Source organism: Xiphophorus hellerii, chromosome 21 (assembly GCF_003331165.1).
Source record: "Xiphophorus hellerii strain 12219 chromosome 21, Xiphophorus_hellerii-4.1, whole genome shotgun sequence".
NCBI classification, from domain to species: Eukaryota; Metazoa; Chordata; class Actinopteri; order Cyprinodontiformes; family Poeciliidae; genus Xiphophorus; species Xiphophorus hellerii.
In genome coordinates this window covers 2,114,783-2,186,871 of record NC_045692.1, presented here as the reverse complement: position 1 = coordinate 2,186,871, position 72,089 = coordinate 2,114,783, and the positions used below count along the sequence as shown (strand labels likewise).

Sequence of the window (72,089 nt, the reverse complement as noted above, 5' to 3'; positions counted from 1 at the left end):
ATACATTTCATTAGTATTTGGTAGAATTACCTTTTAGGGAGTTTTCACATCTCATAGTCTGGTACACTTCATTCAATGGGGAACTAAAGTTGTAACATTTGTTACATTTTCAGCTTCTGTCATTTGCTTTTGCTGCACTGAGTCAAACCAACCAACAAGAACAGTTACAGAACCCTTCAGAGCAGCCTGTTGAGAAGCTGGTTCTCTGTCTTGTAAATGTTCTTATGTCCTTTGACATTGAAGACATGTTCTGTAACTCTCTGACAGAGCCTTCTGACACTTTCTTTTTTTCATTATGCTTAATAAATCAGATTTAAACTGATTTATTAAGCATCATTTTAACAAATCTAATACACTATTAAAAGATGTGTGTGTGTATACATTTACACACTGACTTCTGACTTCTTTCTCTCATTAATCTGGCATGTTTAAAATAAAAATAATTGTGTAAAAACAACTAGACGTAAACCCTTGTGTGTTTAGTCTGATTTAACGTTAGCCACAGAGGAAACACACCATGAACCCTTTTTGTGTGTGTGAGGTTTCAGCTGGGGCTGCTGGTTGCCGAGCCCAGAATGATACGTCACACTCTGCCTGCCGGTCCTGATCGGTGTCTTTGGCAGAAATCTGACGGTCCCTTCAGAGTGGGATTCAAAAGTGTTTCTATTTATGGCTTTTATCCAGACCTTTCATCATCGTCTTTGAAGACGAATCACAGAAACGGATGAGCTGGATGACAGAATGAATTTCGTGATGGATACATCTTCACTACATATTCTGTCCGGAAATATTTGAAGAGATTTGTTAACCCTTTGGGTTCTCAGCGGCGAGCGATGATCCGACTGAAGTTTGCCAGTGATATCTAATTATCATTCATGCTGTGGTGTTTACACGGCATTTCACAGGAAGGTGAAGGGATGGGATGTGGCAAGGCTCGTTCAGAAATCCTGAATGACTGAATGTTCAAACCAGACAGAAAAAGATCCACATCTGCAAGGAGGCAGGAGTGAAGCGAGTCGAGGCCTTACTCCTGACACTGTCAAAAATACAAAAAGGATAATTAATGAATCCCTAATCATCCTTCTCAGAACCCAGCCCCTTCCCTCTCATTTATTAACTCCTTTGGAAAAGAAATCTTTTATGTCTTAAAATAACCTGAACTTGAGAGCTGAGCTGCGTCTCTCTTCCTAACTCTGACTCCAGCTGCAGAGCTCTAAAGTGTTACCATCAGCTCTATAATGTTGCTTTTTGTAAATAATTGCCCGTTTTAGAACTCCACTTCATGCTTTGTGCTTTGTCTTTAACGCAGCCTTTGCACAGCAGTTACAGAAGTAGTTAAAGCGCCTGAACCAGAGGAGTCCAAACTGTCTGGCTTGGGAGGCAAACATGTCAAGTTTAAGTATTTTAGTTCCTTTTTTTTTTTTACCTACTCAACAATAAGCTAAACACATAATATTATAATGAAGTAAGCAAAGTAGTGTGATTTGTGTAGACAACAGGTCCATCAGACGTAGATTTTCAAGAAAACAGTTTCTTTCAGGTTTGACAGATTAAAAGGAACACCAGCAATCCAAAATCGTAATTTTTCTAAAATATTTTTGGTTGTGTCTTTTTAGCAACAATAACAGAATATTGCCCACTCTTGCTTTATTTTGCCAAACTTAGCTAAATAAAGCAGTTCATCACCTTTTTGTCTGCAATTTTAGTTGTGAACAACTAGTGTAGCAAGTTTGTTTTTTGTAAGGTTGTAAGGGGGTGCTGCTTAATATTGTCAGAGGGAGGAGGAGTGGGAGAGTGGGTGTTGAAGAAAAATACAGAGAGAGTGGGGGGTTTGACTGCAGATAGAAGGGATTGGGGGGATGTACAACATGATTACAGTAGTCTCCAGACAAAAACAGGAAACTTGATGGTATGGATAATCTTGTGGTGCCTTGACTTGGTAATCTTGATTTAAATTACAAGTTTTATTAATGCTCTCCTTAAGCAATTATTATGTCATTTATATCTAAAACTACACCAGCTTAATACAATCTTTAAACCAGTCAGACTTGTTAGTGGGAATGTTAGACTACAAGAATAATCTTCTCATTAACATATTACAGAGCAACTAATGCTGACTGCTGTGACAGGGTCTGGTTTTGCACCAAAATAGCCTCTGATAGTTTCTTCCTCTAATAACTTTGTATGTTATCTGTTACACTGTGCTTCACACTGCGTTTCAACTTAACTCGGGTTTGCTTTGATCATGAAAGGCCACTAATCACGGCAGGCAAAATGGAGCTAAAATGAAACAATAATAATAATGAAAAAAATAAGTTTCATTTCTCACCATAAATGCAAACTCATTTACAGCATTCAAAGACTAAAAATGCGTATCTGCTTCCATGTTGGTTTTGGTTTGAAAATATTCCGATTTTACAAAGACAGTGGAGTAGAATCACTCAGTGTTTTATCTTCATGCTCACCAAAATCTGATGTCAAATGAATCTGCATTTACTGCACATCAAATATCCAACATGAGACCTCTTTTCTTTATGGTTCCTGCTTTGCCTATCAAATTACAGTAACGCAGCTTACTTTACATAGATGATTGTTATTTGTGGAAAAACAAAAACAAAATAAGCTTTTTCTTTTGTTCTTCTACCTGTTCCTACGGAGGGCCCTTTGAATCAGCTTTGAGATGTTTTGAGATACCAATGCAAAGATATAAAATCAAAAATAATATGAGCTCATCCATCTGTTTCAGTTAAATAATGAAAATTCACATTATTCGGTTTAACATCCAAGGGGCAAAAACGTTTTCAGAGTAAACTGTCAAAATACTAATGGAAACATGAAAAAAAGTGTTTGATTGCTATATTGACAATAAATACTTTATTCCCATGAGTTTTTGAAAGAGGAATAAATAACTTTAGTTTTACTCTGCTTCCAAAGGGTGAATCTAAGGGTAGATTCCATGTTGTAGAACATGGAATAATTTAATGTCACAAAAAAGCAAAATCAGAAGAAACCTCTGAAGGAGTGAATACTTTTCACAACACCATACTCCTTATCTACATTTAGAAATCAAAAACCCTCTACTTCTTCCTCTGTACCCCTTTTTGTACAGAGGAAGAAGTAGATGGTTCATGCACTTTTTTCTTCTGAATTCAGAAGCTAACTAATGCTAACAACCATGCTAAGGCAGAGGATTTTGATTTTTTAAAAGATAATCCATCTCATATTCTACTGTCAGGTCATTGTGATGGTTTTAACAAATATGTAAAAAATAATTTTTTATGAAAGTGACATACAACAGCACCATTGGAAACAATTTGCTGCCATCTTGAGGTTAAACTTATGACACTAATTATTCCTAATTGTGTTAATTTGCATACCGAAGACCTATTTAAGCATTTGCTTGACAGCAATTAATTGTGAATTTCTTTTCCCTGTATAGTTCTAACTACATCAATGCAGTAAAGGGTAGATAGCTAAATTCTGTGTGTATTTTCAGGTACTGTAGAACTTCTGAATCTTAAAGCTTATGCAACATCACCAACTTAAAGGATGCAGTGGTGTTAGTGATTCATTTTGGAGCTCAGATTTCCAAGCATAAAAACAGCTGATACCCTGTCCAACACACCCCCACTCACCACCACACACACCTCACCTCACTTTCACTATCACAGCATCACTGTTCAGCTGGTGGAGGAACAAGATGACGTGTGAACAGGAACACAAAAACACAAAACGCCCATTCACACAGACAGCCATATCGCGCAGTCGGAGTATCGGGTCATTTGTCTCTCATTATCTCTCTCCTTTTCAACAGCGATGGCACAGTGGACCAGGGTGGAAATGGTGCAAACAATTACCATGCTGTTGACAGCATGGCTGCTGCCATTTCTTCAAATAAGGGGATAATTGCAGTAGATGACTTCATCAAGTGGGTGCTTGCAGAAAACAAATGAAACGGGACAAATGCGTTGGTGGGGAAGTGGGGAGGTCAGGTTTATGGCCGAGTCCTGCTGGACTCAGAGAGAGTGTGGATAAAGATTTAGTTTTGACAAGATCCAGTCTGAGGTAACGGTTGTGTAACACATCAGTCTGAGGAGTTTGTGCGATGTGATGTGTGGAGCTGTTCACCAGGAAGAATGGAACGTTGTTTCACTCAGCGACCTGCCACCAAGACTCCCCTCTACCATCCTGCCCCCGGGCATACCCAGAACCCCCTTTCTTGAATAATTCTACCCTCTGTTGACAATGTTTCCAAGCCAGGTGATTTGTTTCCACAAACAGTGGGGAGAAATATTAACAAGCACAAAGAAAACGCCAGTAAAAAGTCAGATTGCTGCTACGGAAAAAGGCATTGCTCAAGGCCGGATATCGAGAGGGCCGCTATCTAATACCTGTAAATAATTTCCATTTCCAAGGCATCAAAAACTCTGACACTTTGATAGCGAGTATTAGTTTCAAGAATTGTGATGGACTTTTTTTGTTAGCAGATGCTCGGTGCCTGGAATTAAAGTCCTGCCAGCACAATCTGGCCCACGCTTTCCAGAAGAATGTAGCTGGGAAAAGGTCAGACAACAAATTGAAATCCTGGCCCAATATTAGATGTAAAGTGAGAGCTGAAGTGTAGAATGATTTAGGGAAAAAAATGGCACGGCTGAGAAGTAATGAAAAAAAAAAAAACTCATGCAGAGTGAGACTCGATGGGCATTTGAAAATCCTTGGAGCACTAGAAAGTATCTTCTAAAATATGGAATCGCTCCCAAATGGTTCATTCCTGAAGGAAGAATAAAAACTCATTTTGTATGTATAACTTTGAAAAGGTCAGAAGTAGAGCAGACAGGCATGAGAGAACTTGTGAACCATCAAGAGAACAGAAAAAGAGGCATTTCTGAGGCTTTCATATTCTCTTAACACTTAAAGGCCCAGAGACACGGCTGCATTGTGTATGTTTCACTGTGTGCATTTAAATTGCCCTGTGTACTTTCTTCTGCTCATAAATGAGGCAGAAAAGCATTATGGGATATCAACATGACGAGGGTAAAGGATAAGTTCTGATTGCCTCCTTCATGCTGATCTCTTCTTATTGTGAATATGTTTATAATGAGCAGCAGTGTGGCTTATGGTTTTCGATTTAAAGTTTCCACATTAAAAAAATAAAAAACAAAGAAGGATGGATCTCAAAAGTGTACACACTTCTGTTAAATTTCCAGTAAAGTACATGGTCATGAAAAATAATTTAATATTTTATTCATAAAGTTACACAAATGAACTGAAGATTTTACTATGAGGGAATAGAAATTTTAAAAAACTACAAAAATATGTTAGCATGGGTGTACAGTCCTTTAAACCCTGTTGAAAGCACTTCTGATTGTTCTTTAGCTTTATTTCTTAGGATTATATCAGTATTGCTCATCTTCATTTATATATATTTTTCCCCTTCTGTTGTCTCCTTGCCTTTTCTGGTGACCCAGCAGATATTATGTCACGTTTAGTTCTGGACTTGTTCTGGTGAAGTCTTGGTTTTGTTCATTTGGATGTTTGAACTCACTGATGATGGGAAATATCACTCTGCAGGTTCAGGGTTGCAATTAATCATTATTTTAGTAATCAATTGTTCTATCAATAATTCCAACAATTAATTGGATAAAAATTTTAACCCAATTTTTGAATTATTCCATTCTTTCTTAAACAATATTAGAAATACATTGAAAGATGCAAATAAACAACTTTTTTGATTTTTTTTAAATGAGAAAATAAAAATTTTACTGCCAAACTCCTTTAGCGAACGCCTGATCATTTGTAGCACAGGATGAATCTGCAACTACAAACATACTTCTAACATGAAAAGCCATTTCTGCTTGACTTATTATCAATACATCAAAGGGCTGATCTATTGATCATATTTTGGATTAACCAATTAATAACTGAATATCAAAACAGGACAAATTTTATTTTATAGAATTTGAACCAGATGAAGCTAAAACTGCCACTTGAGGAGTTCTAGGTAGAACAGATTATCTTAAATAAAAAATCTACATACTTCTGTATAATTATGGCTCAATTACTTCCCTGTGTATGTTGTACTATCAGCAAAATGGCCTTCTTTAGACTCTGTTTACTCCAGCTATTGATTATTCGATTACTAAACTATTTGACAGATATTCCAATAACTGATTAATCACAATTAGTCTAGTTAATCATTTCAGCATTAGTTGTTTCTGCCAAGTATATCTTTTGCAATTTTGGTCCAAAACTTCCAGTTCAGTTTCAAATGACCATAACTGCAATGTAGAACACAAAGCAGCAGGAATGACTGCTGCATCTTCTGCGTTCCTGCCAACCTGTTGTCAGAGCTTTGATTAATTTACATCTCAGTAATTCTGGTAAAACATCTGGTATCTCAAGACCAAGACCAAGTCTGAGGCCATGGCCTCCTCTGGGTCAGGGAGGATTTCCTGCCCCAAGTGGAGGAGTTTAAGTATCTCGGGATCTCAGAAGAATGAGGAAAAAATGAAGCAGGAAATCAATAGGCGATGTACCTGTCTGTCGTGGTGAAGAGAGAGCTGAGTCAAAAAGAGAAGCTCTTGATTTACCAGTAGACCTACGTTCCTACTCTCATCTATGGTCAGGAGCTTTGGTTCATGACCAAAAGAACAACATCACGGATACAACGGCCAAAATGAGTTTTCTCTGTAGGATGCCGGGGCTCTCCCGAGAGATAGGGTGAGAAGCTCTGTCTTTCGGGAGGGACTCAGAGTAGAGCCGCTTCTCCTTGATGACGAGAGGAGTCAGTTGAGGTGGCTCAGGCATCACCTTAGGACGCCTGCTGGATGCCTCATCACATCCCAAGATTCATTGCAGGCCTTCACAAGGGATTTTTGTTATTGTAACAAAGGTGGACAAAGGCGGAACAGTTTTAAATGTTAAGTATATTAAAAAAGTTAAAATCTTTAAGAAATGTGCCTATAGGCTCTTATCATCTCCATAAAGATGTCTTTTTATATAATTTTCTAAAAAAAACAAAACAAGGATGGAATAAATAATAAAAAATTCCCAGCAAGATTTCCAGCTTCATTTTTACCAGCTTGTGTGTAGAGCCGTCACGGTTGCCAAGGTGACAGGACATATGCTGAGGTAACAGTGGGAACAAAATTTGACGTTTGACTGTCCAGATCAACAGCTGCTAACTTCAGGTCTTAATGGTCTATGAAGGACCCGGCTGCAGAATTTGGACACACATTGCATAATATGATTATATTCAATCCTTTAAAACCGTTCTGAAATCTGCACTTAGTGTGCATTTAGATGCAGCTGCAAAGAAAATGGCAGTAGGACATATGCTGTCTGCTTACAGTTATCCAGATTTACTCAAGCTGATGGCAGATGTCTGCCTGAGAAGACTGAATTAATTAAAAACCTGCCTCAACAAGTATCAGATGAAGGTTGAGCACACTTTAGCAACCTGCTTAAATTTTCTTAATATATTTCTTGGAACAGATTTGTTTGGTTTGTGCAGTCTGAGAGTAGAGGATATTTGTCACATTCAAATTGGAAAAGTGCTTTTTAATTTGTTCTCTGAGAGACTTTGTGACACTAGTATGCTTCAGCTGTTAGAGCGGAAGTGAGCTGAGAGAGAGAGAGGAAGACAGCAAGTTTCCTGAATTGAATGCCAGATGTCTGCATCAAAGATTAACAGCCTTCATATATAAGGCTGACAATTATACTAGTCACAATAACCTGGCAGGAGTGTGCACCCTTTTAACAGCCACTTTATGCTGCTCCATTAAACACACACACACACGCCCCCCACGCCCACCCATACACACAAACCCTGGGAAGTGAGCCACATCACCAAATTAAGAGGGTAAATATGCTTTAAGTGTGTGTTTTCAGCCTTAAATTGATTTTAATGATAAATGAACCTTCCACTATAATGTCATTCACTGGATGTTAGTTTGTCTCTACTGGAACAAAATGACTGAACACAACTCAACATGCAGTGGCAACAAACATTATTACACACCCTGCACATTAGTTCTATCTGTCCAAATTCAAAATTGTTTGTTATAAAACAAAAATCAAGCATCAGAACATTTTAAATGGCTTAATAAAACCAATATTTGAGTATTTCATTCTGATTCCACCTTCAATAATACTTTTAATGACCAAGGTTTTCTCAAAACTTAATCAACCCCCTGAATAGAATTTTAGTAACACCTGGACTGTTGTTGATGATGATATTTAATTGCGTGTTTGATGAAGAATTGCTAAGTCAGGGCCATTTACCAAGAATGTTCACCTTGGCAACCGTTTTTAAGGCACAAGGTTCTTTTTAATAGAGCAGAAAATATCACAAAATTGTCATAGCGTCATTAGTGCTACAGCAGTAAGTAGAAATAAAGAAAAAAACAAATGTTGCCTTTCTGGACTAAAAAAGATAACCCTTAAAACAAGTGCATTCATCATTTTTGGAAGTATGAAGCTGTAGTCCAGTCGTTATTGAGTATAGTGAACTTCTGCTAATCATTACACACACATGAGCGCCCCACCAGCATTTCCCCATAGAGAAACAGAAACACAAAGGATTACTGTATTTTAAGCTATTTTACTGTAAACACAAATATGGTCCATGCAAAAAGAGTTTACAGTGTGCCTTATAGGTTAGAGTACAATTCAAGAATGATGTAAATTTGGCCGCTGATGCAGTCAGACTTATTCTTAATTATGGTAAAATATTTCAATCTCCTTATAATAAAAAAGATCCACAAAGTATTCATCTTTTAATAACCACAGACTTTGGTATCTCTTTAATATCATAGTTAATAGAACCACGTCTATCAAGATAAAGAATTTTTTTCATCTCAAGCATTCACAGCAAGCATTTTCAAAAAAAAAGTGGCCCAAATCCTGTTCTGATTGCTAAGAACAACTATTTTTTTGTTGCTTTGGGCCATGTTTGCAGTGAGGTGGTTTGGCACAATTCATTCATTCTATTGAACAGCAAAGTTTAGACCTAACAGCAACCTGCCACAATGTGGGATCATTTCATTGGCCCATTATGAATGGCATTATGGCAGCGCAGAAACTCGGCCTGCATCAGGGGAGGCTGTGAAGACAAAGTCTAGTCTTTATGGTCTCATTTCTTGTAAGCCGTAAAACTAAGTTGCTGTTGTGTTTACAGAAACCACATGGGTAAAGTTTAAAGTCCCTCTGCACCATTAACAACAACAGTGTTTGTTTTCCATGTAAGTGTGGATATCATTAATGAATGTCTGATTATAAGTAGTTGCCAAGTCGCACCTTTACTTGTCTCATTTAGGAGTGTCTCCAACTCATCCAATAAAGTTTCTCTTCTTCCTGCATGAAGACATTTGATTGTATGTCATTTAAACCTGGAGAGCTTATTTACAGCTATAAAGAGAGGAGTCTGGGCAGATGCAGTTTTCTGCAAAATGCATGCTTTACCATCAAATCCACACATTTTTCTACATGACATGTCAAGTCTACAGGGAGGCATCATGGCTCAGTGATGCTGTGAGACTGCTCTGCTTCTTTTGCCACTGCAAACCTGCGATGCTTGGAGCATACAGTACCTAAATATCAATTGAATTCACCTTTGGTTCAGACTGCCCAGTGTTTTTCCTCTGTTCGGTTCAGTTCCCTTATGAGCCGGACCGCCAGTATGACACTGTCTTCCTGATATGTCTGATTAATGTGTAGCTTTAAGTTGTTGTCTCCTTCTGCCTTTCATTTCTAGTGTCTCTTTTCCTGGTTTGTATCACTTTCCACCTAATAACACAAAAAGAAACAAAAATATGTGGAAGCATAAAAAACTGTCTGCAAGTAAATGGAACTACTTGTGAGACAGTGTGTATGCCTTGTTGTGTTCTTATCTGAGATTGATACTGTCCCGTTGATCTTCTTTGTTAGTCTGAGTTGCATCCGCGGCCGTTTCGTCTCCGTTCGACTCCATGTTCTCTGCCTCTCTGGCAACAAAATACTTGAACTATTGTTCTTAAATAACTAAACTGCTCCCATGACCTCTGTCTGAACTCTGTGAGTGTTCTTAAAGGACCAGTTGTTGCAGAATGTATTGATAAAACTACCCATGAACAAACTGCTAAAAGCTTACTCTGCGTACTATGAGTACTTCTTAAAATAAAACTCACCCCAAAATCAACTGTTTTTCTTTTGGCTGATAAACTGTATAAATAGGTTATTTAAGGTTTCGTCTTTATGTTTATGTGCAAAGGTTGAATTGTTTGTGCAAATTGTTTACTTCGGCATTACTTTTCTCTAAAGCTGTCTTCATCACAGCCCCCACCCTACCTCCTCATCCCCCCGCCCACTGGTGAGTCAGGAATTGTTGAGAGAGTTGCCATAGTTACTGAAGAGAATTTATTGATAGCGTTACTCAGCTTTCACAATGTGGACAACATTGTATTTCATATTGATGCAATTTGGCAATATACAGTGAAAAACTGCTTTGATGCAATTGATAAAATAATATTTAAGCACACAGCCGTTATCTTGGAGGTCCTCTTCATCTGTCTCTATAGAGCAGGAATGCCCAACATGCAGCCATTTCTGGCCCTTGGACTGATTTCATGCAACTGTCACTCATGAATTATACAAATTTGGCTCCTCCAGAACACGCGGTTGATGCAGATGGAGACTTTATTTTTAAGCAGCATAAAAGCATTGGCAACATATTTTTCTTACAGTGGAAATTGTAAAGAGCAACACAAAGTATTTGTCTTTTTACATACAAGCTTTTATAATACGTAGATCTACGTCTCTCCAGAGATTTTCACTGAAACGCCAACTTTACTGCACTTTGTTATTTAACTTATTAAACCTGGCTAAATTTAGCAAGCGTTTTTATAGAAAGTGATGCAAATCCTATTGTTATACTGAGAATAAATGAATTTAATAAAGCCAACTGAAAGGAAAACTAAATCATTTTATTTTAATGCAGCAAAAGTGAACATTCTTTTTAAGCTTTTGATCAACAATTATTGATTCTTGTTTCTTTCCTACAAAAGATTTTAAAAAATTCCACTACTTTATTTGCTTAATTTTAGTTATTTTATTTGATAAAACGTTTGGACACCCCTGCTCTGGTTTCTATAGCGCCACAGAAACAGTATTGGTGGGCCGGATTTGACTTTGACACATGCGATCTAAAACATCTTGGACATGGTCAGCAACGTGCTGAAAAATCTCTTTTATTTATCAGTTGTGCTTTGTGTAGGCTATAACAGGGGTTTTCATTTACATCAACATATTGTAGTCAAACAATGCCTGGGATACTTGTGCATGCATGCTTTTCTGATTGCACTGACATTGATTCTCTATGGCTTGGTGAGGAGAGTGAGTTTCCAGCACAGTAAGCTTTCAGGCATTAGTTACAGTTTAGGTGTCACCTAATCTACAACACAAAGAACACAGTGTTTTCTTGAATACTCATCACAACAAAGGTATAAAAAGATCAACTGAAAGCTTGACAGGTCAGCTGCTCAGAGAGAGCTGCCTTCCCAAATCCCCGGTGCCTTCAGTGAGCATTAGGCAAAGCAGGGTGTTTGTTTTTGGTTTATAATAAAGCGCTCAGCGTTATCTAGCCCTGACTAATGCACAACTTCGCAGTCTGCACACCATCTACAAAGGAGTGCTGAATGTGACTCCGTAGCTGGATTCAGTCCGCTTGTCTCTACAGTTGTAAAATGTATTTCGGTCACAATGTGGATCTCTTCTGGAAGATAAACCCGAGCAAATAAGAGTCGGCTTGATGAAAGCAAAACACATTTGCCAGTGTGGTTCTGGCTTTTTATAAATTAGAATCTCACTGAAAAGATAAGTCATCCTTTTTTTGTGACGGGATAAGCTGGGAAGGGAGCTTTTCATCATTCTTTAAAATATATATATATATATATATATATATATATCAGTAGAAAAAAAGATACCCTTCCACTATTTAAAAGGAGCAAAAATCAAAGCTATGCTTCCAATGGCAGTTTGGCAGCAAGCGTCAGAATGTACAAGAAACACTGATCCTATAAATAATATACTCTTATAAAAAGGTCTGAAAAGGTCCAGAAATACTGCATGACGGGTTTACTAATGTAAATATGTGTTCATAGGTTTATGTTTGAATAAGAAAATCTGTTTAATTATTTAGTCACACATAAATGTTTCAAAACATTAAAAAAAATTGTATCAGACAAAGATATCTTGACTGAACAAAACGCGCAATTGACATATGATGGCTTTGTTATTAAAGTAGGGAAAGAGAAATCTGTCACTTTATAAAAGGGTAATAAAACCATTTCTGAGGCTTTCTCCTTCCTCAACGAACTTAACAACTTCTATGCTCGTTTTGAGAGAGGGAATACCACAACTGCAACCAAAGCAGCTACCACCCCAGGCCAACAGCCACTGACTTTCCTCCCCACTGACATAGGAGCGGCTCTGAGCAGGATTAAATCCCACAAGGCTGCGGGTCCTGATAGCATACCTGGACGTGTCCTCAGAACGTGCTCTGGGGAGCTGGCAGGAGTGCTGACAGACATCTTCAACCTGTTCCTGGCCCGCGCTGTGGTACCGACCTGCTTCAAGTCTACCTCCATCGTCCCAATCCCCAAGAATCCCAACCCAACCAGACTCAATGACTACCGCCCGGTAGCCCTTACCCCCATCATTACCAAGTGTTTGGAGCAGCTGATCCTAGCACACCTCAGATCATGTCTCCCCCCCACACTAGACCCCCACCAATTTGCATACAGACAGAACAGGAGCACAGAGGATGCAGTCTCTATAGCGCTGCACTCTGTCCTTTCTCACCTGGACAGTAAGAACACTTACGCCAGACTGCTGTTCTTAGATTTTAGTTCAGCATTCAACACTGTCATCCCATCACAACTCATTACCAAACTCACAGACCTCGGCATCAGTTCACTCATGTGTAACTGGTTGCTCGACTTCCTGACCAGTCGACCTCTACATGTCCGGCTGGACAACCACTTCTCATCCACCATCATCATAAACACCGGAGTGCCACAAGGCTGTGTGATGAGTCCCTTCCTCTACTCCCTCTTCACCTACGACTGCAGACCTGTCCATGGCTCTAACGCCATCATCAAGTTCGCAGACGACACCATGGTGATCGGCCTCATCAGAGATAATGACGAGGCCGCTTACAGGGAGGAGGTGGACCGTCTGGCTGAGTGGTGTGACAAAAACAACCTGCAGCTGAACATCGAGAAGACCAAGGAGCTTATCGTGGACTTCAGGAGGAACGCTGACCCACATCCACCCATCCACATTAAGGGGACAGTGGTGGAGCGTGTGGACATCTTTAAGTTCCTGGGAGTCCACATCTCCGAGCACCTGACTTGGATGACCAGCTGCTCCAAACTCATTAAGAAGGCGCATCAGCGCCTCTTCTTCATGAGAACCCTGAGGAAGAACCACCTGTCCTCAGAGATCCTCACGAACTTCTACCGCTGCACCATTGAGAGCATCCTCACCAACTGTATTACAGCTTGGTACGGGAACTGTTCTGTCTCCGACCGGCAGGTGCTGCAGAGGGTGGTGAAAACTGCCCAGTATATCGCCGGGGCACCGCTCCCTGCCATCAAGGACATCTACAGGTAGCGGTGTTTGAAAAGGGCCGGGAAAATCACAAAGGACTCCACTCACCCAGCACACACTCTTTTCCCTCCTGCCCTCTGGGAGGCGTTACAGAAGCCTACGGACCAGAACCACCAGGCACCGGAACAGCTTCTTTCCCACAGCTGTCACGCTTTTGAACGCCTCCTGACATAAAACATAAACTATAAGGACTGTACTCCCCTATCCTCTCATACAACAATAACACATGGACTATCCTCACACACACATCACGGACTGTTTTCTTCACACACACATACAACCTGTAAATTTTATCTGCCATTATTTATCTTGTATTATATTATATACATATATAATCCATTCCCTAACATTCTTGTATATTCTGTATAATTTGTGGATATACAGTTGTGTTCGAAATAATAGCAGTGCCTTTAGAAAAATGAGTAAATGTCAAAATTCTTCAAAGAAATTGTACTTTAATGAACACAGATACATTGGGGACACAGTACATTCTATTCCAAAGCAAAACAATTGCGCAAAGTCATCAAAACTTAAATGATAATAATAATATTTCAAATAAAGTAAGAAATGGCATGTTCAAAAGAATAGCAGTGTTGCCATCTTTCCTTGGAAACTCAAAAATGTACTGTACAAACAAAGAAATTCTTGATAAGTGAACCTAGCTGAGTATCCTAAACTAATATTTTGTTGCAAAACCACGGTTTCCGATGACTGCTACACATCTGTGGTGCATGGAGTCAACCAACTTCTGGCATCGTTCCACAGGTATTGCAGCCCAGGATAATTGCACTGTATTCCACAATTCCTCAGCGTTTCTTGGTTTTGCCTCATGCACTGCACTTTTTATGTCAGCCCACAAGTTTTCGATGGGATTAAGGTCCGGGGATTGTGCTGGCCACTCCATCAGTTGAATCTTGTTCATCTGGAACCATGCTTTTGCTCGCTTGCTGGTGTGTTTGGGGTCATTATCCTGTTGAAAGGTCCACCTCAAAGGCATTTCCTCCTCAGCATATGGCAGCATGACCTCTTCCAGGATCCTGATGTACTGGAACTGATCCATGATCCCTTGTATGCGGTGAATCGGACCAACACCATAGTATGAAAAACATCCCCATATCATGATGCTTGCACCACCATGCTTAATGGTCTTCAGTGAGTACTGTGGCTTGAATTCTGTGTTTGCAGGGCGTCTGACATACTGCCTGTGACCCTTAGACCCAAAAAGAACAATCTTGCTTTCATCTGTCCACAAGATATTATGCCATTTCTTTTCAGGCCAGTCAATGTGCTCTTTGGCAAATTGTAAACGCTTCTGCACATGTCTTTTTCTCAGCAGTGGGACTTTGCGGGGGCTTCTTGCTGGAAGGTTAACCTCAGTAAGACGTCTTCTGATTGTCACAGTACTCACTGTCAACTGAAGGTCTTGCTTGATCCTCTTGGATCCCATCATTGGCTGAGTCTTCGCCAGTTTGGCTATTCTTCTGTCCATTCGAGGGGTTGTCTTTCTTTTTCTTCCTCGTTTTTCAGTTTTATGCTCCCATTTCAGGGCATTTGAGATCATTTTAGCTGAACAGCCAATGATTTTCTGCACCTCTTTGTATGTTTTCCCTTCTTTAATCAATTTTTTTATTAGGAAACGCTCATCTTCAGAACAGTGTCTGGAACGACCCATTTTCATTGTTTTTTCAGGAGAAATGCACAGCCAGCATGCCAGTTGTCTTGATCCTTAAATACGGATCACCTGTTAACACCCTTTTTTCCCAGAATACCCTCCCTAATTGATGCCCTCTCTAATTGGACTCACCACTGCTATTTTTTTGAACACACCTTTTTCAGTTAATCATTCAATTTCACAGAATCCACAGTATGCATGGCTGTCCTGTTGGGTTTGTTGGTTTTCTATACCTTTATTTTACCCCCCAGAAACTTATCTGGGGTATAGAGTTTGAAATGTTAATAAAACCAGTGATTTTCTTGCTGCTGTTGAGGCACTGCTATTATTTCGAACACAACTGTAGCTCCCATATTTATATTTATATTTATACACAATATCTATATCTCTTTGCTATAACCCCTTATAGTCCATGCATACATAGTCTTGTACATCTGTAAATAAATATTTATATCTCGTAGAGCACTTCTGGATAGATGCAAACTACATCTCGTTGCTTGTACTTGTGACAGTGCAATGACAATAAAGTTGAATTCTATTCTATTCTATTCTATTCTATTCTATTCTATTCTATTCTATTATAGCTCCAGTAGAACCACTGAGAATCAGTATCTATAGATAAAGAAAACATGGAACAGTGAACACTTCCAAGAATGATTCACTCACCAAAGCAACTCTAAAGGCCTCCCTACATACTCGGGCGTACTCGTCCACGTACCTTTCTACAACGTGTACCCACGCAGTGTCACACTGTGCAGCAGGAGACAGTGTTCATATCAAACTGTTTTGTATGTGACACCTAGCTGATTAGGTTAAGTGTCAGTGAATCTGACACTTACTGTGCGTTTTGATTGCAAGGTCATATGCAATCATTATTGCTGCCTTGTAAATGCAGAGTTTTGTGAGGAAGGTCATATGACCTTGCAATCAAAATGCACAGTAAGTGCGTTTTGTTTTTTTAAGTTTTTTTTTTCCTAGTGGCTTTCATTTGACAGTGAATTGACAGGAAAATGGGTAATGAGAGAAGGGGGAAAACATGTGGCATAGGTCGCCAGGCCAGGAATCGAACCTGCTTATTTTTCTTTGTTGCAATTTACACGTAGGCTCAGCCAGCCCACGTGTTTTAGCTCGGCTGGTGTCACACCTGAGATTGATGACTGATGCGTGGTGTGTATGAAGCTGCTGCAGCAGTGGAATTTTGGTATAGACAAATAATTAAAGTAAGGTGCGGGAAGGCTCTGGAAGGACAAGAGCTGGGATGAAGTTTGTTTTCTTTTGTTTTGATTTGTTTTTGGAAAACCGGCTGGACGCTAAAGAATTTTAGCACCAGGGAGTTACACACCTGCTAAGACCAATACCTCAAAACTGCCTAAGCAGCAGAAGGTCTTGCCAAGTGTTGCTCCTGTCAGCTGAGGAAAGGCAATAAAATCCGACAGTACAAGTTATTTACTCTGTTGCCCAATGCAACAGAGTAAATAACTAACAGCTTCAGACGGTCACATCCAGATGGACAAAGTACCGTGTCACAGAGCCTGACTCATACCAAAACACTTTCTTCAACATGACAATGACTTTACTTTAGCGAACTCTGCCAGTCAGCAGATCTCAGTCCTGGAGCGCTTCTTTGGGATGCGATGGAACATGAACATCAGATCATGGCTGTTCAGCTGACACATCTGTTACAACAGTGTGATGAAGAGATATGGGCCAAAATAACAGAGGATCTGAAGGCAAAAAGAAGGTCTCACTACTTGCAAAGTGTAACTAAAAAAGCAAATGTTGGTCTACTTGCTTGGTCTACCTTTGCAGTCCAAGCGGTTAACTTCTGTTTGTCTGTATTATTATTTTATATTAACATCAGGCAAACAGAAGAAGGAGCTGATCCTGCTGGCAGCAATATCTTGCTTCAGAGGTTACTGATTATCAGAATAAATTCTAATCTATCCAACTTTTCAACTTCATATATACCTAAGGCATCATGTCTTCCAAATGAAGTAAAAGGTTGACAGGAAGTAATATCGGGGTAGTGTGGTACTTTTAGGCACTTTTAGTTCACTGATCCAAGTAGTCTTTAAAACATGAAGTAAAAGATGGAGGCTGACTGGGTGGAGGGTTTTCTGGAGATGAACAGATCTGTATCCAGCTATAAACTCACTAATAGGGACATAAAGCCTCTTTTCACCACCATTATTTTCTTCCACATTGACTTTTATTTTTCTTGCAGGTTTTCTGGAATTATGTCAAGATTGTAAGTTAAAACAATACTACATTTTTTTCTAAGATTTTCCACAGAAACTCAACAGGAACCAAACTAACGGTAGAAATCAAAGCATTTTGGGTTTCCATTTAGAAACAGAATTTTTGTGTGTATGTTAAGATAAGCAGATAAGCACATTTCAAAAGGCAAAAATATGACTATTTTTGCCACATATATAAAAAAAAATAAAAAAAATTCCCTTCTCACCCACCGCGGGTGGTTCTTATCCTCTGAGCTCGGGTCCTCTACCAGAGGCCTGGGAGCTTGAGGGTTCTGCGCAGTATCTTGGCTGTGCCAAGGACTGCACATTTCTGGACTGAGATGTCTGATGTTGTTCCTGGGATCTGTTGTAGCCATTGGTCCAGTTTGGGGGTGACTGCCCCGAGGGCCCCGATGACCACAGGCACCACTGTGGTCTTCACCTTCCAGGCCCTCTCCAGTTCCTATATATATATATATATATATATATATATATATATATATATATATATATATATATATATATATATATATATATCTTCTAATTAATGTCAGACTGGCAGAAATATTTCAGCAAAACATATTGAGTAACTACATAAACTTTGCTGTTTGTTTCCAATATATCAAAGAGAAATTATTAAAAGTGTTGACATGAAGACAGTGTCTTTCTATTTACTCTAATTCTGACTTTATTTACTCAGACAGAACTCTGAGGAATTTGTTATTTATTAATGATGATCAGGGAATGGCTGATAGCAGAGTTAAGGAATAATAAAGAATCAATTTCACATAATTATCAAACAGAAATGAAACACAGAGAGATGAAACAGAAGAATGAAAATTAGGGCAGAAATAGGCAGTTTTCCTGACAAGCTTCATGCCTCGTATGCTAAGCTTTATTTAGAAAAAGCTTAGATAATTGGTCATATTTTCAAAAAGTTTGCCAGTGTTCCAAACTTTTTTTCTTATTATTTTATTGCTGCCTTGTAAATGCAGAGTTTTGTGAGGAAAAATGCTGAAACCTAAAAGTGTTTTCTAAAGGTTGTTGAGCATACGATGCATCACAGTTAGCAGAGATCAGGGTCGACTGAAACAGCAATGCAGAAAGAAAGGGCGATAACAAACTGTTCATCTGTGGCCTGACGGGCCGGTGGAACAGAGTGTGTGTGTGGGCAGTGAGTTTAATGACTTGTTAGTGTCAGTCAGGTGAAAACCACAAAACAACACCTTCCATTCAAGGTTTTTAGCCAGGTCATCTGACTCAGGACTGCAGGGGTGATCACAAAAGTACTTGAGTGAAGACCCAAAACAATAGACACTCATACTCAGTTTAGATTCACTAATAAACCTGCATCTTTTCAATTCAGAGGGAAAAGTTCCACCAGAAAACATGCACAATGTGACAGAACTACTGAAACCAGTGGATAATTGTGAAGTAGAAGAAAACACCATGGCTTTCAAACTTTCTGAGAAATGGAACTTCTTCACAGCTTTGTCTCAACAACGACATTAATGACCAGATTTTAGGGGCCTCAAATTTTATTTTGGGGTATCAAGGTGAAAATGGTTGGATACAAAAGAACATCATGATTTTCCTTCCTATTCAGTTATTAACCATGTACCAGAAAATTGGAACCCACTGATGATCCCTACTTTTTAAAGTCATGTAACAAAAACGTCACTGAGAATCAATTTGGTAGGGCTGAGTAATTGCTGTTGACTCTGAGGAAAACCTTGGCCCTGACGGGTTCACTTCTTCTTAGCTGCACTTTTACCCAGATCACTTCCTTTTTCAAAAAATCTTGGCTTCGAAAGTCCAGTTCTCTGTTCCAATCATCCTCATGTCACCTTGATGACCTGTAAAAAACAACCTCTTAGCAAAGCCAGGGCCGGGGTCAGACAATAAAACAATAGATGCCAAAGTAGACATGAAAATTTAAAAGGCTGAAGAGCTGAAACAATAGCAACAAGGATATTGTTTTCAGATTAGGAAGACAATATTCACAAATTATCCTGGGAAACCTTTTGGACTCAGTTCTTTGTTAAAACTACATGAACTGGGTATAGAATTCAGTTCAACTCAAAAATACTTTACTCATCCTAAAGGGAAATTAAATATTTAAACTCATATGATCTAAGCAATTTCAAAGAGTGATTGTGGATGGTAATTCTTTTGGCAGGAAGGTTCTGACCTGATTAGTGGTAAGCATTGCTACTCCACCTCACTTGCTTTTGTCACTTAAAAAGAGGAGCACAGAGGTGATGGAAGAAAAGGTTTGGACTTTCTCCTTCCCTGCACTATCTGGTTCGGCTCTGCATCCATGAAAAGCCTCCTTTTCAACTCCTTGTGTACCATGGTTATGCATTATAACAACTGTAAAAAAAAAAAAAAAAGTACAAGCAAAAATCATTCCAGCTGCACAGCATTCAAAATCAGATGGATTAATTATCCAAAAATATAGTGAACAAAAGTCAACAAAAGATCAAGTTTGCATTTGCTTCAGAGTGTTCTGATTGATCTATTATACTATATCCATCTGTCTTCTTACACCCTTATCCCATTGGAGTCATGAGGTCTGCCCATCTCCAGTTGTCAATGGTGAGAGGCGGGGTCACCCTGAAAAGGTCACCAGTCCATCACAGAGCAACACAGAGACAGACAGGACAAACAATCACATAAACCTAGGGAGAATTTATACAGACCAATTAACCTGACAGACATGTTTTTGGATTGTGGGAGAAAGCCAGATTACTTGGAGAGAACCCACCATGCACAGGAAGAACATGCAAACTCCATGCAGAAAGACCCGGACCGGGAATCAAATCCAGAACCTTTTTGCTCCAAGGCAACAGAGCTACCAACTGCACTATTATATTTGGTATATTATATTATTTTATGTAACATTATATAGAGTCTGGGACACATTTAATCATGTCTAATGTAAAATGTGACAAAATAGTATGGAAATATTCAATCACTATGGAGAAGCAGAATTCAGTTTTTTGGCCCATTAATCTGTAACAAACTTTTAGAAAACGGCAAAACATCCTTTGTTGAACCTCTTTGAACTGTCTTGTTGCTGAAATGGTGAACATTTCCTCACTTTGTCACATTACCACCTCAAACATCCATGTATTTTAGTGTGATTTATTGGAATAGCTAACAAAAAGTAGGGCATACAACAAAGCAAAGGAAGGATAAATGCTTTTGATTTTATTTTCTTTGTTGCAAATAAAAATCTGAGAGACATGAAATGCATTTTCATCTAGCTTCTCCTGACTCAGTATTTTGTAAGAATCACCTTTTGCTGCGGTTATAGTCTTTACCAGCTCTGCACATCTACAGACTCACGTTTTCGACCGTTCCTCTTAGCTAGATCAGCCATGTTGAATGGAGGGAGCCTGTGAGTATGATTAAGTCATGAATATCCAGTAAGAACTGCTTCCAAAGTGGCTTTTGAAAAAAAGAAGCATGAGAAAGCAAAAGATTTCACTTCAATGAGACATTTATTACTTGTTCTAAAACAGTTGTCTCATGAATGATGTCCTCAAGCCGCTGGTAGAGACTATATAATAACATTTTATGGCTCCTATGTGAACAGATGCTGTCACATGGGAAACCTCTATTCTGGTTTTGTAAAATTGCTTTTTTGAGTTTTTTTTTCTTTTCTTTTTTTAAACTTCTGCCTGATGATAATATCAGAAATACTGTAAATACCCCAGGGTCGTGTCTCGGCCTTGTAGTTTGTAGTGCTGCAGTTCACTAAGTCTGAGGATGTTATTTTTTTAAAAGGCAGCTTAAAAACAGCCTACTGCTCTGGTTCTATATGGCTTCCAGACTTCGGACAGGTAAGCTTTACGGCTCAGTGGATCTCAGTCAATGAACCACAACCAGGTAATGTAGCAGTGCTAAAAGCTTCAGGTCCAACACAATCACAGGTGTGCAGCCAATGAGCTGTATTCAGTCAGGTTTGAACTACAACCATTCCAACCATGAAAGCATTTTCAGCACCAACAACCTCTGTGTGGGGCAGAGGCTTGTATGGAGACGGGATTCACAAAAACCTTCCTTGTGTTGTTTTGTTGCTGATATTTAATTACTCTCCTGTGTTTTAACATGTTTCTTATACAGTTTAAAGTTGAAACAACATATTAATGCGCTCTGTTAGACACATTTTTTTCTCCCTGAGTATCTTTGGTGTATTTTGACCATTTCCTCCCGACAGAGTGAATCTACCTGAGTCAGATCTGTAGTTGTCCGTAGTTAAATACACTTTTTTTTAGCTATACAAACAGATTTTTATTACAGAACTAAGATCAGGATTTTGTGATGGCTGCTCTTGTTTCCCCTTAGTCATTTTGCAACTAATTAGGCAATATGCTTATCTTCATTGTTCAGTTGGAAGTCCTACATATGTCCAGGTTTTACCTTCCTGGCTGATGTGTCCAGGTTTTACTTTCATAAATTAATCTATGCTGTGTTTTCTCATGATGGCAGGCTCACCAGTTACTTCTGTTCTTGGTTAGAACTCACCTTATACCAGAATACAGTCATTTCTGTAGAACCTGACTATAGAAAATATTACTAGACATGTTCTACTTTTTGGTCAGATTTTATAGTTTATTTATTTTTCCTAAATCCTATAACTAAATAAATGAGTTTTAAATGCTTTGTTCAAATTCAGGTATTTACAACCCTACTCCGGTGTACGTGGGTTTTTCAAATGCATAATAGAAACAAGCAATCAAATTGGTTACAAAGTGGTTTAAGAATGTCATAGATCTGAAGTGGCTATCACAAAGTTCTAATATCAGTACCAAAAACAAAAATGGGCAAAGTAGCCCACCAGTCCTGTTTGGAGGAATGGGACAACATTCTAGTAAACTATTATGTCTGTGGAAAATTACTGATGATTTGATCAAAATCATTGTTTAAAGGTTGCTCTAAAGGAAATGTAGGTAAGATTTAAAGCTTAACAAAAGTTTTTATTGTTATTCATTACTCTGGCATTTGTCAAATGCAAATAACTTTGATAATCATTCAAATCAGGAAAAGTTTTGCTTTTTCAGGCAGTGAAAATGAAAGCTGGTTTGTCTTGTACGCAGGTTACGTAAAACCTGGTTTCAAAATTATTTCTAATTGTTGAGCATCTCACATTATCATTACACCGTGATTCCAAACCTCTAAGGGATTCCAACATGAATGAGTTTGTCCTTGTTAGCAGCCCCACTCACACAGCGTGTCCTTGAGAAGCACCAGAGTCCTACCAGCCTCCATGGATGCAGGACGGTTTTCCTTTGAGATAGGCAGGAATATTTTCCACATGAAAATAAAGGCAGTAAACAAAGCCGGCTCAAAGGGTTTCCCACCAAGGTTAACGCAGCATCTGTACTGGAAACTCCAAGTCGCCATTAGCCAGGAGCAAGTCTACTGCATTGACACATAACTGCCCACCAGTGGCCCTGCAAGCTGCTTTTCATTAGCTGCTTCCCTACTCAAAACACTTTATCAGAGGTGTAATTGTTGTGGGATTTGGTGATGCTGGGGCAAAGGAGCGCTGAAAATAAAATTGATGTTCAAACAAGGGAACACCTGCCAGGCGCAGCCACCTGGGGCTTGGGGGGGTGGGTTTCTCTGCAGAGACTTAAAGAAAGAAAGACTTCCATTCAAGATGGCCTGATTCCATTAAGCCTGATTTGGTTCCCTGACTCAGTTCAGCTCCACTATACCAACATGTGTATACATTCTAGTTAAAATTAAATGAATTCCCAATAGAGTTGGTGGATGCTTCACAGAGTACATGCTGAGTCACTTCAAAGCCACATGCTGCATCCTTCAGAGACACTCGCAGTCTGATGATTACTGGCACCTAATGACCATTAAAAGGCTCCACCTATACAGGCTGATTAGCAAAGTCAAGGGATGTAGTCTGGCAGTGCAATGTTGACCACATCAATTTGTCTAATCAAGCTAAATTCACTTTAATAAAAAAGACACTCCTCATTTGACAACTTTATTTATGCTTCGTTACTCAAGTATTGCTCCCAAAATGCGTAACAACTGCTGAGGAAAGTGGGCTATCTGAGGAGTGAATCAAAGCAGCAGTTTTTAATGCATATTTAATCGTGGAAAGATTCTTTATATCCAAAAACAAGTCATTAATGTGATTCATCAGCATGCACATGCACATGCACAAACACGCCTGAGAACATACTTTTAAGAGCTCACGTTGAAATTCTGGGGAACATCCTAATGTATTTTTAATCAGTTTGACAAAATAATTTGGCTCTAGCTTACTGAATACAAGACATCTCTGTTTCACTTCAACACTTTAACAGTGAGCAGCTTAAAATTGAAGGTTTTTGGATTCTTTTGTCAGTTTGTATGGTAGAAAATCTGAAGACAATATGTTGCTATAATTCTATTCTGTACTATTATGTTACAGTACTGAGCAAAATGGACAACACACAGAGAATGAATAAAGGAATAAAGAATACTAACTGCTTCTTATTTTTGATTTCTAATGCATCTGTTCACTCATTCATTACACTAACTGAAGAATTTGAATATTACTAGGAAAAATGATTGAAATGCAAGTTCAAAACCATTGTAAGCAAGTGTTAAAATGAATTTATTACACATAATGTTGAATTCCTGAAAGTGTTTTCATTGTCATAACGAGGAAGTAAAAAGGTTACGTTTATTTGATCCTTACAAAAACCAAACTAGTTCAAACTCCAGTTGCGGAGATGTCTGTTGCAATTGCAGCTTTTTTTTAAATTTCATGTCTTGTCTTGGCATTTCAGGAGTTCCGTATGGGAAGCTTTTTGCCTTAATTAGCCATGTAAGGGACCAGACTCAAACGAGGACAAAAAAATGTTCAAAGTAGCAAAAATTCAATTTAATTAATAATGCAAAAATAAGTCAAAGAATAAATAACAATTTTGGGCCCAATTTAACTGAGGTCAACTGAATTCTAACTGAACACAAACAAAACTGACCTGCCAACAAAGAACAAAAGACTGCTTAAATAGGGGTGGAGTAACCTAAATCTACCACATGAGGGAGGCACGACATAACAAAAGAACAAATAAATACAAAATTAACTAAAGCATTCTATGAAATAAATAAAGCGAAACTAACTCTTACTTAGCAGAAACAATAAGTGAATATTTAAGTGACAAAATTAACTAATTAAAAACAACTTGAAACAAGTCTTCCCCCTTCAGTCTTTCGAAAACAAATGGTATGCTCCAGGTTTCCTCCTCCACCTGGTTTGTCTCAGCAGCACCTCAAACAAAAAACAAGTGTAAATAAACCATTCAGACAGACATTAAATAAGTGTGCACCCATTAGAAAATATATGTCTAAATGAAATAACTAACTTAAACGTATAAACTGTAATATAATATAAAGAAAAAATACTAACACGATGTGGTGGTGGGAGGAGCATCCACCACAAGCCATAACAGTTTTTTCTCCATAGGAAGGACATCTGAAAATGGGACTCTAATTGTATGATTAACTTTATTTATATACTATATATCAAAACAATCACTCTCAGACAAACCTTTTAGTACTGAACTCAATAAGAAAAAAATATCTGACATATACTGCAGTGATTAGAGCAGCTTTTATGGAGTTAAAATATAGGCTCTGATTTACTGCACATTTCCCACCACAAATTGAGTATATTTAGTAGTTTCACTCTGAATATCAATGCTAATTATTATTTAAACTAAATTACTCAATTGTTGTTACTTTTTTTTCCTTTTTTGCAACAAAAATAAACAAAAAGCAATTGCTTAACCAGGTACAGATGAAGCACCTGTGCCTGTTTGGTGTAAAACCAGACAGAGGAATACAAAACAGAGGGATTGCTGTATAAAATGACTGGATGCAACTTGCTGGGTTTCCATATAGAGAGAAACTTTGCTTTGATATTTCTTGTTTTTGACAAAATAATGTACCTTTAATGGACAATTAAGAACCTGTTAACCCTAAGTATTTTGTTTGTTGAAAGGATCTGATAATGATACAGAGCAAAGCCCTTCGACAAATCTGAAACAGCTGCTGTAACAGAGAAATAAAACATGCTTTTTGCTGTTTTTTTCTTAGGAATCTCAAACTGCCAGGGTTAGAGAGCAGAACACCTTCACCTTTCTCCCACAGTAGAACAACAAGCAGAGAGAAAACGCTCAACGTTCTCTACCCGCATCCGGAATGGGCAGAATGTTGGATTAGGGGTAGGCATGAGGGGAAGTAAGAGAGACTGAATGTTTTTCTGAGCTTCATTTGTATAAACAATGCACATTTGAATTAATGGTCAGCCATGTGAGGGCGCTATGACAGTAAAGGCTACCAGAGCAAAATCAAACAGGTCTGACTCAGTGCCCCGCTGTCTGCGCTGCATCCTCAGCGACTGGCTGTCTGCTGAAACTGACTTATGAGTCCAGTTAGTTTTGGCCACAGTAAATGTCCTGCTGATAGTTTAGCCTTAATATTGCAATTTGTCTTGCCCGTCACTGTGAGGACCTGTGGAAGTGAGCGGTATGTAAAGAAGTCCCGGAGGAGTTTGCGTGCCTGGCAAGTGAAAGATGACAGGCAGCATGTCTCTTTCATTCAGGAGAACGGTTCTGCTTGACTGGCTGCGCCCAGCAGCAGGCAGACACAGTGGCACTTCACCTAAATTAATAGCTGACCCACTCACTACACAGCAGAGTGAAGAGTTATGGCCAGAGAGCGGTGGCAGGATAGGCAGCAAACATGGCTAACAATGGGGCAGCGGGATGTTTGATGAGGGGAATCAAAGCGGAGGCTCGGAGGTTAAGATGGATGGATTAGCTTTGTTATCAGGGAGGCCATGAGGCGCAGTGCCGGCTGTCCTCACTAGCTTATCTTCACATCCAAATGGCTAATCCAATCACTGACCTCCTCTGTCTCCCTTCTTTATATTCAGTGATGTTTCTAAATTTGTGACTGAGGTGTCAGTTTGGGTGATTTACTGCTCTGGACTACCAGACGTCTCCTTCAGGGGTGCCCACTTTATTTTGAGAGTTAATTTATTCATCAGTCTCCCTAACAAATTGTTTATAATGTGTGTTTTCATTTATTTATTTATTTATTTTTTACAACTATAAATGATAGATTATCAGTCAAATAAAACTAAATCTTTATTGTTTGCCCATTGGCTGTCAGTTTATTGACCAGACTTTTATTGCATATTTTGTCTTTTTTTATTATTTGTTTATTAGTATTAATTATATCAAGTGTCCTACAGGAATAGTTGGGATTTTTCAAAGAGGTAAATATCAGCAAAAACTCTCTTACCTGTGGTAGATAAATATTATCTCACACTCATTCTGTAGGAGAACAAATCCTTAAAGCAGTAGAGTGCTAACATCTGTCCCGTCTTCAGCTAATATTAGCCATTTTAAGCTCAACCTAAAATATTCATGTCCTTCTCAAAACCATGGAGGAGTCCAACAGACAGAGGGGGCAGTATTATACGTGTTTCTTGTTTCTGATGCCCTCATCATTATTCCCTAATAACATCATAACACTATGTAACACTCAAAAATGGAAATGATAACATGATATAAATCTTTTTTTCTCTCCCCTCCAGGGGGTCTTTTGTGGGCTCTAGTGTCCCTTATATGATAGTAGGCTGACAGGAAAGGGGGATGGAGAGGAGGGAAGACATGCAGCAAATGTCGCCGGTCCGGGAATCGAACCCGCGACGGCTGTGTCGAGGACTCAAGGTCTCCAAACATGGGTCCCCTACACCAGTGGTCCCCAACCACCGGACCAATTGGTACCGGGCCGCGCAAGAAATAATGAACTACTTCTGGATCTTTTATTTTGAAAATCCTAAGCCGGATTTTACCGGTTACGTCTTGCGCGTCAAAATTGAGAATTTGACGCGCAATTGTTTCTCATTTGAGAATGAGTAACAAAACAACATCGGAGTACTGCGGCAACCCCCCAGCCCCGAACAACAGCATCGGACTCGATACTTACGAAACCTGTTCCAGAGTGTTGGGCGCATCAGGGTAAGAAGAGAGGCAGGTGAAGTGATGCACCCATCATGCCTAGTGCCTACTGTACAAGCCTGTGGGGGCAGTGCTATGATCTGGGGTTGCTGCAGTTGGTCAGGTCTAGGTTCAGCAACATTGTGTGCCCAAAGAATGAGGTCAGCTGACTACCTGAATATACTGAATGACCAGGTTATTCCATCAATGGATTTTGTCTTCCCAAATGGAACGGGCATATTCCAAGATGACAATGCCAGGATTCATCGGGCTCACATTGTGAAAGAGTGGTTCAGGGAGCATGAGACATCTTTTTCACACATGGATTGGCCACCACAGAGTCCAGACCTTAACCCCATTGAGAATCTTTGGGATGTGCTGGAGAAGGCTTTGCGCAGTGGTCAGACTCTCCCATCATCAATACAAGATCTTGGTGAAAGATTAATGCAACACTGGATGGAAATAAATCTTGTGACACTGCATAAGCTTATTGAAACAATGCCACAGCGAATGCTGGCTGTAATCAAAGCTAAAGGCGGTCCAACAAAATATTAGAGAGTGTGACCATTTTTTGGTGGCGACTTTTTTTTTGGCCAGGCAGTGTATTTCACTTAACAATATATAGTTATGTATTTATATTTGACTGTTATATTCCAGACAACCACGCACACATATGTAAAACAATAGCTAATTAAAATATTTATTTTACCTGATTAATGTGATTTTTGCTCCTGAACCTCGCCACACAGCGTCTTCATGTCAGGGCTGTAAGATGTCACCTTCAGCTTCAAACAGGAGCGTAAGCTGACGTCTGTGAGGCGTGAGCGGTGCTTGTTTTTAATAAAGTTCATGTTGGAGAAGACCTGCTCACAGATATATGTGGATCCAAAGATCCACATATATCCGCATACCTCTTCATGTTGATGTAGCTGTCGGGGATGGCATTCCATGTTTCGAATACAAGTTTGTCCTGTTTGGGAAGGTTTGCAACTTCGCTCCATTTGTGATTCTGAGCGAGAAAGGCCTTCTGATGGCACACATTTTCAAGATCAGCTGTCAAACTCTTGAACTTTGACACCCAGATGTCTTTGTCGGCGATGTCGGCCAGTTCCATCTCTAGATCAGGTTGACTTACACCTGGATATGCAGTCATATTCAACAGGGATGGATCGATGCTTAGAGGAGTGACAGGGAAAGATAGAGTGTTTTTTTCCTCTCTGAACTCAGAATCGTTTCCCAAATGATGCTTGCATTGCAGTGATTGCAGATTGCAAATACTGCGTATTTATCACATTCCCACCTTGTTGGTATTCTCTCAAAGAGGGGAAGTGATGCAGTGCGACTCGCTATAAATCCTTGGCCAACACTGTTAGCTTGCGCTCGAATCCCAGCACCTCTTCCAGCAGGTGCAGAGCTGTGCCTCCTTTCCCCTGAAGAGATGTGTTCAATGTGTTCAGGTGCGCTGTCATATCGACCATAAAGTGTAGCTTTTCCAGCCACTCTGGCTGTTCCAGCTCAGGAAAGGTGAGCCCTTTGCTGCTGAGGAAAGTTTTCACCTCTTCCAGACATGCTGCAAAGCGTTTCAGCACTTCCCCTCTGGACAGCCAACGGACTTTGTTATGCAGCAGGAGATCAGAGTACTTGGTGTCCATCTCATCTAGTAATGAGCGGAACTGATGGTGATTTAAACCTTTTGCCATTGTTTTGTTGACAATCTGAATGACAACATCCAGCGGTATTAAATCAATCATTTTTTCCTGTGGCCCGGTAGCGCTCACGTATCGGCAGAACAACGCTATTTGTTCAATGTCATTTTTGTCTTTTGACGCATCACAGGCGATTGAGTAGGCCAAAGCTGAATTGATATCTTCAATCTGCTGTCTGGTGACATTTTCTGCCATCTTCACAGTTCTGTCCTGGACAGTTTTGGCAGAGAGAGGCATGTCTTTTATTTTCTGCAAAATTTCATCTTTGTTTCTGAAGTCTGAGAAAAGATGTTCTAAAATCTTAACAAATGTTTCTTTGAGATAATCTCCATCTGTAAATGGCTTACCATGCTTGATTATTTCCTGAGTAGCCACGAAACTGACACATGTAGTGGAATTTGCAGTCTTAATCCACTTCTTGAAGTGACTCCTGCTAGCTTCAGCCTTCCGCATCAGCTCCGAAACGGCCTTTTTTCTCTCCTCTCCCTCGGGATATTTTTTAGCAAAGACAGAGTGTTTGTTCTCGAAATGTCTTTCAACATTTGACTTCTTGTTGTTTGCCAGTCTTTCGTCACATATTAAGCAGACTGGTGAACCAGTTTCATCAGCGGTGAAAGCAAAATGATCTGTCCACGTAGCATTAAATGTTCTGCCATCTTCAGAATGTTTCCTTTTCTTGGATTTATTCATGATGTATCTTCCAGGCAAGGGTAAAAATGTCAATAAATCAGTGCGCTAAAAAAAATGTGGTCTGCCAGACAATGTGGGGTACGCCAGGAATGCCTGTCGCACATCTGCGGACATGACGTATATTTTGGGTGCTAAAAATGTTCAAAACTTTTTGTTTTAATGTTACAAGCTTACCATAATCTTCAGATTTAGAAATTTATTTTAAAATGATTTTAATTTATAATTTTTTAATGATTTAATTTTAATAAAATATTCTATTTCCCAAAGTCACTGGGAGCCACAACAGAAGGACGAAAGAACCACACGTGGCTCCGGAGCCATTGGTTGCCGACCCCTGATCTAGTCGAACCACGTCAATAGTTAAAGGTGAGGGCTAGAGTTTAGAAGGAACTCTTACTGTTAAATATAAAATGAATCACTTGTAGCCAGTTTAAAGTCTAGATTTAACCCATTACGTATCTGCTGCTTTAGTTTCTTCCTCTCTGATAATAGGTTAAAATGCTTTAACTAGCTCAGTGCTTCCTCGTTTTGTGAGTTTCTCAGATATCAGCACACATTAGTTCCATTTGATTAGCTCACAAAAGAATGTTAAAACCAGTTTTCATTGACATGAAAAGAACATGGTAGAACATTTAAATCTCAACTGAAAGGATAATTAATTTTGATGAACCAAGATCTTCATTTTAGATCAAGTTAGGTTAGTCATGCATGCTTGAAATCAATATGACATGTAAATCAAAAATGAATTAGGTTTTCTTTTGTGCTCCATGAACAATGATTTCTAATTAATGGTGGAACAGACTTCAATGTCTGAAGGACTCCAGAACCGACCCAGGACTGCTTTACATAATGCATATAGTGCAGGTTGGATTTAAAACAATTTATTTGTGGGGTAAACCAGGCTAATGACATATTCATTTTCTGCAATGGCAAGCTACACACTAAATGCGAGTAATGAGTTTTTCATTGTCTGCTGGCACCGACTCACCACTTAGTGCGCTCAGCTCTGGGACAACAAAGGCAGGAAGAAGAAAGATTTAAATGATAATGGGATTGGCCCCCAACTTTGAAATTATGGGGCAAAACTTGAATTAATATCGCCCTGTGGTCGAAGTCTTTGTCAGGGCAGGAAGTTATTAACCTCTTAAATGGCTGTAAACTGTAACTCAGATTGCTCCTGATGTACAAATGTGAATGTGGAATGAATGTGACGAAATGAACTGTTGCAGCAGCAACATAGTACATTTCAGAGCCCAACTGGCCTAAGAAATCAGTTAATCAGCAGAATCCTATAGAGCTAAAATGTGGAGGATGATGTAAAGAACTTTGGTTGTTATACATGTGGAAAGTCTGAGTTAGAACAGCAACACAGAACTCCTCCAGATACAGAGGAGCTGATGATCTGCACTTTGTTTAGGTGAATGCTACAAGCCTTTGGTTCTGCAATCCAGCCTGCAGCATCTGAAAGCACACTCTGATCTCAGTGGACCCACTCATTTTAGGTGAAGAGGAATGTGATCTAAAATGGGGCGTTCATGGTTATGTGTTTATCACAGAGTTTAGAATGTGTATGTGAACCTTAAAGATGGCATATTTCAAAAATTGTTTGAAAATGTTTTATTTTTGTCAATTGCACATTTAAAATAAACAATATGTGGAGTACAAAGCCACTGACGCACAACAAAGAAGCAAATGGTAAGTGGATACATTACAAAAAATAATAAATAACACAAAGTTTCTGATTGGTTGGTCAAGGGTGACGGCTAATCAAGCTGGAACTTAGCTAATGCAGCAGATCGGTAGGTCTGAAGCACTCGTGTGTTAAGAACTCAGAACAAACCTTCCATGTTCAACAACTTACGACTTGAGTGGAAAACAAACGAGTAATGTTTGAGACGTTAACGTAAAAGGCTTCAAGAGACTAAACAAACACGACTTAGTTTGTTGACCCATAAATACTGAAGCATGCAATGATGCATTTATTTCTGCCTTTTGGGGCCTTTCAAAACTGTCATGAATAATTAATAATGCGCACACATCAAGCATGTCAGACTGAAGTTCAATAGTGTTTCTACACTCAGCATCATTTGTGTTTCTATGATGTTTGACGATGTTGACTGGATGATCAGTTACAAATAAAAACATTTTGTCATGAAACCTGCTTTAATGGAGATGACGCATTATCATAGTTAGGGAAAGGAGGTGATTTTCTTCAAATTGCCTGTCATCAACACTAAAAGTGCCAAAAGAATTTGAAATGACAAAATCACCACTGAGACTGATTAGAATGTCATCAGATCAGACAAGAATGTTAGACAGTGAAGGAGTTTGGTTTCCAAACCAAAAGGTGATAAAATATTGAAGAGAAGGAAAGACGTCTACCATGAGCCGTCCTGAAAAAACCCCATCTGTAAGTAAAACATAAACCAAGTTTCAACCATCTACTTGTTTTTAGGTGATTAAAGAATTTTGAGACAGTTCTTTATAAAGTCGTAGTGAAACAGCGCCACCACCATGAACTTGTAGTTCATAGAAGGTCTTAGCCTCGGTCGTTCTAGATTGTTCCTGAGAAATATAATAAATTCCTGTTCATCTAAGGCTGCCAGTGTGGATGTTCTTCTACATTTGCAAAATGGAGTAAAACCAAAACAGCTTCTAATTGTTTAAACCTCAGTCTTTAGGTGTTTAGAATTTCCTCCTTTGTATAAAGACGCAAGTGTCCGTGGATCATTTTGGATCAGTATGGGAAATGTGAGCAACAATTTAAAGATTTATGAACTACAGTATATGTGCATATTTGAACGTGTATGCATGAATCTGATTTTATGTGGCTTTGAAAACTCAACCTTAACTTCAAACATTGTTACTTTTAAATATCAATGGAAAACTTAAACACAGTTTTTTCCTTCATAGAAAACTGTAACTTCATACCAGACATCATGGTTATAATTTGTCCAGATGAAAGCAGAGGTTTTACCTTTAGTTAGACTTCTCTTGTCAGCCTCGCTATTCAGCAAACACAAAATAATTACACAGTAATAAAATAAAACTTTAACATGAAGAAACACCAGGGTGGAAAATAACAAGTAGCAATCGGTCGCTGCCTGTTAAAAATGAAAAGCCTCCTCCCTGTTTGTTTGATTCAAATGTTGTTTTGCAGCTTGAGCAGACCCTGAAGTCTGCAGCTGCCTCATGGTGAGAACCGAGCTGAGTGTCTCCATGCTGCACCGACTCCCGGCTGGGCTGCTGCTCCAGCTGCCAATCAGAGAGCCAGTTCATTAGCAGAGGAACTGTTGAGGAGAAATGGAACCTAAAGCAGGCGGCGCAGGAGGAGGGACAGGAACATGCAACATTTCAAATAAATTGATTTGAAATAGACTTTTTGCATATCTTACCAGAAGCTTACTCTATATAATCCATACTCTACATTGTAATGAATGAACTACTTATTTCACTGCGTGTTAAGTTTGTTAAATATTTTTGCTGATCTTCAATGTGAATGCAATGTGTTTGATTTGCAAAAATAGATGTTGTGTATAATTTCAAAAGGCAGCACAAGAGGGAGCATTACTGGTAGTGGTATGCAAGACTTGCTGGAATCTGCGGCGGTCAGTGAGTGATGGATGGTCACCAAACTGTTTGCTTCAAGAATCACCAATGAGTCTCACTCATCTTCTTTTCCTGTTGTTCGACGCAGCACCAGTTATTTGGCTCGTTTTTATTACAGGTTTGACTTATGTGTCAAATATAAGACTGCCAACTAATTCTATCCCCACATTGGTTGTGGTGAATTTTAAGTATGGAGCCAAAGAGCCAAGATTGACATGCGGGGTGTCACAAGGGCCACTGGAATAGAAGAACCTCAGTTGTTTCATTACTGAAGCCCAAACAATTCAGGGAAATCTAAGCTTTGATTTCACCCAGGCATTCTGACAAATGGTCAACAGACTGGGTGTGATGTTTTTTTACAAGAACGTGGATTTGACAGTCATCAACATGAGGCATTAACATAATGTGACTTGAAACCTCAGTGGAATACTTTAAAAATACCTCATTGTTTGGAAGAAGTTCCTCCAAATCTAAGCCTAAAAATGTATTGACAAAATATGAAGCAAAATATAAAAGTGGCTAAATTATGTAATTGTAACATTAAAAGAATTAAGTAACCATTTAGAAATTGCGTAAATTCAACTGACTTAGTTTCTAGTACATCATGAGTGCATTTGTCTCAGCATTGCATTATGTCAGTTTTCAACATTTCATCATTCTGCTAATTGTTGAAAGAGAGCACTCTGCTCTCTAAGGACAAGTTATTGTTCCATAAAGTATAAATATCTCTGATGACGAACTTTAAAGTACATCATAGCACATTCATTTGACTCTGAAGGGTCTGGGCAGTTTGTGTGTGACTGGGTTTCCATCTGATGAAGCAGAGCAAGTAATGAAGGCTGCAAAGGAAGAAAAAGTGCAGGGCTTTGATTTTTCAGATATTTTAGCCTGCTTTATGCAATATTAAATAGATAGTTTCAGACCCAACCAAGTGCCTGATAGTAATCTCTGGTACCAAAACCAGAGTGCTAATCAAAAATTTGCTCACTACAATTCTGGATTGTTTTATAAGATCTCTGCAGAGGGAGAAATCACACAACATTGTCTGCAAGATGCAACATTTGACAAATTCTATTAATTTTACAGCATCAAACACACTGAGGCCAGGTGGATTTAAATCCATCCATCCATCCATCCATCCATCCATCCATCCACCCATCTTCTTCCACTTATCAGGGGTCAGGTCGCGGGGGTAGCAGCTTCAGAAGGGAGGCCCAGACTTCCCTCTCCCCGGCCACTTCCTCCAGCTCTTCCGGGGGAATCCCAAGGCGTTCCCAGGCCAGCCGAGAGATATAGTCCCTCCAGCGTGTCCTGGGTCTTCCCCGGGGCCTCCTCCTGGTGGGACGTGCCCGGAACACCTCACCAGGGAGGCTTCCAGGAGGCATCCTGACCAAATGCCCGAGCCACCTCAACTGGCTCCTCTCGATGTGGAGGAGCAGCGGCTCTCCACTCTGAGTCTCTCCCGGATGACTGAGCTTCTCACCCTATCTCTAAAGGAGAGCCCAGACACCCTACGGAGAAAACCCATTTCAGCCGCTTGTATCCGCGATCTCGTTCTTTCGGTCACGACCCAAAGCTCATGACCAAAGATGAGGGTGGGAAAGTAGATCGACCGGTAAATCGAGAGCTTCACTTTTTGGCTCAGCTCTCTCTTCACCACGACGGACCGGTACAGCGCCCGCTTGACGGCCGACGCTGCGCCAATCCGCCTGTCGATCTTCCGCTCCCTTCTTCCCCCATTCGTGAACAAGATCCCGAGATACTTGAACTCCTCCACTTGGGGCAGGACACCACCACCCCCCGGCCCAGAGAAGGCACTCTGCCCTTTTCCGACTCAAGACCATGGCCTCGAATTTGGAGGCATTGATCCTCATCCCGGCCGCTTCACACTCGGCTGCGAACCACTCCAGCGAGACCTGCAGATCACGACCTGATGAAGCCAAAAGGACCACATCGTCTGCAAAAAGCAGAGATGAGATCCTAAGGCCACCAAATCGGATCCCCTCAACACCTTGGCTGCGCCTAGAAATTCTGTCCGTAAAAGTACTGAAAGAATCGGTGACAAAGGGCAGCCCTGGCGGAGTCCAACTCTCACTGGAAACGAGCCCGACTTACTCGTTTCCAATCCTTACTGGATTGGCAGACCACCCCAGTCTGCCAATCCAGGGGAACTGACCCCAGTCTGCCAATCCAGGGGAACTGCCCCCGATGTCCATGCGATATTGCAGAGTCGCGTTAGCATTTAGATATACTCTCTAATTGCACTGTAAGCTCCAGTACAGTGGACCCCTGCCTCGTTCCAGCTCAGTGTTAGAATAATTATCTAAGTTCATTTACTTGTGAGTTTATTTGAAAGGTTATGTTTTCATATTATTATTTGATGTTACTTGACTTCTTCTCTTCTGTGAAACACTATTAACCATTTGTAGGATGTTTGCCTGAAGGCTAGAGACTTTGCACATTCCTGTGGTATCAGCTTCCATCTGTAACTGATTAGTTGTGGTCAGCCATGCCCTTTTAAGGGCATGCCCACAGAAGGTTCTAGGACACCCTGTAGAAAAAGGTCATTGGTCAAATTCTTTGTGTGACTATGTGAGAAGGCCCAACCTCCTTCCTTGTATTTTCTAATAAAGCCAAATGCAGAGAAAGATCTGGCAGAGTTGATCCCAGACAGTGTTTTACAGCGATTCGTCGCGTCTCGGATCTTCCCTCCTATTCTGCAGAAAAGACAATCACGACTGGTCTGAATCCTTGCTAGATAGGAATTAAATAAACCTATCACTCAGCATTTGCTGATTTTTTTGTGGAATGTAACTCTGAATTATTCACAGATAATTTGTCTAATTTAAGAATTTACCTAAAACATGCAAAACAAAATGCAAAGAGGGAAGCTGAACCTTGGACCTTGGCGCAATGCTTCTTGACAGGCTATTACCATGTATTTTTTATTTTATTTATTTATTTTTTGTTTTTTGATGAACACTAGTTGGGCCCATGAGAGCAGAAATGAAGACTTTAGAAATTAGTTTCTGCTGTAGATGGTTTTCACTGTGCACATTAAAGCATATTTGATTTTGAACTATTAAAATGGTCAGTTCTAGGGGCTGACTTAAGTATTTATGGGCGACTGTGTTTCTTGGCCCCTGTAAATGGGGTTCACTGTACAGTAGTGATGGGTCCGGCAACACCGATGCGTCGGCGCATGTGTCAAGCCCATAGACCAAAACCCGTGTCGGTGCGCGTATTGATTTCAGCAAGTCACGTGATCGATACAGAAACTGTTTTGAAATGACGCTGACGCGCCAAACTGTGTTTATAAGGAAGCGAATCTGTCAACAGGATGCATTTGCCAAAAAAATTCGTTATCTTTTATTGTACGGCGTCAACTATGGAGCCTCAAGGCAAACGAAAGTTTTCCACAGTGTGGGACCATTTTGATCTTACATCGGAAAACAAGGTATTTGTTTTCATTTCGTTGTTTCATCCGGTTCTTTTCAGTTTGTACTTGATCTATCTGAATCCAAATTCAGCTGAAATTGAGTCTTACTTTACTTTCATATTATGTTCTGCAGGTTACGTGTCGCATATGTTTGACAGAAATGTCTTATTTAAATAAGTTCACCTCCTCAATGCTGAGACATTATAGAGCAAAGCATGAGAATGAAGTCCCAGATACAACTAGGATAAATTCAGGTATACAGCCATTCTACAAATTACTCAGTTGCTATTTATAAATTATTTCATATAAATGTATTGTTTACTTAATTTTTTTCTACAGCAGGAGAAGTTGTGTCAAAAAAAAAAACAGAACAGACTAAATTACAAAATGTTGGAAAAACTTATTTTTTTGAATGAAAATTTGTGGGGAAAAAAACAAAAAAAAAGTCCACAAGCATCCTCATTCCAAACATGTTCACTTTCATTTTCATCACTTGGTACATGTTCACATTATTTATTGACTGTATCGAAGAATATAAAATATATTTTGAATTTAACTGAAGATATGAAATAGTACAATATATAATATACAATAAAATACAATGACTTAAATCTTATTGTATAGACTAGGTCATCAAATCAGTCTGTCAACTACGGTGCCTGTAGAGATTTTTAATGTCCAGCAGGTGTCAGTATTCAGTGACGCAGCATCGACACAGTATCAATACAGTTTTGCTATGGGTCGAAACGATACATGACGCCTCATTTACCCATCACTACTGTACAGTGTATGCTGAACACACATCTAAATGTAAAAACTCAATGCAAGTTCTCACTACGAGTAACAGGAATGTATTTTCTATTATTTGCTGTGATTTTTCTACTGATCTAACCAGAAGAAGTTGGATTTGAAAGAAGTCTCGGTCTTCTCTTCCTCCAGGTCTTTGTTTTAAAAGATGTGATGTAATAAAAACAAGCATTTTCTTGTTTGATGCACTGTGACAGCAGCAGCTGTGGAACCAGAGTACACATAAGAGCACTGATGTAATGTAGTCAAAGTGAACGTGATGTCCATACAAACAGACTGCTTGTTCATGTGCTTTTAACTTCCGAGAGGCCTTGTATTTCTCCCTCCTCGTCTGGACTCCTTCCACACTGCAGAGCTCCCTAATTGTTTTAGTAAATTCCAGCGATGCCTTTAAATGTTTTCTTTTATATTTTCCTGCCCTTTAAGTGAGACTTTGTCCTCATGAGGATGGTGGTGAGTGACGATGAAAAAAAAGGGTTTTATAAAAGAGAAAGGTTGATGTTGCTGAAAGGTGACAGTTTCCCTGACGTTATGTTGGTAGGGATTAAAGCGCTCACTTCATTTCTTTCATGCCAGAAGTGAAGGGAGATGGAGACAAATAACTTGCGTTAATGTTTTAAAGCAAGTTAGAAAGAATCCACGGAGAACATTTAATCTGTCAGTTTTTAAATTAATGTGAGAGCTTTATTTTTCTCTTTGTAATTCAATCAAATATTTGCACTTTAAAAGAAGTGCTATTTATATAGTCTTCATCTAATTTGTTTTAAGTTTTAAGGTAATTTAGATGATTAATCACACTTTTTTGAAACACTTCCAACTCTTAATTGCATACTTAAACATTGATGCTGGGACTGCATTAATTTGAGTCAATTTATGCAAGTAAAAGTCAGCCTGACAATTCCATCTTTCCTCCTGTAAGTTTAGGCTGATTCCAGCTTCACTTCTTAACTACTCTTTGCTCTGTTTTTCTCCACTCCCCAGGACGATTCCAGCGCCGTCTTTTCTTAAACTTCAACAAAACAGAAAGATGAGCTGTTTTTCTATTTTCATTCACAATAAAAATAGTGAGTTTAATGAAACCAACTGCTGAAAACAGTTTATGGTTAAAGTGCTGGCCAGCTGTGAGGCCACTGGGGAATATTAGTTTATAATAGTATAGTAATAGGTTTCAGTTGCCTTTGATAGTTTAGATCACACCATTTTAATAAACAGAACTCAAAATAAGTGTTCACAGCTGATCACCTGATAGATCATATCATCACTCTGAAGATGGAATGTGTGACAGAATTAGCTGGTATCCACATTTGTTTATTTAATCATTCTGGAACAAAAAGGTTAATATTAAATTCCTTGTCATTTTCTTATATTTCATCCTCTCATCCCTATTTAAAGCAGGACCACTGTCGTCCTTTGTGAATCTATTGTTTTGTTGTGGTTTAGAAATGTTTTTGAATTTTTCTTACTTTTGGATAAAAATGTCAAAGAATTCTCTACAAGGCTGTGATATTTATACATCAGTGGATTAAGTCCATTGATGAATAATTGTACAATTGGCTTTGTTAAATGTTTACATGGAGCTGGACCGCTTAGAAGATGAGGAAACCTTAATGTTTTTACACTGGTTCAGTGTGGACAACTATTAGCACACTGATGATGGTAACATCCTTGTTTTGCAACATTACATTGCAGGTTAGACATACTTATTTCTGAATAATCTGAAAGGAGAATCATGCTGTAATACAACATTGTTAACTTCTGCTCTTTAGTTGTTCTTTCATAGTGTTCAAAATGCATTATTTTGTGTCGCTTACATAAAATCTCTCTAAAATACATGTAAGTTTGTGACAGTAATATGACAGAAGATGGGATATGAATATATCTGCAATCATTGCACAATCTTATCTACAGAGCAATATGAATTTGGAAAAAATATTCAAAACATGCAGCTTTCATGGGCAGGCCAACACCTGGTCTGTCATCAGACCAGGTACGGTGATGAATCAACTTTAAGTTTATAAACCACCAAATCCTAAAGTAACATATTCATCACATTTTACAGCTTAATTTCTCTCACCACTCTAAGGATTGATTTCTACTCAACCAGTGGAATCCAGACAGTCTGATATCTAAATCTGTTTGATGATCTAAAACACTAGAGTGTGACAAAAAAGTTAAAAATGTCTGTCTGCTTCTGGAAATATTCAAATGTTTACAATAAAAAGACATAATAAATCAAACAAGAAATTCAATCTAGAAAGCATTCATACATTTTCAGCAGAAGCCATACAGAGAACATGATGATGGAAAAAGATGAGAACAGAAAATGTTGGTCTATGGTGAAGTAGTTTTAGTACATATCAGGTTTGCTGACATATTAATTATGCATCACAATAAAAATAACTTCTTTATGTATGTAAAAAGCCTATTTTTCATCTAGGAAGATGATTTGAGTGTAAATATTTTCCTACTGATCCTCACACAAACTCAGCTGATTAAAGTCACTGCTACTTACTAATGCTGGTGTTTACTCCAGCCTTCTCTCCATAATGAAGACACACTAGATAATTAATGAGTGACCTTCACACACTTTAGTCTAAAAGCACATTTCTAACAAGAACAAACTTGTTTTCAGTTTGTTGTTCTACAGTGAGGGTGTTTTTGTTGCAATAGCTTTCATACTATTTTACTTTATCATCTTAATGCTTATAGAAAAGACCTTGGAGCCTTTCTCTATTGGTCACTGGGGAAGAGGTGGGGACCACCCTGGACAGGGCACTTGTCCACCACAGAGACACACAGGACAGACAACCATGTATGCAATGTAACGGCAGAGAGAGAAGGGGAAGACATGCAGCAAAGTTCCCAGGGTTGGGAATCAAAGCCTGGATGGCCACGGTAATGACTAACAGCCTCTTTATATGGAACTATATCAACACCAAGCACCGCCCCAATGTTGTTAGTCTGTTAAATGCACCAGTCCCTCCTGCTGCCACTGGACGTTGGAATGGTGGACTTGGTAGTAAGATTTTATGTTTAGCTTATCAAACAACAGAAATTGTTCAGAAGATATTTAATTTCAGTTCCGGGTTCAACACATCTCCTAATGAAAATCTATAAAAAATAAATTTAAAAAAATCCATGATTAGTTGTTAATTATGATCACCATAGTTACCTCACATTTGGGATGAAGTACCTGCTATACTGGTTTCCACCAACAAACCAGGATTTCAAAATGAAAATGACATACTGGGGTCCAGTGACGTGCTGTGAGGTTTATAGATGGTGAGGCACTGACTTAATCATAATCATGTTTACAAATATAGACCCCCTGAATGTTATTGTTTACATGAGGAAATTCCGCACATGCGGACAAAAGCTGGAGGACAAAAAGACTATTCTTTTACATGTCATGCATAGCCGTTCTGCCGCCGTAGAGTAATTCCGTTAACTCAATCAAACTTGGACATGTACATTATTAATTTTGTGCTGTGCTCCACAGCAAAGGGAAAAACCATTAAAATACAACTCAAAACCACATCTTTCTCGCTCTCTGAATCAGCGCAGCTACGTGAAGACTCGTTGCCATATCAACTGAGGCAACAAAAAAAACCACTCAGATATTTCCTACACAAAGAGCAGAACATTCAGTCTGTTGCCGTAGTATGATTTTAGGCTTAATGTTTATTTTGCAAAATACGTGATTGGTGTGGTAAGAGGAGAAAACTATAAATATATTGCTGTACTTGACTTTACTGAATGGCTAGCTCGCTGTTACTGTATCTTACTCTGAAGTTGTGGAGCCACAATGTCTGGGATCATGAGCGCCCCCTGTCATGAGGCAAGAGAACTTCCTGCCTCACCTCAAATCTGTTCTCTGCCGTTTCTGATTGCTCCTCAGCACACAAAACACGTTACACACACGTTGACAAAAAGCACTGTACATTATAAGCTAAATTATGGAAAATCAGCTCATATATTAAAGGTTTTTTAACCATTTTATTGGTGACATACAGACAGGAGGAGCATGCTCTCATATAATGGCAGCCAGTGCAGTTAGCGAGAGGTTACGCAATCTCAGGTGAGGCTCAGTTTGCTGCTTCCTCACCGGCTTCGCTTCCGAGCATTTGTGTACAAAAGACTGTTAATTATTTGTTTTCAGCCCTCTAGTTTAGGTTTTCTTCATCAAAGTATTTTAGATGCAGTATTTTATTTCAGCCACTGGGTGGCTTCATGTTCATTTTGTTACATCTTGTTTATGGATCTGAGTAGAGTGATGCGGCTCTCAAGGCTGACTTCGTTCATAACCTCTTTCTATTGTGTGCGTCCATTGAATGTAAGTAATACTGTTGTTGATTTAGTTCGGTTTCGTAAATGTCTAAGAGCTGTATTTGTGCTTTGTCCCGTTGAATATTATGGTCGTTTGGTGTATTTTACTTGTATTGTTGAGAGCTAAAAGTTAGCCGTTTAGCATTAAGCTATTAAGCTCGGTTAATTAGTTGCAGCTGTTATTTGTGTTACCATTTCCAATTGAAATGCCTTATTTCTCTTGTATGTTTTATCGTGTGACACTATTATTTGCAGGGTTTATTATTACTATTTATGTATAATTATTATGTCTCATAGTCAGACATTAACACATTTATTCATTTGTGGAAATTAGGTTTATTTGTGAAAGGGTTTACAGACAAATTCTCATAATTTGTATTTGTTTATCTTTATAGGAAACCACACACACACACACACACACATGTGCCCTTATATGTATGGCTGAACCTCCAGAGCTAATTAAAAACAAGTAAAGCTCAATTCTGGACTCGGACATTCTCTTCTTTCACTAACTCACCTGAACATATACAGTATATCAGCTGTTCTAACCCAACACCCTGGAGTGATTGTTTATTCACAGCTGAACCAGCTTCAGTCTTCATTACAATTTGAATAGAAAAATGCGAAAATTCAGCGATTTTGAAGAAAATATTATCAGAATTGGTTAAGCTAAATGAAAAATAGGTACTTTGTAGTACAAACTAAAGGGTGAAAATAGCAATATACCGTAAATTATTTTATCATTATATATTGTTTTTCCATGATGACAGGCAGAGCCTCACCTGCCTCCTATGACCCCACGTCACTGCTGGGGTCTCCCCTATATGTTGACTTTAGTAGACAGGATTCAATAGTAACATCCGCCTCTTTGAATATACCTCAGTATGCATTACTAGGCACAGTAGAAACTGGCTTTGAACTACCACAGAAAAAAAAATCCACTTTTTTCCTCATTTCCATACTTGGGGGTACAGCCAATCAGCACGAAGGAAAATAGATGACGCTCCTGGATTGGTTGCTTTGTCAGTGCCTATCACTTTGCATGTCATGTAGCATTGCACGTTACTGACATCACTGCCCCCAAACAGATGCACCTTCATACAAAGGAGTCAGTATTTTGCCTAAGGACAGTGGGGAGAAGCTAGATCACATTCTAAATAACATACGACTGCTCTTCCCATTGCTTTATCCCATTAAGACAGAAACATGTCCTCAGAGTGACATGGCTTCTGGGGAAGCAAAATGCACGCAGGTAAGAGGCAGTGGACCAAGCAACAAACAGAAAAACAGAGCAGACTGGGTAGGAAGTGTTTCTGTATGCACCAGTGGCCACAAGCAACAGCAGGAGATCACTGTTTGAAGTTATGAAACCAGAATAGCTTCTTTCCCAGAGGAACTCAAATGTCTTTACTAATACTGTTCGAGATGATGAGATTGAGCCAATGAAGAAGCATTGTGCCATGAATTACTGAAAGGGTGGGTCTGGTATAAAACAAAGTCCCTCATGTCCACTTTAGGTATGGTGGAAGTTCTATGATGTTGTGGGCATTTCCAGAGAGTGCACAGCATCATGGGATATCTGAATAACCAGGACATTTTTAATCATCAGGATTTTTAAGTGTTAAATGATGTAGAACATTTTAGGTAAATCATTACAGAAAGAATTCACATGACACCACCTACACTTTATTCCAGGGCCGTCTCAGTCTCCACCTAAATCTCATAGAAAAGCTGTGGAGTAAGTTAAAGTGAAGAGAGAGGACTCAGGAGAATATTGCTCAAACTTAGCTGCAAGATAGACCCCAGGTGTTGGTCAGACAGATGAAGACGCACCTTCACACAAGGTGAAGTTACAATTAAACGTTAACGGTCTATGAAGCTCAATTTACTTTAATGTTTTCTAAATGCTTCATACATTATGTGACCCTTTTTTCCCCCGTTAAATCAGATGCCAATCAGATCTTGTGTCTTGGCCTTTCCTCTTGAATATGCCAAGTTTCTACAAAAATATATGAACATTCTGAGCCAGCTTTGGTTCATTATGAACTGAATGATTGAGAACCCATATTTATGTACGCAACATGGAAGAGGTTAAGGGCTTTTTCACACCTGATGGTCTGGTTGTCTCAGTTAGATTTGGGAACAATGTTGAAAAGTTTGCTCAATTTTCCATTGGTGCAGTTCTCTTTCACACTGCACTGTGTCAAACAAAAAAAAACCTTTGAAAAACCTGTTCATCCCCTTGCCTGGGGTGGTGCTGCATCAAAAACCACAGAAGGAAACAACACAAAAACCTCTGAAGAAGACACTGAGTGCAACTTCATTCTTCACGAAATGTGAACGACAATGGAGCATCAGATTTTAGCGGTTGGAGAATTTCTCTTTTGTCTTTGGTAAAAGAAACACGAGGCATTTCTCCCACTAGAACCAGACTGGCATTTATTTTGGTTATATCTACCCACGCCCCACGTTTGGAGGCCTTAGTCCTCGACGCGGACGTCGCGGGTTCGACTCCCGGTCCCGATGACCTTTACTGCATTTACCCTCTCCTCACCCTCCTTCCTGTCTGCCTACTGTCGCAAAAAATACGAGCCACTAGCGCCGCAAAAACTCTTTGGAGAAAAAAAAAAAAGTGCAGCAAAATTCACTTCAACCAAAGCAAGACGCAGGCTTTTAGGCAGACCAAAATTCACTTTTATGGTCTGCTTAAGAATTCAGTTATTCACTTCTCCACAAACAAGCGAAACTTTCTAGACAAACAAACTAGAGTTGGATTACAGTGTACTGCACAGGGCTGGTGTAAATGTGCCCCAATATATTTTAACATTATTTTTTTCCATTAAAATGAAAATATCAGCTTGTGTTTCTTAAAGGCGTTGTCAGTTTGCATTTGTACAGCTACAACCTAATGACGGGAGCTGAGTCTCAAGAAAAAGTTTTTCATTTCTCACTTTGTGAATCTGATTCATCTGATACTCAGAACCACTTAATAGTTAAGAGAAATATGAATGTTGAATTTTGTGTGCACACAGCTTTGTGTACTGTTGTTTCACTTTTGTATCTTCTATTTTGAGGGACATCTATATATACTTTCAAGGTCCAAACATTTCTGGTTAAGGAAAAACATTTGAATCAATACATATATCCATTTGGATCTTGTTGGATTGGAAAGACCAGTACTAGATATTTAGTGTGATCATAGACATCTGGTTATGTAGTAAAAACAACAAAAAAAGAAAGTATAACAGGGAGACATGTTCAGTGAAAAAAAAAGAGTTTTCTGTTGGAATCATCTAAAAACAATGAGATAGCATTTAGTTCTATGTTTCACAAAGACCCTTTACTTAAATCAATTTACTTTAGTCCACCACAGTCTGACTCTAATAAATTAGTGTTTGTAGTCCTACTTCTCCCAAAAGCAATAAAAAGTGTGAAAACACTCAAAAAAGTAATAACAATTTGATTAGAAGACATTGAGAGAAGCAACTATCAGCTTTCCACCAACCTGTAAAGAGAATGGAGTGGTAATGCTTCTCAGCAGATCAAAAATCGATATTATAATATAAAACTCAGACGGTGTTTCTTTTTTTTGCTCTGTGAGACTTAAATTGACCTCAGTGCAGATCCACACTGTATGAGACGAGGAGAAAATCATCCTGATATTGAACATTTTCTTTCATCTCAAAGAGTCTAATATTGGATTGATGAGGTTGGAATAAATTTGACTGTGAGCAGATGTATCAAGTGTGTCTGTAAAATACAACAAAACACTGGTGGGGTGTTCAGACGCAGGTGACATGCAAAACTAGTTTAGTGTCTATTCTGGTGTTTGGTTGTTCTGGAAATGCAGGATTCCACCAGAGGGCAGAGCTGAGGCAGGAGCTGCAGGTCCTGCCTGGAGAACTGTTCCCAGCAGGGGGTGCCGGTACCTCGGGTTTTTCTCTTGTGCTTCAGTTTTATTCTACCTTTCCCCTCATGTTTACTAGTGAAAAATTCCTTGATTGGACTGAATTCTATTCAGATTAAATAAACCAAATGTAATAACTAATCCAATAATGGCGTGTTTACATGTTACATGTACTTGTTCAGAACAGTAGCACTGACATATCCTGGTAAAAACCAGCTTCTTGTCTGGACTCTCAACTTTTGAGAAATGATTACTTCCTGGAGGCGTGATCTCTGCTGAAGCTTTACATGTTACCCAATCGCTAACAATTTGTTTGATGCTGTGAAAAACCATCTTTCACTCCAAAGAGTGAAGTGGCGATCCGAATGAAGCAGCTGTTAATGTTACCTCAACATCTGGACTGATCGCTTTGTTCCCTCCCTCCGATGCTATTGCTTAAACTACAGGCAGATAACAGAAAATCAACGCCACCTTTCACACTTCTTTTGTTCACTGATTGGCCCGGTAGAAATTCTACCACAGGAAATCACTTCAATGGCAGAAAGGCCAGACAGAGTTGAGAAGGGAGATGAGAATTGAGGGGAATAGTGTAGGAAGGCGATGGCCAGGCTAGTGCTGACATGAGCAGAGTTGTAAAATTTTCCCAAAAAATACACAAAAATACAAGTGGTTCTTCCAGCAAAAAAACAATAACAATATAGATTGTGGCAGACATGCAATATCAATAGTAAGTACGTTGAAAACAATGTTAATACTGGGGCCCACTCTCTGTGTATGGCATGGGCCCCATACACAGAGCCCTCAGGCCTCCATCTGCCCATCACAGGTTTGAATCCCAGCCTTCTCACAACCCGCTTTGCTTCACTATAAGATGAGGCAACTTTTAAAAAAAATATCATCACTAAATGTGATGAAAGAAGACACACTGCTAGATTAACACAACAACTGATTCTTATGTGCAACTCATTAAGCCAGTAAATGCACATGACCCTTTTTTATATCAGTATTCCTTTCTCCTCTGGTCATGGTAAGACAGAAGATGTCCTTGAGTTGTTTGAAGCTTTGATTAACTCTGTGACACTACCATAATGATAAAAAAAACAGCTAAGAACATCATTGTCAAGGACATTTGAGGTAGTTCACAACTATCAAAGCACGTTTTTATAACCTGGAAAGAATATGTCATGGTCTATGAGCTTTCAGAATCAGTTTATTGGCCAAGTTTGTGTGTACAAACCAAGAGTTTGACTTGGGTTTCAGTGCTGCCTTATGTGGACATAAAGCATAAACATATAAACCTTAGAGGAAATAGAAGAAAGGATAACAAGGAAATGTATGTGTACTTCTATATGAATTAAGAAGAAAGACAACAAGAATTCTAGGTTGCAGAGGTATAAATACGTTTATTTTATTTCGTAGTAGCAGATCGCTCAGGCTGTATGTTGTTTGTTGTGTTGTCTCTGTGGTGGCTGTTTTGTTCTGTTTTTAATAGCATGGACCTGAAAATAAAAGTCAGAATATTCCTTCCACATCCTCTGTAAAATTTGTAAAATTCTGGTGTATTTGGGAGAATTGTATTAACTCAGCTTTTATTTAATTATCAGCACATTTGTGAGGCACATGAAATTCCTATTCCATCTGGTATAAGCATTGTTCATACATACCAGCGAGTCATCTTTAGAGCCTCTATTCTTATCTTTTTAATTGTATCTGTAAACTGTTTCATTGTGTTGTGTATGGACTGTGTTGTTATGAAACTAACCTGTTAGCTTCTTGGTAATAGGGTAGAAATTAGGATGGTGAGAGTGGAACAAACATTTCTGGAGTAACTGGCAGTCAGAACAGTGAGTGAAGGTCAGAGGGTACAAAGACTTCAGAGAAACTTAGAGAAGGGTCGTGTGCTTTTCCAAATCCAGTCCAATCAGCTGAATTTGTAACAGGTGAACTCCATGTAAGTTGTAGAAACATCACTGTAAGGAACAGTGAAAACAGCTCAATTACTTCTGTGAATGTGACTTCTTGTTTTTCTGTTTTTAATAAATTTGCACAACAGTGGACCCCCTCAGGAGGAGAATTCTTTGTTTCCCTGTTGGTCACCAGTTTGTTATGTTCCGGGGTTCTCTGGTTTTCTTGGTGGGGTTTTTCCTGTGCGCCTTTTCCACCTCTTACCACCAGCTGGCGACAGGTTCCGGTTGGAGTGCGGTGGTGTCATCATCATCCTCAGCTGTCATCGATTACCCTCATCAGCGGAGCATACTTTAGGAGTAGGCCGCCAGTCCAGCGTCGCCTGAGTGTTTGCCAGTCACGGTACCTCTGAGCCCCCTTGAGCCCTGTCTCTGTGTTCCTCGTTGCCTTGAGCCTTCCTGTGATTCTCTGTGTTTCTCTGTTGCCTTCAGGTGATCCCTTTTGACACTCTGGACCCGCTGACTAGATCCTGGCCGTTTTTCTGGTTTCAGAACCTCCCTCGTGACGCCGTGGAAAGTACCCACTGGTTGCCCGAGTTCCCAGACTCACCTCTCTGTTGTCTGCAAGTATCTCCTGGATCCCACGGCTGGCGGCCGAACCACTCCTCTGTGTCTCCGTTGCACCCGAGCCTAGCTGTCCGTTCTCCGCCGCACTCCTCCGTTGTTCCTGGACCCACTAAGAGACCTAGACCCTGGACATACTCAGTTACTTTCCAAGATTCAGATCCAACCTCCACAAGTAAGAACAACCTGTGTTTTCTCTGAGATCTTTCCATCTTCCCACGACCCCTGAACTCACCAGTCTGCTCTTTCCCCCCGCAGTGAACCACTGCTGCCCGTTACCATTGATTCCCTGGACCAGACCACCTTGACACATTCTGATAATTGTGTGATCTTAATAAATCACTTAAACTGATTTCTACTCTCCTGTCTTGTGTTCTGCATGTGGGCTAGAAAACTTGAACCCATCTTGACACAGTTACTAGCCTGTAGTTGTGGAACAGGTTCCCATCCAACCCCTGTATGACTTTGCTGTGCTCTGTGGCATCAGTGACCATAAGATTTTGTCTCTCTTCAGGTTGCAGCACAAGCTGTCATCTTCAATTCTATTTTGAAACAGAAAGTTATTGTTTTCATGCTGAACCTAGAAGCTGAAGACATTGAGGTTTTATCAGCAGCAATCACAGTATCTGGCTGTTACCCACATACTGTATAGTATAATATGTTGGACTTTGGTTGACAGTAGAAATTAATAATTGATGATTTTGTACCTTGAATTTTTAACTAAGATCAGATGAAACTCGAGACGTGTTTTCTCATTCCTTGGAGCTCAACAATATATGTGTTTTTTTTAATCTGTCATGTTCCGTGTTTTTCTGTGTGTTTATTTCAAGTTTTCTGTGTCTCTGCGCCTCTGTGTTGTCCTGTTCTCCCCTCGATTACTCCCAGGTGTTTCTCGTTCCCTAATTACCCTCCCGTGTATTTAGTGTCACCTGTGTGTCTGTGTCTTTGTCGGGTCTTCATCTCTTTTGGCGTCTATTCTGTCAGTCTGTCGTCTCGTCAGTTGTTTAACGGTTGCTACCGGCGTCGAGCCCTGGCTTCCGCTCGACCGTGCTGCCCATTTGTACTGGACCATGTTGGACTGTGTTGCACTGGACATTCATCATTAAAATCATTTACTCACTTCAACTTGGGTCTACAGCGTCTGCCTCACCACTCAACCACACCGCACTTTATGATAGAAGGACCCGACCAGACCGAGGTGAGGCTCGCTTTAAAAATGGACCCAGAAATCTTGTGGACAGCCATCAAGGACTATGTAGCAGTTGTGGCAAGCCCGTACTCAGCCCATCGGCGGCTGAATATATCCACGCGCCTGGTCCTCCTGTTGGATCAATGGATCCCGCAACTTCCACAACTGGGGCTGGCGGAGTTACGACAGGAGGCAGAGTTTCTGTTCCAGACAGCCATCGCCGTGTTGAAAGGCAGCCCTCTGCCTTCCAGGTCGGACTATCTCTCCGCCAGCCCAGCTCCAGCGTCTCCGGGACCAGCACCTCCAGAGCCCGCAGCAGCGGATCTTCCGCCTCTCGCCGCAGCAGCGGATCTTCCGCCTCTCGCCGCCGCTGAGGATCTTCCGCCTCTCGCCGCCGCTGAGGATCTTCCGCCTCTCGCCGCCGCTGAGGATCTTCTGCCTCTCGTCACTGCTCCCGCTCCTGCGACTGCTCCAGCCGTTATTCCCATGGTGATGGGATTCCAGGCGGCCCACCTGGCACCTGGCCGGCAGGCGGCGCGGTTGAGGGCATTTCCGGCCCCAGTTAGTGGGTTATCGGCCCCAGTTAGTGGGTGTTTACCTAGTGCCAGTTCCGAGTCTCCGCCCCTTAGTGCCAATTCCGTGACTCTTAGTGCTCCTCCCGAGACCCCGCCTCTCAGTGCTCCTCCCGAGGCCCCGCCTCTCAGTGCTCCTCCCGAGGCCCCTCGTCGCAGCCTCAGGGCGGCCCCGGGGACTCTTTGTCGCCGCCTCCAGCGCCGCGGACGGCCGCCGGACCACCTCCGTGGTTCCCGCCTCCAGCGCCTCGGACAGCCGCCGGACCACCTCCGTGGTTCCCACCTTCTGTGCCTCCGCCCACTCCGTTGGGTTGTTTTTTGTTGTTTTGGACTCTGGCCCCCCGTCCAGCGCCCCTCCGCCCTCCCTTGTTGTGTTTTTGTTTTTTGGGCGTCGGGTAGCCGCCCTTGAGGGGGGGGGTACTGTCATGTTCCATGTTTTTCTGTGTGTTTATTTTGAGTTTTCTGTGTCTCTGTGTTTTCCTGTTCTCCCCTCGATTACTCCAAGGTGTTTCTCGTTCCCTAATTACCCTCCTGTTTATTTAGTGTCACCTGTGTGTCTGTGTCTTTGTCGGGTCCTCGTCTCTTTTGGCGTCTAGTCTGTCAGTCCGTCGTCTCGTCAGTTGTTTAACGGTTGCTACCGGTGTCGAGCCCTGGCTTCCGCTCGGCTGTGCTGCCCGTTTGTACTGGACCATGTTGGACTGTGTTGCACTGGACATTCATCATTAAAATCATTTACTCGCTTCAACTTGGGTCTACAGCGTCTGCCTCACCACTCAACCACACCGCACTTTATGACATAATCAGGTAATAAAAACAGTAATAAATAAATAAATAAAAAATAGACATTTGTTTCCTCAACATTAAAATGTGTAACGTTTAATTCATTTTTGGTCTCAGTCTAACCAGCTTTGTGTTACAGCCACATTATGCTTCATGTACAGTTGATGTTCAATGGTATTCTTTCTGTTAGTGTGATTAGGTGTGTGACAAAAAAAAAACACACTCATATTGAAACTAGATCTTATTGAAACATTAACATCAAACCTTTTTTTGCATTTAATTTTATTACAGTGTTTATTCTGCCTCCTTCACCATGTAAACAGCCGATCAGATGGTCACGTATCTGATGTGCTTTTCCATCTCCTTTGTGTGGGGATTTTTTTTTAAACGTAGTCTGTTATTATGCGTCTGTATTGACAGAGTCGCACCACTGCTACTCATAGTCACAGTTTTTTACCATCTTAAAGAAGCCGTTTATTACCAGCGCGACCCAGTCATTTGTAATATAATGCTGATTTCAGGCTACAACACACTCTGTATGTAAAAGACAGAAAAACAAAAATAGACACTCTATATTCAAATCCCAAGGAAAGAGCCATTCTGCTTTTAAAATAAACAGGTACAAGTATCCCGCTGATAGTTGCCCACCCGCTGTGCCTTTAAAAGCCTATCAATGCCTCCCCAGCAGCCTCATCTCATCCTGGTGTCATATTTTTGGCCCCGACGTAGCTGCCGAGAGCCATGTGGGAGGCTTTATGAGCTGTTTACATGTTCAGCTTGATGCATCTTGCTCATTGCAGATGAACTGTGCATTTTCTGTCTGCCAGAAATAGCATAAAAAATACAAATCTTTGAAATACTATCATATTATTCCTGCAAATGCTTTTTAAATGATGGAAGGTAACATATATGCAGTCAAAACAATATGACGAAAAACGCCTAACAGGATCTGGTCTGGGCTTTCAGAGGTCTGCTTGTCTGCATGGAACAGGTCAGGTTCAGTCAGTGGCATTATGATGCCGAAGACAAACAGCTTGAAGCAGAAGAAATACTTCAAATCGTCGCACAATGGACGATTTAGTTTAATGATCATATGGTAAAACTGGGAAAAGTTAAGGCTGTGAGGACTTTTTAAAACTTCCACTTACTTACAACTCTCTCATTCAAATTAAAGCCCTAAAATCCAGGAAAGAATGGAATTATTTACCCTTTCCATATTTATCACCTCCCACAACTTCACATCTTGCTGCACTTAGTGTAGCTCCAAAGAGGAGGTCAGAACTCTTGCTTTTTCTCTTTGGTTTTAATGAAAGCAGCATTCATTGGTGGATTTGCTTGAGGCTTTATTTGATCAAGAGCAGCACATTTTTAAAATGTTACTGTTTGGGCAATAAGGTGCTTTAACATGGTAAAGTCTAAATGGTCATGCCTCACTTCCGGTTTTAGAGTGAACGCTGGCGCGACTTGCTGCCGCTGCTCGCCGATATAATTAACTTAGTTTATGGTCTTATGACCTAATTTGGACTATGCAATTGCGCTAATCAGGCTGACTAACTTCTGTCTGTTCAGCAAAATCGCTGATTTTGACAACACTATCTTACTTGTTGCTGTACACCTATCTTGGCCGCCAACTCCTCTCTACAATGCTAACTAGCAGGATATATAACTGGGCTGTGCTTCTCTGGACTCTCCTGGCACTTTTCCAACAACCTGTTACGGGTCTGATCCAGTACTCTGCTGCTGAACTCCTTCGGCTGCGGTCTCATCTACCTACACCCCCTCCTGCTTCACTGTTCATCTTGGATGCAACCCCCTTACCACGCCGGAAATACATCCACCGCGGGTCTCGTCGGAACACCCAAGAGGACATCTCGAAACCCATAAAATCCATCTGGTCTACCTCTCGTCGTCTCCGGCGTGCTCCCAGCAGGGTTGTTGACCGCAGTGTGCTAGCTTGCCTAGCCCGGTCAGCTAACACTCCTGTAAAGTCTGATAATTCCTCTGTAAACTTCGGTCTGCTTAACATCCGCTCACTCACGGGCAAGGGACATCTCATCCAGGATCTCCTTACTGACCGTAAGTTTGACTTTCTATGCTTGACTGAGACCTGGCAACAACCTAATGACTTCTCTCAGCTTAACGATTCTACTCCACCGGGGTTTGTTTACATCTCTCAACCCTGTGGCACCGGCCGGGGAGGAGGTCTCGCGGTAATCCACCGCGAGAAGTGGATAGTCTCGCCGTTATCTGCTCCCACCTTCTCCTCATTCGAATCAACTGTGTGTCAGCTTTCTGGACCTACCCCCACCATCATTGCAACCATCTATCGTCCCCCGAAAACTAATAATGACTTTGTGAATGACTTTGCTGCTCTTCTTACTCACCTGTCAACCCTTTCACCTAATATTATAATATTGGGTGATTTCAATATTCACATGGATGATTGCAATAGTCCTCTGACTAAAGACTTTTCATCCTGCCTCCAGAGCTTTGGTCTCCAGCAGCTCATCAATTTTCCCACTCATTCCAAGGGTCATGTCCTGGATCTAGTCTGTTATTCTGGTGTTTCCCCTTCTGATTGTAAAGCAGATGAACTTGCCATAACTGACCATTTTCTTCTTTCATTTAACATTTGTCTTCCTCTCTCAATCACTAAGCTTTCCCGTCTTATTTCTTTTCGTAACATTAAGGATATTAATTTAAATTCTCTCTCCTCCAGTGTAAATTCTCTCATGGACAACATATACTCCACTTTAAATTCAACTGCTCTTGACGACCTGGTCTCATATTATAACACTGGTCTTCACTCAATACTCAACTCTCTTGCTCCGCTAAAAACCAGATCTGTTTCTTTTGCTCGTTCTGCCCCCTGGTTTACTCCTGAACTTCGGCTCATGAAGGCCAAAGGACGGCAACTTGACAGGCTCTATTGGAAAACTGGACTAGCTGTTCATAAAGACATTTATAAAAATTACATAGTACACTATAAGGACTGTATTACTCAAGCCAAATCCCTCTATTACACTGGTCTAATCTGTTCAAATGAAGGTTCCACCAAGTCAATATTCTCACTTTATAAGAACATTATTCGAACCCCGGACTCTCTACCTTCATATCTGTGTTCAACTGATTTTTGTAATTCTCTCATGTCATTTTTTGACAGCAAAATTCTAAAGATTCACCAGAAACTCAGCTCACAACCCTTCCCCTGTTCTGTTTTTGAACTTTCTCCTCCAGCCCATTCCTTCTCCTCCTTCCAGCTCCCAACAACTTCAGAAATTACAAGTCTAATACATAAGTCCAACTCGTCCACCTGTCTGCTTGATCCTCTTCCTACAGTCCTGGTTAAAGCCTGTGCTTCAACCATAATCCCTCTTATTTCTACCATTATTCACTCCTCTCTCTCCACTGGAAAAGTTCCTGCATCGTTTAAAATTGCTGCCATAACTCCTATTTTAAAAAAACCTGGTGCTGATTACTACAATCTGAATAATTTTGGTCCTATCTCCAACTTGCCTTTCATCTCTAAAATTCTTGAGAAGATAGTAGCATCGCAACTTCACACTTATTTATCCAACAATAACCTGTATGAACTGTTTCAGTCTGGTTTTCGTCCCCTCCATAGTACAGAAACAGCTCTCATAAAAATCACTAATGACTTCCTTATGGCAGCTGACTCTGGCTTGCTGTCCATTCTTATCTTACTTGATTTGAGTGCAGCGTTTGACACTATTTGTCATGTCACCCTACTTAATAGACTGTCTTCCATTGGTATCACTCAGACTCCTCTAAACTGGTTTAAATCATATCTTTCCTGCCGCACTCAGTTCGTTCGGATCAAAACCTTTTCTTCCCAGCCTTCCTCTGTTACATCAGGAGTTCCCCAGGGCTCTGTTTTAGGGCCCCTTCTTTTTATTATTTATCTTCTTCCCCTGGGTAATATTTTTCGTAAATATAACATTGATTTTCACTGTTATGCGGATGACACCCAGCTTTATGTTTCCAGTAAGCCCGCCTCCAACCTTCCACCATCCTCGCTTACTGATTGCTTGACTGAAATTAAATCCTGGTTCTCCTCTAATCTACTTAAGCTTAATAGTGATAAAACGGAGGTCCTTCTCATTGGTACTAAATCTAATCTGGCCAAAATCAAAAACTTTAGTCTTGAAATTGATAACTGTTCCGTTTTCCCCTCCCCTCAGGTAAAGAGTCTGGGTGTTATTCTTGACAGCACCCTTTCTTTCCAGTCTCATATTAACAATATTACCCGCTCAGCTTATTTTCATCTACGCAACATCAACCGTCTTCGCCCCTCCCTTACTTCCCATTCCGCTGCCATTCTTGTTCACTGTCTTGTGACATCACGCCTGGACTATTGCAACTCCCTTCTGTTTGGTCTCACCCAGAAATCTCTTCATAAGCTTCAACTGGTCCAGAACTCAGCTGTCCGTATCATTACTAAAACCCCATCCATGCACCACATCACTCCTATCTTGCAAAGACTTCATTGGCTGCCTACCAAGTTCCGCATAGAATACAAAATTCTTCTGTATACTTTTAAGGCTCTTTACAATCTTTCCCCACTATATCTCTCCAATCTTATTCATATTGCCACTCCCTCTCGTTCCCTCAGATCATCCTCCTCTATCCATTTGTCTGTCCCCTCTGTCCGTCTTACTACCATGGGGAGCAGAGCTTTCAGTCGCTCTGCCCCCCAACTCTGGAACTCCCTATCACCTCATCTTAGAAACATAAATTCATTCCCTAAATTTAAAACCGAACTTAAAACACACCTTTTTAGATCTGCCTTTTCAACATGACACAATTGGTTTGCTTGATTTTTATATAGATTTTTACATAGATTTACATATAGATTTTATATAGATACATTGTGTATTTATTCTACCTACTTTTAATTGCTATATTTTATTGTTTTTGCTATTTTTCGTTCTCTGTACGGTGTCCTTGAGTGCCAGAAAGGCGCCTTTCAAATAAAATGTATTATTATTATTATTATTATTATTAAAGCTGCAATAGGTAATATCCATAAAAAAAGATTCATTACATGTTTGTTAAAACTGTCACTATGTTCTGAGTGATAATTTGTGAAAAAAAAAATCTGTCATCTGTGGCTTGAGAAGGTTTGGCTTGGGTGTGGTGTCATACCCAGCTGGGACCCAGTAGTGGGACTTTGAGTTAGCTATGGGGTCGAGGACATGCACCAGAAAGAGAAGCTGGAAATTCCATTTTAAAAAGCAAATGTTGGATCTTTAGCAAGTATAAACTGTCCTTGAAACAGTTCAGTTTGCCTTTAAACACCACAAAGGGAGTCCCATGGGATTTTTTTTCTTTTTGCCTAGTGGGAATAATTATGGGCTGAACTATACAGATACATACAATGCATGCATACTTTCTTTGAACATGTTGGTATAATTTTAACACTAATAACATAAAACATGTTAAAAAGGAATGTGATGAATTACAATCAGCCAACATTTAATCAGTAAGTCAATGATTTCAATATTTAGCCATTTAATTTTCAATCAGTGTGACCCCTGCAGTGACCCAGAAGTGACCCGCCTGCATGCTCTAACAGTTTGTGCTTCAGTCAGACTGGTGTTGCATGAGCTGCATCATTTAAACACTGAGCATAAATAATTTCTAGAAGGAAAGGACTGAGTGAAAGTAAGCTATAGAGGGAAAATCACCGTACATTTGCCCTCTAAAACCCTCCATTAATTGTCTAAAAAGGTGAACAGTGTATGTGTGTGTGAATAAAATGTTCATTCCTTTTTAAAATTTTAACGAAACACATTTGGTGTAATGTAAAACAATTAATACAACAGGGTTAAATGTTTATTGCAGCATACAAAATTTTGAATTTGTTCAAGATTTTCTTTCATCTGCTAAGAAATGACATGTCATAATGTAAGATAGCCTTAAAGTTCTGATACGACTTTTCCTTTAGCTAATGTCAAAAACGAACCTCTCATCGTACATCAGGAAAGTAGTCGAAGGATTTCACTTTTTATGCTCCTGACACATTCCAATTTACATTAAACTAATCTCTTTACTCAAAATTCTACAAATACCCCATTATGACAGTGCAAAAAAACAGGCTGGAGTTTTTTTGGAAAATGTATTAAAAATAGAAAACAGGAAAATCACATTTATAAGTATTCACAGCCTTTGCTTAATACCTGGTTAATCCACCTTTGGCAGCAATTACAGCCTGAAGTCTGTTAGAATATGATGCCACCAGCTTAGCTCATGTAACTTTAGGCAGAGAATACAATTACAAATAAGGCTGGAAGATACAGTGTGGAAGTGCTGCAAATACATTTCACATATACTATAGAAGCCTTAAAGCTACACTAAGTAACATATAAAAATCTGTTTTTTACATTTGTTAAAACTGTCACCATGATGTGACAGTGGAATATGACCCTAACCCTAAGCCTGTGATCCTACTGCCATCTGCAGAAATAAACCGCTCCTGGTCAGAGACAACCAATCAGAGCCAGGAGGAGGGTCTTAGTGCTGTGAATCAGTTCATGTGCTTCTCACAGCCTCCTCCCTGCTCTCTGCTGCAGTGCAGCTACTTCACCACAGCGGAGCCTAGCCTGTGCTAGGCTCTGTAACAATAATTTGTTTCTCTGCCATTCCACATGCAGCAGCCGGCAATATTGACTTTGTATAAGTGTCAATCATCCTTGTGTAGGCGGTAGTCAGTGTAAGCAGTGTATACACAAGCATGATTAACAGTCCTAAGCACTGTTGTCAACTCCTCAGCAAAAAAAAAGTCAATACTAACTGTCTTTAAAGTTGCTAAATGATGTCATTGCCTAATGGAGTCAGGAAACTCTGGCAATGGGATGAGTTGGTGAACACACAGTTATATGTTATAGAGTCAGGTATTACATCCAAAACTCAAAGATTGAGAAATAATAGCACAACATGAGACTAAGGATTGTGCTGCAATATCCACATATGAACATGACCCATGTAGGTTGGACTTTTTATGTGACAGAATTATTCTTTGACATGTCCAAATAAATTGATGCGATCCTGATTTATCTGGGAATTACACTCATATTCAATAAATTATAATATTCTTGAAAGTTTATTTCAGTAACTAAATTCACTAAGTGAAACACATAATTTCACACATTTTCATTTTATTTCTGCTATTTATTATGATTTTCCACTTAAAGGTAATAAAAACATGACATTTATGGATATATTCTTACAAAAGATTGTAAATGCTGAAATTAATGAAAAGTAATAACTGGTTCAAAGTTATTTTTTGAGTGTAGTTTAAGTATGGATAATGGAGTCTCATCGAATAGCATATTATCTTTTCCTGAATATGACGTTTAGTCTATTCTAAACTAATGAGTGTCAAATGAGCTTCATTATCATTAATATCCTTTGGAATCATATTTTCCTCCACCACTACAATGTAGGACAGATGTGCAACAGTATGACAGGAGTATTACATAATGCTCTGTGCACATTGGAAAAGAGCTCTCATGAACTTTCATGTTCTGTTGTAGAAACTCAAGTAGAGCAATGAATAAGACTATAATCAGTCAGGTCACAGTGAGTACTAAAAGGTTTTTGACTTTCTAAATGACTTTTGAACATGTAGAAAATCAACAAGATTAATAGGTGGTGATAAAGGGCATTGAATGTTTTTGCTACACATGCTTACTCTGATGTGGGAAGATCCATGTTATGGAATTATGTGAAATATTTCAAATGCTAATGCAACATCTTCTTACGTGTGATGAGCTCCCGTTGGGAAACTGTGATCTCTGTGGTCAGACTTGTAACCTGGAGAAGAACAGAGAAAACACTCTGATCTGACTCCCTCCTACACGCCTCATCGTTCTGTCTGTAGAAAGGAAGAAACTGTTCTCCATGGTTGTTCCTGGCTTCTGTCCCAACAGCCTCAGCTGGATGTTCTGCCTAATCACCATCGTCCAGAGCGCCACACACAGAACAAAAGACTTTATCAAAGCTGAATGTTGTTCCAAGACTTTCTGCAAGCAAATCATAAGTCCGGGAGGGGGAAGCTAGCATTAAGCTTCCAGAACAACTTTACCTTTATATGTTTTTATTGGTCTTTTTCAATTTCAAAATAAGAGGGGGATATGTCCAGTCTCCAACCCTACTTTCTTACGAAAAACAAGCGCATTCTTTTTTCCTGGTTACTTACAGCAGTTGAAAAATAAGCGGATGCTACATAGTACATTTTAAAAGATTGCTTCTGCTGACTTGAGCCAAACAATTATGTCTCCTGTCTTTGTCTGTGGGGTAACACAGAAATATATTAGCTGTCCTTTCTGTGTGCAGTGGGAGCATCTCCATGCATCAGAGCCAACCACAGAGGAAACACCAAGGACAGCACACAGCAAAGGACAGAAACTGATCTCCATCATTCATCAAGTTTATTATGTTTCACAAAGTAGGCATTGAAAAGAACCGTTTTGATGTAGAAGTGATTAGAGCGAAGATGAATGACATACAGCATGTTTACAACACCCTCTAAGCTTATTGGCTCCCTACTAAACTCAGTTTTTGTTGCAGAAGCATTCACACACACTGACAAAAACTTTAAAATTCAAAGTCTAATTTCAACTTATTTATTCACAGCTGAAACAAAACAAATATAAGTAAATAACAGCAGTGGTACAAAAAGGCTTTGACCTTAATAGAATTCTACAGTTTTTGCTTTTTTGTCACTCTTAAAATGTTTCATCCATCTGTCAATATCAATCCATTGTCTATAGTTTACTTTTTAATATGCTATTATATAGTAGTTCACCAGTATATCTGTCCACACAGGTGACTCTCCTGCCACCATGTTTAATTCGTAACTGGAAGTTGTGGTTGTTTTAAAGCAATCTGATTAGCTAACAAGTTTTAACTTTGTTCTACACTACCCCCTATAGCTGTTTCCCAACCATAGGCACCCTGCATGTTTAGATGTTTCCCTGCTTACATGCTCCTCATTCAACACCTGTCAGCTGAAATCACCACTGACTCCAGTGAGCGGCCACCTGTACGGAGATACCACCACAGTTTGGCGCAACGTGAGCCATCCCGTCCTTCCAAACAAACTCCAGGACCAGTCATGGATGGTGGCTCATGGGATCCTCCCGGTCAGAGCAGTTATGCACTCCTGCGGCATGTCGGCGACGTCCATCTGCCCCCAACCTGGTTGTGGCGCATCGGAGTTGGTGAGGCACCTGCTGTGGGAGTGCAGCGCTGCTGTGGACCTGTGGGCAAAGGCCGGCTCCTTAAAATTCCCATACTTGCCAGCAAGGGAGGTCCTCGACGCACAGCTAGTGCTGTACGGGGTGAGCCACCAGAAAATAGCGAAAAAGGACTTCACGGAGATGTGGCTCATCCTAGCCACCATCAAAGACGCCATATGGACCTCCAGAAACTTGCTGGTAAGCAGGAGCAGGGAGTTGCCCCCCGTGGCTGTGATCCGAATGGCAGCATCGAGAAGAGAAACATCCAGAGCTGAGAGAAGAAAGAAAGAAGAATCGCCTGTGCCTCCTTGGACGAAGGAGCCGGCGCTCCACGGACAGAGGTCCCAGCAGCGGCGGCCTGGCTCTCCGGGTGAGGCAGGCGGGAAGGAGCTTCAGGGTGGAGTTCCCCTCTCCACCCTGAAGAGAGGGGAACTCTCTTCAGTTCCCCTCTCTTCAACCGTTCTTCCTGTTGGAAGAACGGGACTGCTCCGAACTTTGTAAGGAGTCACCCCGGTCCTGCTAAACTTTTAAACATACAGAGATTTTGTTTTAATATCCTTGCTCTTATCTTCTTTTAGTTTAATTTAATTGACGAATTGTATTTATTAAAAGAAAAGTAAAAAAAAAAATCTGTATAACTGTGCAATACCATGTTTTAAAATATCCCAAATAACAATAAAATATTTTGAAAGAAAAAAAAGTCAGTTGAAATCACCTGGGCTGAAGCAAGGAAACACCTAATTCAATCTGGAGAGACTCAGACAGAGAAAGGGAAACAATTAGAAAAGTTTATTAACAACATGAGTTAAGTCTTTGGCCCCGGCTGAGGTCATGTATTATCGCAAACTTTGCGATGGGCTCGGATGAACATTCCGGACGCTGAACGGAACGTCATGCCCCAAAACGAGGTCGAGGCCGGAGAATAGGAGATGGACAGCGTTAAACCAAGGGAGTTACACTGGCTTAAATTGCGAGGTTAGAACCAGAACTGGAGGAGGTGACATGACAGAGATAGGCTTGTGTGAAAGTACAGGTTGCGCTGGGAACGTTATCCCCCAAAATAAGGCCGATGCCAGGCTGAGGCCGGAGGAAAGGAGGCGGGAAAGTGAAAGGAGAGAGGAGTTGACCTGACTGGGATTGCGAGATTGGGACCGAGCCTAGAAGAGGTGATGTGACGGTGAAAGGGGAGGAGAGAAGACGGAAGGAAGGTGGGGCGCAGCGGGGTGAAGGATAATAAGCTGCTCGGGGCATGGGGCATGGGATGCAAAGAACGCAGGGCTTGGGGTGCAGAAAACGCAGGGCTTGGGAAGCACGGAGCACAGTGCTCGGGATGAACAGAGCGCAGGGCTTGGGATACAAAAACACAAGGCATAGAAAACTGGCGATGGAGCAGGAAATTCGGCAGGGAGGGGGATTAGGAGATGCGAGTTGAAGCCAGCAGGGCAATGGATGGTGAGCTGTATTGAGCGAAGGATAGGGATGCTGAAGGATTGGGATCAACAAGGGATATTGCGGGTCGAGGAAAAAGGCTACTGATTAAAGATCAGCTAGGAACGTGGCAGGGCTTGGGAAGATGGGATGCCAAAAACAGGATCAGCATGGGATGCTGCGGGGCGGAGATGTGGAGCAGCTAGATAAAAAGGCCAATTGAGAGGGGCGTGGTGGGGAAATGCTCTGAAACGGGATATCTGGCGGCCGATAAATAGGGACCAACAAGGGATCCTGCGGGAAGAGGGGTTCGGGGCAGCTGGTTAAAAGGGGCCAGCTGGAGATGGGGCAGGGCATGATAAGGAGAGGGCTAGCGGAAGGAGAAACAGGTGGTAAAGCGGTGAAAGAGAGAGAAGTCAGTTAGACGTTATTAGATAAAATGAGATTGGAGAGAGGAGACTAGAAAGGAGAGGTGCGAACTACATCTTGCTGAAACGGGATGATGGAGTAGGAATTAGACTCACGATGAAGAGGTCGAAAAGCGGGTGTCAGGTGAGAATACTCCTGAAATAGATCTGAAAATAAGGACGTAAAAGCGGGGGAAAAATAAGGTCACGGCATGGGGTAGGAACGCTAGCTTGTATGATGTAAATCAACTACCACCAATGAGTTGAGCAGTGCTTACCTAGGCACTGAGGGAGCGTTGTGCTGAGAGCACCGAGGAGAGGTCTGGGCGAATGTAAGATGAATAGGCTGATGATGACCAACGACCAAGTTGCTGGAGAGACGTGGAGGGAACTCCCTGAACAGCTGCAGATGTAGCTGCCCCTATTCTAAAGGAGTGGCCGGAGAAATGACTGGGAGGGAGATTGATGGCAGCAAGAAGTAGTCTGAGATGTTTAAGGACCAGGTAGCGGACATAGGATTGCCTTCGGGAGTGAGGAAGAGGGATTCCGAGGAGAAGCTAACCTTGCGCCTAAGGAGAGCAAATTTGAACATGGCTAAAAAGGGGCGGAAAGGACCGCTGATGCGTGCCATGATGATAGAACACGCGCCTTTAGCTTTGGAGTGCTTCAGAGCTAAGCTGTAATAGTTGGGGTGGAACTTGAGGTCAGAGACGGCTAGATCTCTGGAGGGAACGTAACGATTATTGGGAGTAGTGAACTCCCCCAGACGAAGGAGTCCATAAAAGGCTAAGAGGAACGAGCTCGAGAGAAGGGACTTGAGATAGGGAGAGTAGGAGCTGGAGCGAAGTGTGACGAGCAGGTCCTTTAAAATAGAGAGAGTAATGGGTTTGCGGTCGTCAGGGAGTGCTGGACGCTGATTAGCGAAACCTTTCAGTAAGAGCTTAATTACATGATTAGAAAAGAGGCTAATAGAAGGGGTAGGCTGATAGAGTTGATTAAAGAAATTAATCCCGGCTAGGAGACTGCGAATGCAAGAGTGCTTAGAACCGAAATGAACAAACGGTGGGTCAGGAAGGCAACGACGGTGTTTATAAGGATTCGAAAGATGGGTATCCCGAGAGATAAGCAAAATTTATTGAAGTTGCGCCAGGCAAAGGAGTAGGATTTGAGTGTGGAAGGCGCTAGACCGCTTTTGATATACACTTTAGCAGATCGGAGCAGCGATTGCACTGAAGGAGAAATTAGTTCAGGACTAGGTCCTCAAAGGAGGGAACAGGTGTCGGGAGGAGATCGGCTGACGGGCAGAGGCGACGGAAGATCTGCAAATGAAGACGAGAAAGAGCATCGGCGATGGTATTAGAGTGGCCTGAACGTGGCGCGCTGATAAGATGAAATTGTCAATAACAGATTGCCAGGTAATGCGGCGTAGGAAAGGCATAATGGAACTAGAGGAGGAGCGACCTTTATTGATGGCTTCCACGACCGCTGCGTTATCACATAGCGCCACTATGTGCTTGCGTTCCCACAAGCTCCCCCAAAGCCGACAGGCCGCTGCGATGGGGATGATTTTGTAATAGGCAGACGACTCGTGCTGAGGAGTTGAGAGGGGCCATTTCTCAGCGAACCACTTGCCCTGAAAGAATCCCCCGAAACCGGCGGATGGGGCTGCGTCTGTATAGAATTGGATGGAGTCAGCGGAGAGAATAACGTCGTCATAGAAAAACGAAATACCGTTCCAGCTGTTGAGCAGTCTGGACCAAAAGGAGAGGTCGGAGCGACACCCGTTATCCAGCGAGACTTGATCGAGCAATGAATGAACTGAGTTAGCTAGGTCCAGGAGCCTGGAAATGAAAGAACGCCCTTGGGGAATTATCCGCATGGCGAAGTTGAGGTGCCCGAGCAAGGAGAGAAGCTTGCGTTTAGATAGGACGGAGGATGACAGGTGGGACTGGGAAATCTCACGGATGCGAACTAGTTTATCGGTCGGTAGTGAAGCCAGCATCTTCTCGGTGTCCAGGGAGATGCCGAGAAATTCTAACTTTTTTGAAGGACCGGTAGTTTTCTCCTCGGAGATGGGGACACCGACGCAATCAAAAAGATCTTTGAGTTTCTGAAGGGAATGGGACGATTGAAGAGGGGGATCGATGAAAAGGAAGTCGTCGAGGAGGTGTAGCACGGAGGGGAGCTTAATAATGTTGAGAAGTATCCAACAAAGGGCCTCGGATAACATGTTAAAAAGACAGGGGCTACTCCTGCAACCAAACGTGAGACGAACAAAAAAATAGAATTTTGCGTCCCACTTAGCATCGAGAAGGTGCCACTAGGAGGGATGCACAGGCAAGATCTTAAAGGCGTCAGTAATGTCAGCCTTGGCCAACCATGCGCCCTGCCCGGCACATTTAATCAGCGAAATGGCGTGATCGACCATGGCGTAGTAGAGAGAAAAGGGGTGTTTAGGGATGAGACTATTGATGCTAGGGTGGGGACAGGAATGGGGCGCAGAGAGATCTAATATAAGGCGTTTTTTACTGGAGTATTTCCGGGTTGCGACGCCAAACACGAAAGAGTGGGAAAGGGGGGGAATCGAAGGGGCCAATGACATAATGTTTAGCAACTTCCTTCGATGACAACTGTGATACTATACAAGGTTTGTGGAGAGCTGATTGGAGGTTAGGGGTGACGAGGGGAGAAGCGAGAAATGGAGGGACGCCTATCAGGAAGCCCTGATAGAGGCTGGTGATGAGAAAATTAACAAAGGTGCGATCAGGGTGGCATAGCAAAAGAGTAGCTAATTCGGAGACAAAAATAGGAGTAGAGAGGTGGCGAGAAACTAATTCCTGGAACCTCAACGGCTTCTGTTGGGAAATGGACGGCGAGGACAGACGGACTTTGGATGTGCGTCTCTGCAGAGACTACATATATGAAGAAAAGCACAATTGGGGAATGAGCACACACTTTTGTTAAAGTTATTGCAGACAGGCATGTTATTGGGTACCTGCATTTTTTTCCCATAACGATCAAGCGGGCCGAAATTCATGAGGGGCTGCAGGGGCGGAGCAGTGGAGAGATTATGTTTAAAGGGAAGAGAAGGACAAATCGTGCTCTGATGGCCGGCAGCGCCGCACTGAAAACATAAAATGGATTGTGTGATCAAGATGAGGATTTCCATGTCGAGAACTGACCAATTAAGGCGCTGGCCGGAACGGGAAAGGACTGCTGCAGCTTTGGTAGCAAAAGCTTTGTGGTATTGGTAGAATAATGACTGGCCGTATCAAATGTGGAGGTCGGCGATTAGGGCCAGGTAGGTGTCTAATTGGGGGATGAAGGGTTTGAACGAGAGGCGATGCGAACGCTGCGGCGAGCTTGGGAAAAGGTGGAAGGGCCGGGGGCCTCAGAAGAGGCGACCGGAGAATTCGGTAGGGCGTCAGACTCGAAGTCGGACATGATTGCAAGCCGTTGAGCTCTGCTGGAAAGCGAGAGACGCCGTGGATGGAGATCCTTTTCAGCTGGAACTCGGTCGGAGATGGGCGTGACTTGGATTTGGACCAGCGTTGGTTAATCAGCGGTGATGAGCTGGAAGCGCCGGTTGGATGATGCAGGTGGGGCTAAAGAGTCTTCCAGATTGAATTTACGCCTAGGCTTCATATCATTCAGGGCAGTGTACCTTGAGGACCAGGGTTGGGAAACGCTGCCCTATAGGTCTGGCGTGTATGGGTTCATGTGGATGAACACATTTCTGAAACCTATCCCATGTGTATTAAATGTTTTTTATAAAACAATGTGGTGGAGATATTTAATTTTATAAAGAGATGTCTACAAGTAAGACAAGGGGACAGTAGTTTTTAACAATAGTTTTGCTTCTATTGTTAAAACAGGGAGCATGTTAGCATGCAGTGCATACAAAAGTGTGTATACAAACCATGCATACACAACAGCAGTGTGTGTGTAGCATAGCTCGCTGGGCTGAAATGGAGTTAAAAGACAAAATAGTTATAGAATAATTAGGAATACAACACTTAAAGCAAGTTGTGAACAATTGAGCACAACATGAAAAAATCTAATTCAAATAAAAGTGCAGAAAGTTTTTAACATAGATTTTTTTCATGTGAAAGATTTTAATGATTTAGCTCTGACATCTGATGATTTACTTAGTGTGGAGATTATAAAAAGGAATTTCAGAATTAACAGAATAAGTAGTGTTTTGATGAGCTGAAAGTGTACTTACAGCCTACATCTAGGCTATAACTAGCATAGTTATAGCTATTTATAGCTGTAAACTAGTTATAGCTAGTCATAGCCTACATCTAGGCTATAACTTGCTGTAGGCTAACAGTATCAGAGGTAATTAAAATTCATACCTAAATCAACCTACAACAGTGTTTGGTTCCAGACACATATGTACAGTTACTAGGGAACTACAGCTATCATGAATAACCTGAAAGCTGTAGTTTCAGTCAATAGTCCACAAATATCACATGCTTATAAATTGTGCTCATGCTAAACAGGAATATATGATTATCACCTGTTAGAGCTGAGGTCTGCTGCCCACATATAACTTTGGTTTTCCTCCCTATTAAATGAAATAAATGCTTATTTTCAACCTTAGGCTGAGTAGAAAAAGGGGCGATTTGGATTTGAGCTATATATGTTTACAGGGTTTTGGCAAAGATATTCAGGAGAAAAGTAGATTTTTCCCATGAAAGGGCAAATCTGAGGTGTTTGTGTACATTACAAAAAAAAAAAAAACAGGAAGATAATCCATCAACTTAATCCAGGTGTGAAACTCAAAGCAATTCTACAATTTCTGTCCAAAATGAATCAGGAGGTTAAGATAATAATGTAAGAAGAAATAAACTTTTCAGAATTAATCCCAGATAAAGAGCCATGACACTGAAATGACAAGGTTAACCCAGAAACAGAAAGAAAAAGATTGAGGAAAAAAACAAATGGACCATGACACGCTCTTACCTCCATTCTACCTCCTTCCTGTATCAAACCTGAAACAATTACAAGGCGCAAACGTAGAAAAATGAAGGGATGGTTCAGTGAGGAACAGATCTTGCTTCAGAACAGCTGACTGTGCAATAGGAGTAAAATGCTAAAACAGACAGTAACCTGGCCAATGTGAATGAGTATAATACATCAATAAATGGAAGAATAATAAGGCAATGGGACACACAAAGGAAGAGCTTCCAGCCATGTCTGCTTCTTTGTGACACCATTGTGTATCTTAATAAGAACTTACACACAAGCAGAGTTTCCGACAGGGAGTGGAGAGAATGTAATGATGTAGAAAGACCTCTCGGCACACTGCTGGAAAGCAGATGATTCCTGCAATATTTTACGCCTTATACGCTTATACGTACCTGAGGTCATGATTTCTTCAACACTCACATTCCCATTGTCTCAAGTGGATCATGATGTGTCATCAAGGCTCTCTCAGACGGAAGCCTCCTCAAAGCATTTGCAAAAACAGTCTAATCAACTGGCATTTATAAAAACGGGAGCAAAAAAAGATATCTCTAAATCAGCTCACATCTGAAAAGTGTGCCCTTCCCCTGATACGCTTACATAACATAGTGTAACCTTCAGAAGTCCCCTAATTAGTCCTTTGTGTATGATATGATCTGCTTTGTGAAGGTCTCAGAGGTTTGTCAAGGAACACTGCATCATGACTCAAAGGAACACAGCATATGAGTTAGAGACGAAACAATCAAGAAGCAGGTTTTAGTCAATCAGATCTTTAATGAAGAGTGACAAACAGAAAGCCAGAAGTTCAGTTTGAAGTTTACAGCAAACCATCCAGGGGACGTTGGCAATGTGGAGGGAAGCAATCTGGTCAGACTAGACCGAAACAGATTTTTTTTTTGTCTAGATGCAAAACATTATGTTTATTGGAAACAAAACTTTGAGCACAACTTTCCAACTGGAAAATACATCAGTAGCAACACCATGGAGTTTTGTTGATTTTTTCAGTAGGGACAATGAAGCTGGTAGGGGTTAATGGTTGAAGATGGGTGGAGCTAAAGACAGAATAATCCCACAGCAAAACCTTTCACAGCCTGCAAGAGACTCAAGACCGGGGCGAAGGATCACTTTCTAGCAGATTGACTCTACATATACTGGCAGAGGTAGAAAGGAATTGTTTGGGCCACTGCTTGCTCATGTGTCAGACAGAATATGTCAAGACTTGAAAAGTTACTTGTACAGACTGTTTAGATTGTTCCTTTTCACAACAAAGGTGTTACTGCATTAACAAAGGTCTTTAAAGTTGTTCCTGTAATCTCCTTTTCCAGTTTGGGGCAGTCTAGACTTCTAACCATCCAGACAACAAGCAGTGAGCTTTCACTTCATCACAAAGAAATTTTACTAAGGAAGAAAGAAGAAAACTAGTCATAATGTGAACAATTCTCAGAAAGAACAGAAATTCTTACCATGACAGTTAAAAAAATGGCAGTCTGACGATGCCTCAGCTGGCATTTAACACTCCACTTATGATGATGAGTTACAGCTGTGGTCACTGCAATCTGGGGGTGGAGCGCTCCCAAATGTTTTATTCATTAGACAAGCTTCTCTGTCTGCGTAGAGCAAAGGACAGGACCCTTTGATTAGGTTAGTGTTAGGTGAAATGTATATATTATCATATATTTGTTGTTTCCTTTATAACAATAGTGTTTCATATTTGATGTTCCATGATTGTTTTCTTTTCTCTAAACATAAAGACTGTTTCTGTATGTTTTGATCTACTTTATCTCCATCTTCACAAGAGGGCCTCCCTGAAGAGAAGCAGTGATAACCGTGCTCACGGGGTTCATTGCTCACCAGGACTTCTTCTTCCTTTGAGCTGTTAGATAGCTGACGAATCGTCGCCTTGAAGATATACGACCTGTTCTGTTTTTACTCTGTGTTTTAATGCAAGATAACATGTGTTTAGTTAGTGATTGTCATTTAGCACTGCAACTAAAATGCTTTGTCCCCACCCCTTTAGAGTTGCAGTGCTCTCTGTGATAGGGACTCTGAAAGTAATAAAAAGAGAGGAGCGGACAAATGTGTTCCAGGGCGGTTGGAGATTTGTAACTGTAAACACATCTCTGTCCGTTCTCCTCGCGAGTACAAAAGAATCTAACTCTCTTGTCTTTTCTGTGTTGTTCAACTTGTCTTTAATAGGTGTCAAACCTGACAGTTAGATTACATTTGCCTTGATTTTTTTATTTATTTGAAATGTTCAATTACCGCATTTTCCACTCTATAAGGCGCACCTAAAAATCTTACATTTTCTCAAAAGCCGAGAGTGTGCCTTATAGTCCGGTGCGCCTTATGGACCAATATTGAACCACAACAGGTCTCGCAACTACGGTAAGCAGCCGCCGACTTCATTTTCCCCCGTAGAAGAAGAAACGCGTGGTGCACGCTGGGTTTTGTGTAAAGACCCCAAAATGGCTCCTATTAAGAGACACGCTTACGACGCAGAGTTTAAGCTCAAGGCGATCAGTCACGCAGTAGAACACAGGAATAGAGCAGCAGCGAGAGAATTTAACATGAACGAATCAATGGTGCGGAAGTGGATATATATTGTGATTGCACTAACGTTTGATTTACCGTAACAGTATCAGACTGTTTTTTATGTGTTTATTGAATTGAGGAAACGTTCCCTCCACTATATGGTATACCTTGCTGTTGTTAAAAGATAAACTGTGTCACAAAAATACCACGTCACTTACTTTACCTCGGGAAAATAATCAAACAGCTGTTTATTCATTTTGAGAATGAACGGAGTTGTCAGAACGCTGGTTTGTAATTATTAATAAAGTTTGACTGACCTATCTGACTATTTTGTTGACATTCCGTTTAGCGCAGTTCCATCTAATGGATGCATAACGTAACCCCAGCCTCTACTGTAGCGTCTATTCTATGTGCCTTATAATGTGGTGCGCCATATATATGAAAAAAGTTTTAAAATAGCCCATTCATCGAAGGTGCGCCTTATAATGTGGTGCGCCTTATAGTGTGGAAAATACGGTAAGTGTAGTTGAGGGTGACACACTAACATTGTCATTTTATCTTACCCACCTGCAGTCCTAGATTGCGATGAACAGCATGTCAAAATTTGAAGCTAAAAAAGGATTGGAGAGCTCTGATCGCCAATCAGATTAAAGGATGGATGGTGTCAGCTGGCCTGGGTAAATATAATACCAAAGGTATGCTGTACATGAAGAGAATAAAATTCACATTAAATGTGATGGAACATCAGGTTTTTTATCCAAATTCCACTAAAAATGACCCCTTTTAAATTTAAAACATGTCACTTTTGATAAAAGCTTGGCTGCTGACATTTATAGAAATCATGAATTTGGAAAATAACAACTGAAGCTTTAAAAGAAAGCCTCTAATGTTTTTACAGGTCAAAGGACTGTATGAACATAAACTGGAGATGTGTTTGTGCAGATACATATGATAAAGGTACTCTGTAATTAGCAGGCAGGGAGATTGCTGTGGGCTGAACCAAGCTGTTGTGGTTTGCACTGGTGCCTCACAGCTGTGCTGCCTTTCCGAGACGATTTGAAATGTTCTCTTCATGTATCTGTGAGCTTTCTTTGGAAGAAAGATGAGAAAGATGAAACTGCAAGACAAAATCTGATACAGACACAAAGACTAGCAGAAGCTAAGACAGAAGTCATGGAATTTTTTTTAAATATTGAAAGGTTTCTGTGGTTTTATGTGTTGAGCATTCAAAGATGGTGCTGTGCATATCTTGGTTAAGACATGAGATCATATGACCTTCTATTGCCTTTGGTCAACCTAAACCAGTCTGCCCATTCTCCTTTGACCCATTTGCATGTTTGTGGTATGCAATTCAGACTCGGGTACTAGTTCAAGAAGCTTCATAAATAAATAATAAATACAAAGAAAAAGAAGCCCCATATTAAGAAATCAGCCATAAAGTTAAAGTTTCAGTAGAAATGACCAAAGCTCAGGGTGTGCTGTGGTGGTGCACGGGTTAATCACAAACCACATATGGAGGTCCTAGTCCTCAACGTGGCCGTCGCAGGTTCAATTCCCGGCTTGGTGACCTTTGCCACATGTCTTCTCCACTTTCCTGTCAATTCACTATCAAATAAAGGCCACTAGAGGCGATATGATCAAAATTATAACTAGACAATGACCCTTAAAATGTCACTGACATGATAAAATTACCTACATGATTTAAAAATATGAATTACTGTGATTTCATTCTGTACACACAAAAGCTTTAATAATACGTAATTTTCACAGACTACTGTAACTTGAAAAGTGTCACAGTTTTCATCTGTAGTAATTGGGTCAAACACCAGTGCCATCTTGTGACGGAATGAGGGTAAGTCAAGCCCTTTGACGCCTGTCTTCCGTCACTCTCATTAACCACTTTCCTGTCTACACACTATCAAATAAAGGCTACTTGAGCCAATAAATCCTTTAAAAAAGAATGAAAGAACAGTAGTTTGTCTATCTAAGTGGTTTTATCGTGTCAGTGACACTTCAAGGCTCCAACATTCTTTGGTGTACTGTGTGTATCCTATGAGTCACATCTACCCTACGCACATTGTCCACAGACAGTTGGGATTTCATAATCGAGCATGCCCATTGCCCGTGCCGATGTCAAATTCCTTCATTTCCCACAATGTGAATAATAGTGGGAAGTATCACCCACTGAGCACCAAACTTGCAACATTGATGCTTGTCCTATTTCTTCCCTACCAGGGAAGCTGTCAGTGCTGACCAGAGATTGGCAGTCTAGCTGCTGTTCATCCACATGACTGGGCCAACTGTCAAGCTTATCAGCTTGGAGTCACATGTAAAACAGTTCAACGTGA

The 72,089-nt window shown here is 40.6% G+C and overlaps 1 protein-coding gene and 2 long non-coding RNA genes across 3 annotated transcripts; 2 read left to right on the top strand and 1 right to left on the bottom strand.

Moving 5' to 3' along the window:
• The first annotated feature begins 22,502 nt into the window (after window positions 1-22,502).
• On the top strand, window positions 22,503-48,952 carry LOC116711415 (uncharacterized). The gene is made up of 5 exons (XR_004337219.1): window positions 22,503-22,514; window positions 28,909-28,915; window positions 30,301-30,306; window positions 48,172-48,774; window positions 48,858-48,952. It is a non-coding gene; the product is annotated as an uncharacterized LOC116711415 (long non-coding RNA).
• On the top strand, window positions 41,964-42,644 carry LOC116711416 (uncharacterized). Its single transcript, XR_004337220.1, has 2 exons — window positions 41,964-42,171; window positions 42,560-42,644. It is a non-coding gene; the product is annotated as an uncharacterized LOC116711416 (long non-coding RNA).
• A 13,351-nt stretch (window positions 48,953-62,303) lies between the features above and the next one.
• Window positions 62,304-64,468, bottom strand: LOC116711963 (uncharacterized). The gene has a single exon (XM_032551621.1). It carries the CDS (start codon window positions 64,466-64,468, stop codon window positions 63,491-63,493), a length of 978 nt encoding a protein of 325 aa, XP_032407512.1. The 3' UTR covers window positions 62,304-63,490.
• Between the last annotated feature and the right edge of the window lie 7,621 nt (window positions 64,469-72,089).

Bases quoted from the DNA above. Each gene is read 5' to 3' on its own strand.
- LOC116711963 (XM_032551621.1), bottom strand. From the start codon at position 64,468: ATGTTATCCGAGGCCCTTTGTTGGATACTTCTCAACATTATTAAGCTC.